The sequence below is a fragment of the Mchenga conophoros genome, linkage group LG12 (assembly GCF_057382185.1).
Source record: "Mchenga conophoros isolate Kocher_MC1m ecotype Shallow Benthic linkage group LG12, M_conophoros_male_GT1.1, whole genome shotgun sequence".
Taxonomy (NCBI): domain Eukaryota; kingdom Metazoa; phylum Chordata; class Actinopteri; order Cichliformes; family Cichlidae; genus Mchenga; species Mchenga conophoros.
In genome coordinates this window covers 5,783,927-5,855,407 of record NC_140537.1, presented here as the reverse complement: position 1 = coordinate 5,855,407, position 71,481 = coordinate 5,783,927, and the positions used below count along the sequence as shown (strand labels likewise).

The following is a 71,481-nucleotide window of genomic DNA, read 5'->3' as shown; positions in this document are numbered from 1 at the left end:
TGACAGTAGCAGAAGTTTTGGTTCCGACCAAACCCTTTGGGAGGTGTATAGACGGCGCTTTTGACTGAACTTCCTTTGAAAAGGCACGTTGTGGCTTGGGACGAGAATTGTCTCCGGCAGCCCCCACTTGTCCCACACTGGAGGCTGGGATTAGTTTAAAGGCGGCTCCTCACTGGCCCTAGTTGATGCTTCCCAACTAGATTGCCTTTCTTTCAGCTGTTTTCTCTTCGTGGCCACTAAGGATGGATTTGGTTCGTTTTCACATGATGAGGCAATATGACCGTCCTCACCACAGTGAAAGCAGTACCAAGGACGCGGCTTTGCGTTGGCTTTTGCAAAGTTCTGTGTGGTCGAAGCCTTCCTTTTCGTGGGGTAGACTTCGACTTTGGCATTAACTGTGTGGCACTTTGACTTTGAGTGCTTGGGCTGATTTTGCTTTTGGCTTTCTATTTTCCAACTGTTAAGTTGTGCACTCAAATCAGCAATTTGTTTCTTTAACACATCGAGGTCAGACTCACAGCTACTTGCTGTTTGTACATTTGACATGGCCCAGTGCTTTGGATTACTAGGGCCAGGTTTGCTCTGACCAAGATGTTGTCTCATACGACGGACTTTTGAGGCTTGCTTGTCCTCTTCCGTGCGTAGAAGCAAGAGTAGCTCAGAGAACAAAGGTGGGCTCTCTTTTCTTTGTCCTAGCTGGAGGTCACTGATGAGACTGTCCTCCCAACAGCCACGAAGAAATTGCTTTAACAATTGCTTGTCAAAATCCGACACATCGACACCTCGTCGCATTGCTTTGGTCAAACAGACATGTAACCTTTGCAAATAGGCTGATGGTCTTTCTCCTTCATTCTGTAGTGTGTTCATGAATCGCGCATAGAGCTCGTCGCCATCTTCGACGGCTCCAAACGCAGAATCGAGTACTCTCAGGTACTCAGAGGGTCTAGCATTTGGACCTAAATGCTTAGTGGTGTCTGTGGCAGGCGACAGAAGACTGTCAAGTATCCTCTGTGTGCAGTTCAAGTCAGAAACGGCTGGATCACTCATGAGGACTTCAACACTTGTGCGCCAGGCGTCGTAATCAGCTTCACTGTTAGGGCGGGGAATGCGCCCAGAGAAAGCTCTAATCCTACTCGGCATGGGCGAGTGTGAAGAAACTTCACTACTGCGCACCACATGTTCAACTACCACCCGCCGGACATTGGGCGGGTTAAGCTCAAGTGTGGGATGGAACTGGGTCGGTGAGTCAAGATCGATCAGGTTTTGATTTAAGATTGGAATCGAATCCGTAGACTGTGAGAAATCGGCAGCAGGTTGGCTGGGGGAATGGTCACCCTGTGCATGCAACCTTGTCTCGCCTCTGTTAACAGGGGGAGAAACTGTAGGCTGAGAGGATAGAGGGGGCGCGTTTAAGTTAGCTAGCCCCTCTTTGGGCATGTTTTCTAGCGAGTGGCCACTAAGATTGGCCATTTCAGACAGTTGTCTCATGTATGCTCTGGTGACATTCCTTGCATTTGCTGCATACACCTCAGTTAAACTCCTAATCTCAAACGTGACTTCAGGCTGAGCAGAACTTTGGATAGTCTGTGGCAAAAGGGGATTCAAAGTATCCATTGCACTGGCATGATTGAACTCAGCTATCATCTGCCTGTGAAATTCAGAATGCGGATCATCTATACGGATGTGGCGGCTAACTGAACCGTTTTTCCCCAGGTAAATAGCTACTTCTTCATCGAGGTCGCTGTTAGTAAGCCCTTTTATGATTACTGCGTTAGGGATTTTAATTGCATATAAATGTTAACACTTACTTGCATTTTCACAGATTTCATTACAATTAGCAACAGTTAATCAGCTGGAGGGTTATTTCCAACCGCTCACACTCACTTTTGTTCACATTTATGGAATGTACAGAGTCCGTGAACCCAAGTCCTTATAACAACCCACCCGCGAGTCCAGAGGGATGTATGTGAAGAAGGGGGACTACTAGTACAAAATGGCGTGATGTGTTTCTGTTTTGTTGCATCTGGCCTACCACACTCTGATGTGCAGGACAGAACAAAGTCAATTGGTCCTTCAACGCCATCAATTTCAGGATCCGTTGGAATGCACCAGGAAGATACAAACCAAAGAAACAAAAAAACAAAACCAAACAACAACAAAAAAACTTGACCTGTCAACGACAGTGTCATGGGACATATTAAGTTCCTCATAAAATCACAATTCACACATTCGCTTCAACTACTGGGTTTCAGTAAATTGAACAAAGTTTCCTACAGAACATTCCTAAACAATTATCATTAAACACTGGAAAATTTTACTTGCAAGGCATTCATGAAACACCGATAAATAATGAACAAGTAAAATACTTTGCTCACCGATCTCAGAATTAGAAAGACGGAGCAGCGCGAGATGGCGCACGACCGATGAAATGGCGTCGTCTCTAACTCCCGACCTTTCTCGACTAAGCAATGTAAAAAGAACCAGCTAATTACTCGTCTTAGCAATATACAAACAATAAAATAGTTTTAGTAAACGGTGAATGCTAACTCTCCGCTTATATTACTCTTTTTCATACCTTGTCTCAATAATTCGCCGTGTCTCGTTTCCTCACTAGCTTGCTCATGGAAGGTTTGCTAGCGAAAAAGAGAGAAGAGAAAACTCTGTGTCCTCCTAGGCAGGGGCGGCAGGCGGAGCCTGTACCACGTTTCAGCAGCTCATTGGCCTAGAGTAACACGTGTCTAAACCAGAACAGTTAACTCCTTAACTGCTGCACCTATGGTTTATTCATTATAAATGAAGTGTGCTGCTTAGATTAATGATTCTTTTCTCATTCTGGCATATTTTATCTAAGCCATACTCAAATGTGGGTTACATACACAACACGGGGCGGTTCAATTACAAACACAAGTCTAACTTAAGTTTCACACTGTTTTTTGTTAGAAAACAATCACATTGTTACATGCTTAATTTACACAAAATGTCAGAAATCTGCACTGTCGTGAACATAAATTTAATCTATTTTTTTCATGATTTGTTGGATTAACCCACTGAGGTCTGAAATACAACCGGTCTTTTTTTTACTCCTTTAGAGTTTACGTTTGTATTTCACCCTCAAATTGTTTCATTTTATTTTTTCCCCCTTGCCTTCTTTAGTATCATTCTTTTCAGCAAGCAACTTAATTTAGTTGTTTTTTCACTGACATACTGCATTAGTATTACTGATCTGAAATCACACAAAGAACTTAAAATCCTGGTAGTATTTTTTTTTATTGTACAAAAACACACAGACATGTTGAGTAATTTTTTATAACTTGAAATGCAAATATAAATTGTACATTTTGTAATAATATAATTTATCTAAAAATGCAACCAATACATCTGCCGGGTTTTTTTTAATTTTATTTTGTACAACAACTTAAAAATATTACTAAAACTAAAATGAGAGAACAATCAGGTGTCACAAATTATGTGTGCCAGTAAAAAAAAATGTTTTCCCACCAAAAGACAGAGGAGAACACCACAAAGATAAACCAGCAGGCTTGACAACAGGAGCTGTATCACTCCACTGGTTTTCTACTTAGTGAGAGTGTTTACATTGCAAATGTGCCTTTGTGACATTCATTAGTGCCCTCACTGACACACAAAACAAAACGACTACACAACAGAACGACTACACAAGACAACACAACACACTAATTATGTAGCCGCTAAACTGGTGGACCTAAATCTTCACCACCACGTCTGTATACATACAAGCAGAAAGGGGAGTGAGTGGGTCAGCGCTCAGAGCACAGAAATTTAGCTGGCTTCAAACACACCATTTATTTTCAGGATAAAACACGGTCAGAACCCCAAATACAAGCTAAAATCCCCGTATACAATAAAAATAGTGTTTACAACCCGCTAAAAACCCGGCCGGCAGGAATGATTAAACACTAAAAACACAAAGCTAAATGAATGTTTTTCCCTATGCTAAAAACTCCCCCCCCCCCCAAATTCTCCTGAGCTGAAAGAGACAGGAGAGGAACTCCTCTTCCGGGATGGGGAATCTCGCCAGCAGAAGACCAGGGAGGAGGCTCCTATCTCCACCTGACTGTGCGCGATCGTGCAGTCCAGCCACTCTCCACACCCGCGCACGGCCTCCCTCGTAGCTCCGCCCTGAAACAACAGACACGGGCCAGCAACGTTGTCGGCGCAGCCGCTGTTACCCTTCCCCGGCAAAGCTACGCCTAGCGCCCAACAGTGGGAAAGCGATACTCACAGATGCAGGCAGAGGCGTACCCCTGCCCTACTGTGGATTTCACGCGTCGCCTCCCACGGTCGCTATTCTGTCCGTCGGGACTGGATCGCCGGGTTATGCTGGCCGATCGCCGAATGTCTCGTGGCGCCCCACAGTCAGGCCGGAGGTCCTTCTTTTCATATGCTGGCTTGCACACGTTTTGTTTCCAGCTCTTCACTTTTCGTGTGTCTCTCTTTCAGTCTTTGCGCTCACTATCTCCCTTAAGTCAGTTTGGCGGCTGATAGGCCACCTCGGGGAACGCCCCCACCTCACAGGTGCCTACAATTGTCCGCTTAATCCACAGTGGAATAAAAAAAAGCATATTGTTCAATCAACACTAAACACACACTATAAATATGGGGATAAAATCATGCAATAGGAATATCAATAAACAAACATGCAATATCACTATTACAATAAAATCATGCAAATAAAATCGACACTATGTACCAACACAGTCTGATCCAAAACAAAATATAAAAACACAATTTTCCACTGTGTGACAAGTATACACGCCACACTAAACGTCACAAATCTCCCACATCTAAAAACTCTCTCTCTCACTCGCTCGCTCTGTCTCGCTGCCATTACTGTCACTCCCAAAACTTTCCCCTCTTCCTAAACAACCAAATACCACATGTTGATTTTTTTTTTTTTTAATTGGTTGACCAATCACCAATCACTTCAAATCCTGTCTCCCCCCCACCCTGGACCCCCACCAATTCGCATACCGCCAGAACAGGAGCACAGAGGATGCAGTCTCCATCGCACTGCACTCTGTCCTCTCACACCTGGACAACAACAACACCTACGCCAGAATGCTGTTTATAGACTTCAGTTCAGCATTCAATACAATCCACCCCTCACAACTCATCAGGAAACTGACAGACCTGGGCATCAGTTCCCTCATCTGCAAATGGTTAATGGACTTCCTGACCAACCGCCCCCAACATGTCCGGCTGGATAACCGATGCTCATCTACAATCACAATGAACACCGGTGTACCACAAGGCTGTGTGATGAGCCCTTTCCTCTACTCCCTCTCCACCCACGACTGCAGACCTGCTGATGGTTCCAACACCATCATTAAGTTTGCAGATGACACCACGGTGATTGGCCTCATCAGTGACAACGATGAGGCCGCCTACAGGGAGGAGGTGGATCGTCTGGCTGAGTGGTGGGACAGGAACAACCTGCTGCTTAACACCGAGAAGACCAAGGAGCTCATCGTGGACTACAGGAGGAATGCTGACCCACATCCACCCAATCACATTAAGGGGACAGCTGTGGAGCGTGTGAGCAGCTTCAAGTTCCTGGGAGTCCACATCTCCGAGGATCTCATCTGGACAACCAACTGCTCCAAGCTGGTCAAGAAGGCTCACCAGCGCCTCTTCTTCTTGTGGACTCTGAGGAAGAACCACCTGTCCTCAGACTTCTATCGCTGCACCATCCTGACCAACTGTATAACAGTTTGGTACAGGAACTGCTCTGCCTCAGACTGGAAGGCGTTGCAGAGGGTTGTGAAAACTGCCGGAGCACCACTTCCTGCCATAAAAGACATCTACAGGAAGCGGTGTCTGAAAAGGGCTGGGAAAATCATCAAAGACCCCAGTCACCCATCACAGGGACTCTTCACCCTCCTGCCCTCTGGGAGGCGCTACAGGAGCCTCCGGACTAAGACCACCAGGTACCGGAACAGCTTCTTCCCCACAGCTGTCAGACTCCTGAACTCTGCCTCCTGACATCTGACCCACGTTAACACATGGACTGGACATACACACACCCACAATGGACAACTGTACCCTCATACACACAATAATAACATGGACTGAACCACCACTCACACAGCTTTTATTTTCAAACACAACAAAGTGTAACAGCCAACATACTGGACACTGTTCTGCTGAACAACAAACAATTATATTGCCATCACTGTTATAATCTTACAATGAAACAAAGTCTCAGATTTAATTATTCTTAATTAGAATATTATTAATTATTATTAATGATTAATTATTATTAATTATTCTGAAAATAAGTTGCAGTATCTCATTTAAACAACACATTTGTTTTTCATTCCAACACAGGAGCTGGAATGTTGTAATATTTTAAGGATGCTTGTTTCCAGTCCAGGCATTACTGCCTGAATGACTATCATGGATCGAGGTGATCCAAATGTAAGTGCAAAAGAAAGTCTTTAACTTCCCTTAAGTACAGTGGCAGTGGATGTGGGTTGGAGATGCAATGAGCTTGAACCTGCAGGCGACCATCTTCACTGACCACACCATCTGTGACGGAGGACTCATCTCTCCTGGTGTCCTGCAAGCAAACAATCATATTTTTTGGAACATGAACTTAATTGCTTTCTTAAAACATTTTTTCTGCATTTGGTATAAAACAGACTCCAGTTTAGACAATCTCAGGCCCCCTCCCCAACGGAGAGGTGACATTGAATGTCCCAATTGTCAGTCTGGATAGCCCTGACCACCACCCAACACACAATAATGTTATGAAAGCATCATTTTAAAAAGGGCTATGCAAACATGGCCAATAACTTTTATTCTAATGATGTGTAAAATGATTTGGGCACAAAACAAATTTTGCTGTTAGAAAATTTGCAGACTATATACAGTGTAGACCCTCTAAACTAAGTTTGGGGGATGTGATCTTTCAAAGATTTCAGACCAAACTGTTGTTGTTTGTTTACTTACACAGCATGTCTTGTAGAAATAACTGGAGTCACCAGCAACAGCATAGTGCAGTCTTATCTCAAGTCTAATAACAGAAGACAGGAAAAGATCAGTGAAGAAACAACTTCCCCAAACCAAAGCACAAATAAAAAAATAAGTAAAACAGGCTGATCTAAAGTATGATTAAAGTTCAGCCTGATTAATATAAATGTTACTGACAGTTGCTAATATATTGGAAAACCAAAATACTTACTGATGTCTTTCTGTCCAACAACAGGAGTGCTGGTCCCGAGCCTCAAAGACAGTAAGAAGCAAGCAGAGGGAGAAAAAACAGAAAATTTTTTAGAAGCTGATTTGATCCTTAATGGCTGTGTAATCACTATAACTTACAACACAGAAGGTCCATGTAGACCCCATACAACCAAATTAGACTAACACATATAGTATTAAAAACACCATCTACTACTGTGTCTGAATGTGTAGTATTGGCACTGTCAGTTTATGCCTGAAGAGATATGTGTTTAAGAAAAGACCACCTAATTTAAATATAATCATTACATGCTTGTTAAAAGTTAACTTCCAATATATAAAGTTTCTAATAAGCAAAATGACCAGATCTAACATATGGCAGGGTTTATATGTAAGTATAATGTTTCTTATGATTCAACTGTGGAATTTAACTTGATTATTTAGAAGGACAACCTATATTACTTTATTCTCAAGTACAAAGCCAACCTAGACTTTAACCATTTAACAGGCCACTAATCTGGATTATAGCTTTCACCACACAACTTGTTTTTAAACACATTTTTTTAACAAAATAAATACTATTGTTATTGTTATTATTATTTAAAATGTAATTAAACAGAAAAGTCGTTAAATATAAAAGCAGTTTGCTTATGTTGTTAAAGAAAGGCTAGATTTGACATTAATAGATGCCACAGATGTTCAAAAGCTGCCACAAAGCATTAAAAAATTGCAAATATGTAATCTGAAAATAACCTGAAAATATCTTTAGAGTTTATTTTGTGACGCAGAAAAAGTAGCCATTGCCACATTTGAGTTTTGGATTAAATGCATTCTGGGATATTTAGCTGTACCAAGTCCACACAAGTCACCACCGATACATGCTCCATAAAACCGGAGGAGCAAAAACACATCCCGGAATTTTTCTCGTTCTCTGCTTCATGTGTACTTTCAATTGGAACAGTACTTGGTCTCCATATCACAAGTCCACAAGTAGCATACACAGGCTCCAACCCGTTCTGATTCACAAAATAAACTTTTAAGATATTTCAGGCGAGAATGTAGCTGTGCAATGCTCAAATATCTACTTAATTTATCAAAATATCACATATTTGCAAAAGTGCTTCGATGTTTTTAGAGAGCTCTGTTATCCACCAGTGCGATAGCTGATCGGGAGGTCAAGGCTCGATAGAGCCAACGAGCACAGCTAACTCCTGGCATATCGTTTTCAACCCCCTGCTGTGTTTTGCTACTCAGGATAAACATACACACATATATATATATCCGTCATGGTTTGTGGAGGCTCAGTTCGCCCTTCGCGGCATCTCAGCTGACGACACGAAGTATCACCATGTGGTGGCCTCGCTCGACCCGCTGGCCACCCGTCGCGCGATGGCGCTCCTCTGGGACCCACCCGCCCAAGGGAAATACGCCTCCCTCAAAGAGCTGCTTCTTCGGCGCTATGCCCTCTCCGACGCTGAACGAGCCGAAAAGCTCCTCAACCTGTCAGGCTTGGGTGGCGGTACCGCGCTCGAGCTCATGGAGAACATGCTATAGTTGCTCGGGCAGGATGACGGTGGTTTCCTCTTCGCCCACCATTTCCTCCGCCAACTACCGGCCGCCGTGAGAGCTGTCCTCGCGAACTCTCCGCTTCTGCCTGCGAAGGATTATCGCTCCCCGGTTGAAGAAGCGGATTGCATTCTCCTGGCTAGCCGCACTTTCGACGTTCACGCCCTGGCTACGGACACGCCGGCGGCACCTTCCACGCCTCCACCTGCCTCCCCCGGAGCATCCGCCCCCTTGCTGATGGCAGGGATTGCTACACGCCGGCACCGTGGAAAGAGCATCTGTTTCTACCATCAGCGTTTTGGCGACAGTGCGCGTCGCTGCCTGCCGCCTTGCACTTTCACAGCCCAGGGAAACGGATCCGCCAGAGTTTCCATCGCTGTCTGTCCCTAATTTCTCTAGCACGGTAACGAAGCATGGGGTTGAGCATTATATTCCCACGGTCGGGCCCCCGGTGTGCGCGTGTGCGCGCCGCCTCGACCCCGCGAAACTGTCTGTTGCTCGGGAAGAGTTTGCAGCCATGGAGCGCCTTGGCATTGTACAGCGTTCGAACAGTGCATGGGCCTCTCCGCTTCACATGGTGCCCAAATCGGACGGTCGGTGGCAGTCATGCGGAGATTTCCGCCGTTTAAATAATGCCACGGAGAATGACCGTTACCTCATCCCCCACATTCAGGATTTTTCTGCCAATCTCGCCGGAACGTTGATTTTTTCTGAAATTGACTTGGTGCGGGGGTATCACCAGGTTCCCGTGCGCGCCGAAGACGTTCCTAAAACCGCTGTCATTACCCCCTTCGGCTTGTTCGAGTTTTTGTGCATGCCATTTGGCCTGAAAGGTACCGCTCAGACCTTTCAGCGGCTGATGGACTCCGTTTTGCGTGGGCTGCCGTTCGTTTTTGTTTATCTGGACAATATATTGGTGGCCAGCTGCTCAGCGAGCCAGCACGAGTCCCATCTGCGCCAGGTTTTCCAGCGTTTGGCAGTGCACAGCCTGATCATCAACCCTTCCAAGTGCCAGTTTGGGTTGCCTGTTCTGGATTTCCTCGGGCACCGCATTTCCGCTGAAGGTGTGGTTCCGTTGCCCGACAGAGTCCAGGCCGTTTCGGCTTTCCCGCGTCCCACGTCGGTTAAAGCGTTGCAGGAGTTCTTGGGGATGATAAATTTTTACAACCGCTTTCTCCCCAGAGCTGCCCACTTGCTACAGCTACTCTATGCTGCCTTAAAAGGTAAAACAGCCAATGATCCGGTTGACTGGCTGCCGGAACGCGTCCATGCGTTTTCCGCAGCAAAGTCTGCGCTGGCTGACGCCGCCCTGCTGGCCCACCCGCTTCCGTCGGCGGAGATTGCGTTGACCACCGACTCAAATAAATTTAGTTGATCAGCGTTTATACATCAAAAGTACTGGTAACTTACTTAAATTGAGTTCTAATAACAAATTGATTAAAAATTGAGTTCAGCCTACTTAATATTTTTAATTAAACACAATATTAAATACGATATTTTACAGCAGGGATGGGTATCGAAACCCGGTTCTTGCACCATTAAACCTAATGTCTGAGTAAAGGACCAACCAATCACACAACTGGCTCCGCCCTGTCTCTCTTGATTGACAGACAAAGTCATTCTGCTGAAAAGTCGCATTATGAAATAAATAGACAAAACGGGAATTTTGAAGTAAAGACTGACTTTGAAAAAAGGGCATTTTGGAATAAAAACGGCTGGAAATAAATAAAATGCCTCAGCAATAATCTCTGTTATTGGGAAAAATAATGACCATGAAATAATATTTCAAATTAATAAGTAAATTTATATAGCAGAATGCTATATATTTCACAATAATGAGCATTTTTTTCAAAATGTCTTCCATTATTTCACAATTTCATTCTCACATTACATATCTGTGTCTTATTTATTCAATTGTTATTTATTTCATCATGACCTATTTATTTATTTAATTTTGAACACTTTGGAGTTCCATACAGGGCAACTTGCAATACTTGCAAAGTAGATATTTCATTTAAGGGAGGAAAAACTACGAATATGAAAAAGCATTTGCTCACAAAACACGCGACGACCTTAAATGAATGTCATGTTTTTGATTCCGCTCCGGACAAGTGAATCTCAACCCAGCAGCAGCGCTAACGTTTGCACGTCCTCTCCCGTTAATGTGGCAGGTAAATAATCAACTAACAGTGCATATTATGTTAGCGCGATCTGCCTTATTACAAAACCTGCCATTACTGTGCATTGAGGTGACCATGATGAGAGAGACAGACAGAGTCTGGCTCAGATGCTGGCAGTTCTCGCTGCAGTCTACCGGTAGTGTCTCCTTTCAGGCCAGGATAGACGAATGTCACAGAGCAGTGACTGAGTTTATGGTCAAAGGCTTGCACCTATTTGCCACAGCAGATGCCCCCGATTTACGATAAGTGAATGTGTTTAATTGTAGGCAGGGACATTACTGGATATTCTTGTGGAATTGCTACAGAATAATTTATGTTATACTTTGTTATTGCTGCAGAAGAATATTTATTTTATTATTTTACATTTACATTTTTTTTCGTGGGGACCCTGTGACCCATTGATTTCTTAAGATCTCACTGTTGGGTTTGTAAGGCAATGTTACTCCTAAATTTCTATCTTGTTTAAAGAGAAGATATAAAACAAAGTTCTAAGCTAATCGACCTTAGTGTTCTCCTTTTTAAAAAATAAGAATCGATAAGAGAATCAATAAAGTATTATATCGTTAAACAGAATCGAAAATGAAATCGGAATCGTGAAAATCTTTTCAATACCCATCCCTACCAGTCAGCCTCCACTCCGTGTACTTTAAATCTTATCACTCCCATTTTCCCCTGAAGACACTGAATGGATGGGTGGATGGATGGACAGCATAATTGTTTATATGAAATTTGCAGTGTTTTTTGGTATTAGTGTAATATTGCAGCTAGCTTGTCTATCTTGAGATCTGTTCTATAGCAAATGCAAGAAAAAATGTTTTAAGAAAGCAAATAAGTTGGTATTCTAAAGAATATGATTGTTTTCTTGCAGGATGCCAGGAGGTGGTGTGGTCACCTGCAGGTTCAAGGTCATTGTATTCCGAACCCAGATCCACTGGGTTGTGACAAAGGAAAGTTGCAACAATGCTAAAGACTTTCTTCAGGCCATTGCATTTGGATTCGGACAGTAATGCCAGGACTGGAAGCAAACCATCCTTAAAATAAACAACATTTCAAGCTTCTGTGTTTGAATGCAAAACAAATGTGTTGTTTGAGCTAAAGACCCCACTTGTGGCTCAATGATAAATTAATTTGTGGCAGGGAGGTGTGGTCATTGGCTCCACTGCAGAGGAGGGGTGGTGCATCGGGCTTGAGGGGCAGTGTCAGAGAGGCTGAGGTCCAGGTGGAGGGAATTAGCCTGATGAACTCTGCCCTGCCATTATAATCCAATGGCATTGCATGAGGGTACTGATAAAACTCTGGAGCGAATAATGGCCTGATTTTATTGGTCTTGCATCTGAGCGGATGTGCGCCGACGGTGCGCGTACTGCCTGGATTGTCAGCTGGTTTACCAGCCAGCCATCCCAAAAGTACCTTTTCATGAGAAAATTTGCTCCAGGCACAGGAACATCAACAGTGCCTGCACAACAGAGGGGCTAGACTCAAGCAATTTTCACTAGGATACAAAGTGCTTCCAGCCAAAAGTGACTCACCAAGTTGCAAGGGCCAAATTCCACAATTCCCGCCTCCTTCCATTGTGATAACCATCTCACACAGGCCCAGAGAGCGGCTGTTGCTGCAGGGTTTTGCAGACGTGTTCTCCCCCCTGCCCGGCTGTACGACTCTCATAGGGCACCATTAGAAAAAAATTACAGCCTTGAAAAAAAACATGTAAACCTTTCAATTCATTGGTCTGAAGTTATAGAGGCGTTAATGCACAAAAGGAGACCAGACATACCAATATAAGCTGAAAAAAGCTGCCTTGGACCCCTCAAAAGCAGGACTATTCTCACCCCCACAAAGACATTTTTTGAGAACCTAGCCAATATGTTTTTATTGAATTGAAAGAAAATGGTTACCATTTTCTCTCTTAACCCTTGTCCACTCTATGATGCCCTCACATTTTTTCCCCAGCTGCACTTTCAATGGCTGAAAGACTAGAACACACTGAATATTTACAATTTTCCCTTTTTAGATCCATGATCCATGGAGTGCTTAGATCCATGAGCACTCTGGTCAACTTTGTTGTTTTAAAGTGCTATATAAATAAAGTTGAATTGGATTGGAGTGGATGAGATGAGCCTTCACTGAGCAGGCTGATCAAAACAGAGGCCAGGACTCAGTGATCCTCACTGCACTTGGAAACAGAATCAAATACAACTTGACCAAGAAATGAAGTCACTAAGAAGAACACGTGTTTCACTTCAATTTTATTATTTATCGCGCAACATAAAACAATATTGTGGGTTGGTTTTTTATTCTTTTTTTCTTTTTTAACCACATACACTATGTATTCACATAATACACCATACAGCTACAAAGAGAGAGAGAGACTGAACAAAAACACTTTTTTTCCTTTTTTTTTTTTACATACTGCATCCTTGACATGAAAAATAAAGAACCAAGAACAATCCTCAAACTTAACGGAATGTAGCTGCCAGTTGTGTTGGTTCACTTTCTTTTTCTTTCTTTTCCTTTTGTTTAATTTTATGGGTCAGGGTCCAAGTCTCTATCCCAAATTTCAAGTGTTCGTTAAATTAGGACTGTGGGCCATACACAGTTAGATGCAAATCTATGTGTGTTTATCTATGTGTGTCAAAAACTATACAAAATTTAGAAGAAAGAGAGGGAGTGAGTAAAGGAAGTGCATCACTTGGGAGAGGAACAGGGAGGCAGTACGCAATTTTTTTTTTTTTTGTGTCGTTCAAATATCTTAGCATTCAGTTAACATGAACATGTACAACATACTCAAAAGATCATTTGAATAGCCTCTGGTACTTGCACAGTACCAAATGTAAAACCCAGCTAACAGTCTTCATATAATATGATTCTATATCTCGTCCTATTTTAAATGAATTCAAGTACAGTATGGAATGAAGATTAATAGAGAATGTAATCAACAGTTTGAGTGCACCACCTGCCCTCAAAAAGAGATGTAAATTTGTAGCGTTGTAACAAAAGACTTTTCATAAAGTCAGCACCAGGGCAGCTTCCCTTCCTGTGAAACTGCTTTAATCAAAAGTATAGTTCTCTTGACATTCGAAGAGCTCAGAAAAATATTTGTGGTAATTATTTATCCCTCGCTTTTTTTTCCTTTTTTGTATTTTTTTTAACACAGTGAATTTTTAAGGTATAGCATCATAGCACCGACTGAACCGACTCACCCCCCAGGATCTCAGTACTTGTCCGCTTGGGAGGTGGTGCCTCTCATGAGAACCATCCACCAAAGTTATGAAGCATTTAGAAATGTACAAAGTCACCAAGATATCATATGCACCATATCCTCAGCACCCTTTTGTTGTTTCGGTAATTGTTTGTGTTGTGTGTGTGTGTGTGTGTGTGTGTGTGTGTGTGTGTGTGTGTGTGTGTGTGTGTGACTAATATATGGGCAAGTCTTAAGCTCAATACGTAAAATGGGTCTTGTTACTGCACTATCAAACTACTGTTAGACATGGCGTGGGTCACCTAATTATCATGGCAAATGAAAGATCTGCAGTCTTCCGCGGGGGAGCTGTGATTTTTCTGCCACGTGCATACTTGGCTATTACAAAAGCTGAAGCGAATAATAATGATGACACATCTAAGCAAGCAGGGCGGTGGTAACACAACTGACAAAGACTGCTGGGCAGTAACTCATTAAAGCGTCGCCCAATGTTTCACCTCAGACTGGCTCCGTGGCAGTCAGTATAGTTATAGGGGGGGTGTTTGATAGTAAATAATAGTTCGTCATTGAAAAACTTCCCATTCTCTCTCCTGTTGACACTCAGAAGAAAAACTCTGTACTGTTCTAACGTCTGTATGATAAATATGAAGCCGCAGCTATCAGACAGCTGAGATCAGCATAAAGACCGGGCACACAGGAAGCAACATAGGTAACAAAATCTGCCCGCCAGCAGCTTTAAAGCTCACTCTGTTTTCTCTGTTTCCTTTTTGTTATTTTTTTTTCTTTTCAGAGGACTTTGTACCAGACTGTTTCCAGGCTGGAAGCAGTGATTCTTTTTTATTTTTTATGAAATATCTGCTGGTGGTCTTGTTAGCCTGGGATGTAACCCCCTGTAAAACCAATGTGACAATGGTGTTGACAAACCTTACTTAACGTGTGTTAAAGAGGTTTAAAGTGCTGGCAGTTTGATTTTAGTTAGGCTAGCTGTTTCCCCATGTTTTCAGCCAATATGCTAAGCTAAGCTAATCAGCTGCTTAAGTCAAGCTAGTAAACTAGCCAAGAGGTAACTCTTATCACGCTCGTGGGAATGTGGGAATCACATTATTCAGATTTTGGCATTTGTTTGGGGGTTTTTTTTAAAATACGATGCTGTCATGAATCTGTCACAGAGTTTGAGAATGTCAACAAAATTGAAAATAACAACAACTGAAAGCTGTCAAGCTAAAACTCTAAATTCATACATTAGCACAACTGCAACACGGGGGATCTCTTATTTTCGCTTTACTGTTGCCAGTGAGTCAGCTGAGTGTGGTTTCATGTTACAGAATTGGGCTGACTAAATCGTTTTCAGAAATTTCTGGGGCTCTGTCAGTCGCATGCCGACAGGGGGTACAGTATTAGGAAAGCAAAAACAGCAGAGTGACTAAGCACAGATTTGCACACAACACATTGGGGCCAAGTGTTGTTTACTGATGTTCAGGGCTGTCAGAGACTTCAAAAATACCCCCATGTCATTTGTGGTTTTGTTACTTTCCTCACAAGTTAAATAATCTTACCTAAATAGTTTGATATTTACATTTTTTATCTCTCTCTTGAGGAAATTTAAAAAAAAAAAGAAGCTTCAAGTTGTCAATAATCGGCTCTTTCTGTGTCATTAAAATCAAGATTAAAAGTGCTTTTATAAATCTTTTCTTCTTTATGTACAATTTGTATTAGCTATATAAAAAATGATGAAAAAAAACAATAACATCAAAGACAATCATTATCATTATCACCATGTAGTAATAAATAAGAGTAAAAAAAAAAAAAAAGCAGGTTAAAATGAGTGTGGAGATCTAGAGCACACAAAGGGACATGCATGATTCTCTGCCCTCAGTAGCAAGTCGTGATTGTGACCAGTGTCTCTACAGCGTGAGGTAGAGAGCTGGAGAAAATCGGGAGAGGTAACAGGGTCTTTCACAGATGACCAGGGCCTTGGCCCAAACGACCGCCCAGCAGCTGGGAGTCGGCTTGCATCAGCAGTCTCTCATTTTCATTTCTGACACATGTTGCAGGTGAACCATGTGACCACAAAGGAAAACAAAAACGAGCGATTTACAGGACTCTCACCAGGCTATCAAATAGTCTCTCTCTTTGGCTCTTTTCAGACTCACACGCACGCAAAGTGAGAGATTCATCGATCTGTTGCGCTCACGTTCGGCGCCAAACCCTGGAAGCTACAGAAATTTTCTACGGTTTCCCTTTTATCTCTCAGTACTATTTTCTCTGTGAAAAGCACTGCTAAATGGGTTACCAAGAAATGCAGTGAATGACTGTGCTTTCTCTGCCCTGTACAGTGTACTTTTCTTTTTGTTTGAGACAAAAATCACTACATGCCACAACAAACTGCAAAAAATAAAATAAAATAATAACTCCTCTAAAGGAAACCAGTTTTTGAGCCCAATGTGGAGCTGAACCACACGGTGGCCATTTTGATTGGCTGGCTCTGCGGTGACAAGGTGCCTGCAGAAGGACACGCCTCACTCTGCTCAAAGATGACAGCACCATGCAGAGAAAGGAGTGGGCCCTTCACAGTAAATCAAGTGTAATAGGAGAGCACCAGAGTGTGTGTGTGAGCACCAAAAGCACTGCTGTCCCAACACTGTTTCCTGCTGCTCCAACCCACGATGGGTTTCCGGTTCACATCTGTGGCACATTTTTAATGTCAGCTTTGCCTTCAGCTGTTTTATCAAGTCCAATCTATGGTCAGCGAGCAGGGTGGATAGCCCCCTCTAGTGGCCATGGATGGTTAAAGCAACAATGAGACAAGGCTGCCATCTAAATGAATCCCAAGTGCTTATAGGTTTGTTTGTACACACCACTTTGAAACAGCAGTCGACGCTGCCCTCTAGAGTTTACACTGGGAAGTGCTCACTCCTACTTGAATGTTATAGGAAGATAAAAGAGTGCCACCTGTGGGAATAGCAGATCTGGGTTAAATGGCTTACACAAGTAGTATCGCTTGTTTTGGCCTCTGTGGAGCACCGGGTGTGAGAACTTCAGTTCTCCGCACAGAGCACAGGAAAGCTTCTGTGAGATAACTCGTTAGGACCTTTCCCTAGCACGACACAAGTTCTGCACCTTTGTGTTAAAAGCAGTAAATCCCAGTGTTCTGGTATCCCACCTGGGCCGAAACACAAACTTTTTAGTTGCAAATACTACTTGAGCCAAATTTGAGTTAGAGCACCTAAATACAGCATCGAGTGCCATGAAGAGTAGCGGAATGGAAATCGATCAGAGCAGGAAGCTGAGCACCAGTCAGAAGCTAGAAGGGAGAGTAGGAGGAGCGCATCATCTCATCATCACGACAAGGCAAGCTGCAAAGGTTTCTCGCAGTAATGGTTAAGAGTTATTCTGAGCCTGGGGACCATTTTCTTCCTTCAGCATGACACTTGAAACCAATCGCTGCGCTTTTTCTAGGTGCCTGGAGCAAAAGGGCTTTGGTGATTTCCCTCCTTACTCTTATCTTTTGTAATATTTGTGTAGATGGTTGTTTGCTATAATGAAAAAACATACTGTCAGTGGCGTATTTGACAGTGGTGATGCTGGTACTGATTCATTAAAATCCAATGCTTTTGATCAGGATCTTCATAATGGTGATTATTGTGATTATTCTTTAAAAAGGCCCAGAAATGGCTTTATAAACTAAAAGAAATGATTGTGGTGACTATATTGTTGATTTTTCTGCCGTATCAGGGAGATAATGGCTCCTCCTTATCTAAGTACAGCTTTAAGATTGATAAGAACAAAGTCAAGTGGGGGGGAAGGGTGCATGTTTTCCAAACATGGAAAAAGCAAGTGTCCAAGTCTGTCAAACTCAGACTGATTGATTTAACAAAAATATAAAAACAAAACAAAACAGGTCACCTTATTAATAATAACATTAATGAAAAGAGCAATAATAAAAAAAAACAAGTCTTCATCATAATAATACCTGTAATAACAACATTGACAGTAACAATCATAATAATATTGATAATAATAGCAATAATTAGAATCATTAAAATTCTATAAACAAGAAAAAGCAATGGAGTTCCTCTCCGGGGAAAAGAGAGGAAGAGCACCACAGGCAGTGTGTCTGAAGCCCAAACCACTGCCTGACATGAGGTAAAAAACAATAAAAATGTCCCCCTCCTCCAAGTGGACTGTAGAGGGAGGCAGGATGGAGGGATGCCAGACTGCGGGACGGCTGAGAGACATTGATTCTGCTCAGTGCTCTCTCTCCAGCCCTCCACTGCACCACTCTGTAGCTATCAGTCACTCTGTGTCTATGTGTCCTCACACAAAGTGGCTGTAGGGCCCCGTGACGACGGTGGAGGCATAGGGAGACACAGTAACCGTAGAGGTGGTGTAGAACGAGGGGGATAACCGCGTCACCGGCCCCTCCTTCTTGTCTTTAGATTGTCCAGGTCCTGGACTAGCGCCTGCCGCCGTAGCGCCCCACTTGCGTTTCTTCCCAAGTGTCTTGATATCCTCCTGGGAGAGGCCAAGGAGAGCTGCTTCCTGCTGCCTCTGCAGTGCTCGCTCTGCCAGCAGCTTCATTTTGGCCTCCCAAAGAGCCAGGCCATGCATGGGCTGGTTGAGGTTCTTGTGCTGGTAGAAGACCAGGGAGATGCGGGAGGGGTGGGAGCGGTCAGGCTTTTTGAGTGGAGTGGTAGCATGTAGTTCCCGACGAGCACATTCGATTAGGATGGAGCCGTGGGCTGGTGCCACTGCTACCCCGCCTATGTAAGGGTCCAGGAAGTTGTGCTCACTATCAGACCAGACCTCATCCACGTCCTCTTCGCAATTCTTGGTGCTCTCGACGTCGCTCTCTGCTCGGCTGGGCGTGTAGCAGGCCTGATCTGATTGCTGCAGGGCATCGGGGAAGAGGCGACCCTCTGGAGCAGGGGAAGGGGTGTTACTTGCCACAGAACCTCCAAAAGACTTCCAGGCCTTTTCCTGGGGCCCAACCGGAGTGGAACACCGACTTTCTCCAGTCTTGGACCAGATCTTGTCGGGATAGGCCCCTGCAGGATTGCTGTGCTTCATACCAGGACTATAAGGCCCCATGCCCCATGTTTGCGGCTGTGGGCTAGCAACGGGGCTCGCCCAGTGCCTGGGGGTGCCTGGATGTGGGGTACTTGGCCGTGGTGTAAGTGGGCCTGCGTGAGAGACACCGGGCTGTGGGGTTACTGGGTGAGGGGTGCTTGGGCGTGGAGTGCCAGGGCGTGGGGAAGATTGATGTATGTTACCTTGGACCACTGTGCCTAGCTGAGGGGATGGAGATGGAGAGGGAGGTACCTGGAGTGACGGTGATGGGGCAGGGGAAGCCCTCATAGTGTTTAAGCCAAGGAAGGATGACCACTGCTGCGGGTAAGGAGAGGCCTGCCGCTGCTGGAGATGCTGGTGAAACTGCTGCTGTTTCTCCGATGAGGCCTCGGAACTTTGTTTATGCTTCTGATGGGCATCCCAAGTGGTGGGAATAAAACTTCCATTAAGCTTGTGCCCAGGCCAGGTCACAGGTTGCGAGGGGCTTCTTGATGTGTTGGCTCCGACCTGGTTCGGAAGCGTGCCTTCATAGACTGGCACATCCATAGGCTCCTGTTTGATGACCGGCGTGCCTCTGTTGGAGGACTCAGAGGAGGCAGAGGAAGGACGGGATTGGCTATAAACTGGTGCCTGGGTGTAAGTCGTGTGATTTGGTTGGTTGGTTTGCTCTGCTTGGCTGGAGCAGGAAAGAGCCACCCTGGACTGAAAGTTTTGAATGTCAGGCTTCTGATCTACCTGGACAGCTTTACAGCCAGCTCTGGGCGAAGAGCCATTTCGACCCTCATAGGTCCTCAGTACAGGGGGGAAAAGTGTATTGGGTGAGCACCTGTAGTAGGCATAATCCATTGGGGGCAAACTGGTGTGGAAACCATTTACTGTATCAGGTGCAGAGGGCTGGCCAGTTGTGGGGAGGCCTCCCCTTGCATAGAAGACGGGGTTTGTATACATGGGATTTACTGGGTCTACTGCTTGCACAGAATATCCATCTATCGATCCGTTTAAGGGTTCCTTTTTGATGTTGGGCTTCACCTCTTGTTTTATAATTGCTGTTTGTTTGACACAAAAGAAAAGTAAGGAAAATGGGTTACAAACAAGTCAAAATCTTAAAGTATTTCAGCTTTTACAATCCGGTGATAACAGGTAAACACAAAGGACATTTTAAGTTACTTAGATCTAAAACAGAAACTAACCTTTATTGCCTTGGGGTTGAGGGAAACTGCTAATGCAGACCTCGGCTTTGATCCCCGTCTTCTCCGGCGTCTCTCCTGCTTGCTGGATGAGTTTATTTTTCTTCTTCTCTGAGGCAGCCTTCTTTGCCTCTAGTCGGCGCTGTCGGCATGACTTGGCAGGTTCGGGCAACTTGCGCACCTCACGGCGGAAAGCGTTAAGCACCTGGATAGCTCCTGTCTCCATCTTGCGGTTCTGGGCCTCCTCGCTGCCAAACTCATCTGTCGGGGATAACGTGTAAAGAGGCAACACGTGGAGCTGCTCGTCCTCTGGGACTTCTCCCACTGTTCGGTTGTCCTCCTTTGTCAAAGTACACACCTGGTAGAGCGTGGCACAGAGTGTGTGATAAAACAGCCGCACTTTTTATGTAGCATTTTCAGCTCATTAACAATGTAGCCATTATTCAGTGCAAAAAAGAGAAAGGTTTAATGATCTTACCACTGTGCATCCATTGTACAGGTTGTGCTGGTCCTTATGAGCGTGAGCACAAAAGTCCATGCAAGCAGTGATTCCAGAGAATGGACGGCCTTCCTTCAAGCCCAGCCTGCATTCAGGAGCTTTGGACTCTGTCTGGCACTGAAGTAAAGGACAGAGATAGCATTAAACCAGCTATAGGAAGGGACTCATTTCTGCATTCTTAAAATACACAGAAACACAACACTTAAGATTGCTTCCTTTCTCAAAGCCAAGTCCTCACAGGTGTACTAAATCATAAGGTAATAATGCGTGCGAGTTGGTTTTGCGTCTTTAGAAACATCTCCTGCTGAGATCTTCTTTCCTATGTTGGTTTGCTAATAGACATGTGCCTGTACAACACACCTGGTTACTGTAGGCTTGTGGTGCTAGTTGCTTGTACACAGGAGCCACCTCAGTTGCCAGAAGCTGGAAGTTATCCCTGAGTTTTTCCTCCTGATGATGAAAACATGAATCACAGGTCAGACAAAACTATAAAGTGGTATCTTAAAATTTACAGATGCTATTCTGAAAAGAACAAGAAGAGAAAAGAATTTTAAAATAAAAAAAATAATATTAATCTTCTCATTTGCATACATATGTACTCATACAATGCTTGTAAAAAGGCAGCTTTCGCGTGATGAGTACCTCTTCAGGGTGTTCTCCCTGTAACCTGAACTTTCGCGGCATTTTGCTTCGTGCGTACTTGCAGCCGTTAAAGTACATACTCCATGAGCAACCAAAAGAGAAGGAAGCACCACAAGTTTCAGGATCCTTGCCTTGACAGGCACAAGTACGGCTGTAGGGGGAGACAGAGAGCACACTGAGCTTCATTCATAGAAGACGTGCAGTCTGGCATGTTTTACTACCTCGTGTGCACCACTGTAATTGAGAGTGTTAGCGAGACAGTTGGTTTCATTTGAAGCAATCAATGTTGAATGGTGTTACAGCAGATCATCTTAGACTTAAGCCACACATTTTAATAATGTCCGGTTTTATTAAAATTGCTTTATATGTCAAAGTTACTATATGTTACACACATATTGGAGGGAAACACAAAGGCAGCTTCAGTGCCTACACAGAAGATAGAAGCAAGACTTATTTCTCCATCCCAGATGGTGAGTGGTTCACATATCTAAGCCACCAGACACGGGGGTGTGTTAACATTTACTCATGGTTAGCTGAAGGGCTGGGTACTAGGTGAACAGTGTAACAGAGAACAAAATGTACACATTTCATTTTTGTCGTAATTCTTGTCTTAAAATTCACTTTTATGTCATGAATATGAACTTTGGACAAATTTGATCCGGTCAGGATATTTTCCACACTTCTCCACTGCTTCTGACTTATTCCCACTACTGGAAATATAAATACAACAATAGTGTTGTTAAAGTGAGGAAGCATTGTGAACATGCAAAGAGGCTGGACACATGACTGACTAGCAGTGAATGTGATGAACAATAACCTGTGCTTTCACACATGGGTGAAACACCACTCTGCCTTTGTACTAGAGAGTCGGCAGGTTTAAGACAGGCTAATGTCTAACCGGACTGAGTCAGACATTACTGTTGTCACACGCACTTCTGTCTAAGGATGTTTATAAATGTTCAGGACAACCATGTGTGGCATGTGTGAAAAAGATACCCAGAGTTTAAACACCATCTGCTTCAAAAATCCAGAATGAAAAACTAGCCATCCCCTACTCACTCCTCATTGAGGCCACAGCGTCGGCTGGTGGGGTTGCCATGTTTGGTGAGCGTGTCTGTGACCTCTCTGTACAGTTCGTCAGCCAGGGCCCTCGGTACACCTTCCCAGGCTATAATGACGACGATGATGACAGCATTGTCACAGCGATGGCCTGCACGTTGCCTCACCATACACAGCAGCTTCTCTTTCTCGTTGCCTCTACGGATCACCTGACAGGAAACAAAGCTTGTGAGCTTTTACTCGCACACAAAAATCCAATGCTAATAAAGCCAAATACAATTTCAGTCAGTTGATAGGATGTTCCAAGAGCTCCTTGTAGTTCCTGCATTTGGCCAGCAGATGTCCAGCACACCCATACATTTTGATATAGTGACAAACCAGACATAGTTGAGGGTTACATTTTATTTAAGAAGGATATTTACTCCTTGAACTAAAGTCTGACCCACTTCTGTGACTGAATACCACTTCTTTAAGTCAGTTCCCCTAGCTTCCTAATCTTTCTGTCTTAAAACACACCCAAACAGTCACCCTCCCTCAGCAGGGTGGTTGTTTTGAATCCATAAAGTCATTAGCAGGATGTGTCAGGGGTGACACAGGAGAGGAGGCCAGGCAGTTGTCACAGAGTGAGACCTCCTACTGATTTGCTCACTGTGGATGGCAACTCGCCTGTGTGTCTCCCCAGGACCCCTCACTATACAAACATGCACACACACTCACATGTCACATAAATTGCTTGTTGACAGGCTGTCAGTGTTGGCAGGTGGGATAAACACTGAAAAAAACTCTCACTCTCACTTTTTTATCTTTCACTTGAACTGACACAAATGTTAGCACCCGGTCAGCCTCTCTTTACTCTTAGGGCCTTGGTTGGTCAAAGCCCATTGGTCGCTTTGTGCACTCCTGGAGATACCATCGGAAAGCGTCACAGGTACCTGCTGCAGTATTCTCCTGAACAATAGGCGTCGCTCCACATCAGCGCTGATACAGGAGAAGACGAAGGCAAAACTGGAAGCAAAGCCTCATCTTTTCAAACTGCTGCAGCATATCCCACGGTATAATCTATGTACCGCTGAGCTTCTGTATTCATCATTAAAACCAAGGTAAAAATGACACGATTGTACATGCGTGTCTTCAACCTGATTGCAGCTGTAGCACCATGTAACAAGAGGTGCACAACAGCAGCTAGGGCGTCAACTCTTTACCAGTCGGAGGGTATAACAGGCTCTTTAGTGGAACATTCATTTATAAAATGAACATAATTTTTACTGATGCATGAATCAAACGAGCAGTAAACTTCTTATAGACTTCAGCTCAAGATATTACTCCCCTGGCTGTTAGAAAGGCACTTAGCACTGGTTTCACTTTTCAGACCCAAAAGCTATGACATGCCCCTCCTTTATATACAGTGTAGGGACATGTTTCTCAACACTATTGCTCACTGTCTGTTGTAGGCATGTGTGTTGGAAGTTATCCAGCATCTTTCAAAACCGCATTTTGGATGTGCTGTGATGCTACTTACCCACTTAGCAATAGGACATCCGTGGGAACTCTTTCCCTCTTTGCCTGTGTAAACCACCTTCTCAATCCGGATGGCTTCCCCCTTCTCTCCAAACCTGCATACAGAGAGACGCAATTCACTGTTTTACTGCATGTCTGACTTTAGTGTTGTGACACAAAAACCTGACACTCTCAATGTCCTACATATAAAAACACATTGCAGTCATTTCTATGTTTTGTCTCCGTAGAGAAACCAAACCAACCACAAGGAACTGGGGCATTTAAATACTGAACCTTCATGTTTTGCTGCAGGGGACTTGTTATGCTCATTTCCAGCTCCATGTAACTAGAAAAGTTACATGAAGTTTTGCACATTTCAAAATATTCCTTGTTTATCTCAAGTCAGACTTGATGAAGACCCCTAAATTCATTCACTGTGTAGAACAAAGTGTTCAGCTTCCTTTAAGCCAGCTTTATTCTGAATAGCTACCGTCTCACAAACAGAAGGCCTAAATCTCAGGTAGGTGTGGCGTTCATGCAGCCAGTTCTCTGTACCTGTGAGATGGTCATATTCAGGATATCCACTCTCACTGACATCACACAGATCCAAAAGTAGAAAAATGGTGTGAAAAGGAGCATTCACAGAAGCGTGAAAGCCTGAACCTTCAAAAAGAAACTGCATATTCTGACCTTATTCTTTGAATTTTACAGAACTGACTGTAACAGCAACCAAGGAAGGTCACCTTTAAGAGCTATACTCAAACCCTCCAAAAGACTACACACATGTAGTTAGGTGCAGGTACAGTTTCTAAAGGTACTGTGTTTCAAAAAATGTTGTAAAACTGGGAAAACTTTCCAGTTTGTCCATGTGTTCAAAAACCATGGAAAAGTGTGACATTACTGATTAAGAGAGCAGAAAAATATGCTGGCCAAATGCTATTGGTACCAAAACACAATAACTATGGACAATGAACGGCTACTCAGTAGCAGTTCCAGCAGCACCTGATCAGTAACAGGAGATTTCAGATTTCCACTGAGGGATATTAATCAAAGGTTTCTTATTGCCACAAGTGACCTCATCAGCAGTGGTTCTTAGTCTTTATTCCAAATGTTCGTTTTGCCTTTCTCATTTTTCTCCACCTCTAAGTAGTCTGAGGGAGTAGCATTATATGTCAATCCTGACAAAAACAAGTCAACTTGATTAGGAGTGCATGTTCACAGTCCTCTGCTGAGATTCACACAAGCATGGCAGAGTAAATCTGATCCCTTAGCTTCCAAAACAACTCGGGCCAAAAGGACTTCTCTTGGACATATTTCTGTGCTGATAGTAGCTTGAATGCATTAGCAATTGTACACAAACATTTCTGTTTGTTTTTGTGTCCTAATGGTGCGTGGTGTGTATTTCTGCAGGTCTGTTTGTAGTTGCACAGGAGGAGAGGGGGGTCAGAGGTTGCACCGGGGCGCGGGTATGTCACTGGGCCTTGTCAGATGTTTGTTCACAGATCATATCAGGTCTCCTGTCAGCCAGATACCTGCCATTGTGAAAACCTCAGCCTTGAGCAGATTTGGCATGGCAGTGAATACGCCGTGCACCTCCTGAATAGGAATCACCCTGAGGTGGCTGAGAAAGTGGGAGGGGATTAGACTCTGTCACCACAGGGGTGGCTGGCTAGGGTGAGGGGTAGGTCAAAGGTCAGCCAGGGACTATAGGGGCTTAACATCTTGCGTCATCTCTCAAATAGCAAAAAGTGGACTCTGGTTGAACACTCCCTCCCCTCACTTACTCAAGCTGCGCTCTCTGGGAGCTAATGACTCATTGGCCCTACAGAAATCCAGCCTCTCAATGAATAGCAACTACTACAGCATTCAGCATTGTGAAAATGAAGCTTAACACAAGTGAAAGATGTGGTAAAAAAAAAAAGGTTAAAGTGTGTTTACATTCTGCAGAGAAAGATATTCGTTAATTCAACCTTGAAAAGAGTTGTTTCGTGGCATGCTTCTGCAAGATAACCCAACAGCAATTTCATTACTGAGGCTGCAGCTGCAGTTTGTTTATTAAGGGTTCTATACATGAGATTACAGGAGCAAGCAATTATTTGTGGTGTAAAGATCAAGTGGAGTTATGGTGTTTCTATCAGAAAAGGAAGTCACACTTCCTCCGTGTGTTGCAATTTGAGCTTCTCTTTTCAGTGGTTAGGTAGCCGGTCTGGCTGCACATGATTCCCCCTCCCTCTAATGGGCTCATTATGCGCGTCCACCCAGCCTCTTGCGAATGGTACCAAAGACAAAAAGCGCCATCAAGTCCTCTGGCACAAGCTGCACTTTAGTGTCATTTTGGTTTCAGCTGGTCAAGCACTCGTCAGCTTTTGCAATATTCCCCAAGTTGAAGACACGAGTGCACGATCATGTTCGTTTTGACCTCCAATTCACTGATCTATCAGTACAGGAGAGTTACAGAGATTATACAGTCTGACACTTTCTGGAAAAACTTTACATTTGCTTCCAGTTTTCACTTCTTCTACCCATACACCTGACGTAGAGGTTTAGTATGGGTGTCGCTATCGCTCAGGAGAACACTGTAGCGAGTACTCGCACCCTCAGTACTGGTACAAATGGTATGTCTGGATACTTTGCTGTTTGTGTGCAATACTGCCAATACGTGGAGCATAATGGGCCCATAAAGGTGTTCTACCTTCCCATCCTCCCTGCATTTATAAAGGGAATAAGAGTATTTAAAATTACGTTACTTTGCTCTCTAAAATGCCCTTTAAAAATAAAAGCATTTAGAAAAAAAGATCTTTAATAATGTTATTTACCTAATTTATATGCACATCTACACATATACAATCTATTTATATAGATGCACATGTGACAACACATTTTTTTTATCTTTAATTTGTGACATTTCTTGTGAAATTTTAAGTTTCACACAAACCAAACTCATTTTTACATCTACATTATTCATAAATAAGGTTACCCATCTCTCTGTCTCCCCTCACTGCTTCAATGTTCATTTTTTCCTCCATATTTTATTGTATTTTGTCATCAGTTGTTCTTCCTTCTGTGTTCTTCCCATTATCAGCTGTCATCTGCTGCTAATCCTGTGCTTTTTGCTCTGCCTGTGATATGCTGATGATGCTGATATTTCCTGTTCCTCCTACTAGATTCTAGGTCACAGATTCCCTAAGGACAAAATGTGAGGAGGAGGACTCATGAGAAGAGAAGAGAAGAGAAGAGAAGAGAAGAGAAGAGAAGAGAAGAGAAGAGAAGAGAAGAGAAGAGAAGAGAATATACCTTGTCTCCATCAGGGTTCGTATGGAGGCCACAGTAGGTCCAGATCCCAAGTGATTGTAGTAGGGCCCTTCATCTTTTTCAATTATGTGCTCTGAGGGGGGGGACAGTACAGAGTAAGAACACAACATTTTATCTGAAAAACGAATACAAACTGTAGCAGCAATTGACAATAAACACTGGATTTTTACAGTGTATCAGTGATTCCACTACAGCATGAATTCAACACAGAATCAGAACAAGATTGGGTAATATAGTCACTGCTGTTCAAATCTATAGCTTTGGTGGTAATGTCCCCTAACACCAGCCTATTTAAAACAGTTTCTCTTTTGAATTTGAATCTTTGGTTTTAAAAACATTTTTGCCTTTCACATTGACCAAAAATTTTACATCTAAGCCCCAATTCCTAACAAACCAACTCTTGGATCTGAGTGTCACTTAAATTGCACACAAAGAAGACTTGAAAAGTACAGCTTGGCTTTGCATGTTCTCACATGTTGTAGTGTTTTGTAAAAGGACAAAGGTACAGCGGATGTGCTTTGATGTATTTCTGGCCAAACTCAAAGATATTTTCTTTGTAGGTAAAGCCAGATCTTCTATGAGAAGCATGTGAAAGTAGAGCTCATTGCGACATCCAGTTCAAACACACGTTCACACACATGAACGCACACACACAGGGAGTGGTGTGGGGAGCAAAACATGGTGAAGCAGAAGCTTTTTGAGGTAGTGTGTGACTCAGTATGTAGGGATGTTTAGAGGGAGTGTTAGTGTGTGTGTTTTGTGTACATCTGAGGTGATGTTGTGCATGAGTATGTGTGAGCATTTGACCATTCCCCTGCACAAAACCTATGGTTTTAAACCACACCCTATGACTTCAGTGTTACATTTTCTATGAGATACTGTGCAGATTAATGGTATGATGGCCTCGAGGAATTTCGCATTGCCCAGCTGTATCAGCTAACTGTGTGTTGTTAAACTAACATTGTGTTGTTCTTGCTCTTGTATCATTTCTAAAGTACAACTGTGGATGCCAACATTACCAAAAATGCCCTTAATGCGCTCCACACTATCAGATGATTAAAATGCGGTCTTCCACTCTGTGTGTGTGTTGTGTTTGTATGTGTGTGTGGTTGTGTCCAGAGGCAACATGAGGTCACATTCTGCTGCTGGTGAAAGGAGGCTCCAGGGCGTGGTTCATGGCAGGAAATGGAGTAGTCATAGTCCATTTATGTGCAAAGAAAAAAAATATGTGTGTATATGTATATACTGTATCCTGTCTGTGTTAAAAACAACAAATTCCTATGCAGTGTTATGCTATACTGCTTAGAAAAGGAAATGTGTAACATAATTATGAAGGCTTGTTGTTTGTTGGTCTTTACCCCTAGTAACACCACATGGTTAGCAAGTGTGTGTCATTGACACTGCTCTTCCCACTGCTGTGCACTCCTTTTAGTGCTCAGATGCAACACAATTTTATGGACCAGGCCTTAATCCATCCCAAATCCACACCCAGCAAACTGTCAGTTTACCCGTTTTCTCCACGTCTAGTCTTGGTTGTAAAACAACTCGTCCGACCAGCCAACCTAACCCCTGGATACACTTCTTGGGCTTTCTGAGTCAGTCACACAACAGGCTTAAAAGGCTGTGCAATGCATGGAATACAATGTACATGCAATACAAAAGATTCCATAAATTACACATGCATATGCGTAAATAACATAAACATATTTATATTTGTTTGAAAAATGGGAGTCCTAAAACTAGTCCGTGTACATCGAGTGGCTGTTGTGTGGCTGTTAGATCACAATCGATTTTTAATCAAAGTTGTCAATCAAATGTTGCAGTAAAAAAAGCTTTCTGTATTATACTTATATCACAAAAAGGATTTTTTGCCTTGTCAGAGAGACTGACTGGAAATGCTGTTGTAGGTGGACACAGTGACAACATCTATCTGTTTATGGTATAGTTTTGTCATCATACAGTGACAAGTGTTGACTGGGAGATAAAATCAATGTGGGCAACTGGTACACAGTAACTCCAAGAAACAGGTTGTCATTTCTTAGTAGCCTGCCTGAGAACACAGTCTCTCGTTATTTGGTTTGTGTGTCGAGTTAATAAACTATTATCCACATTAGCTAACGCAGCAATATTCAGATTTACTGAGTTATTAATTAATGACTTACTGAGACACTATGCATTAGAATAACGTGAGTGTAGTCTAACAAATTAAATCTCCAGCATATAATGTCTTTAAATGAAACATTTCAACTGTAGGACCACCTACTTGGTTGTAAATAAATAGGCTTCCCTAAACAGGGTGCTACCCAAACTATGGGACTGAACTCCATTCTGTCTAACAAAGGCTCTGTTCTGCTTGCTTGCAAGACCCAAACCCACACAAAAGAGTCCTTCTGCCACCACTGCTATTGTTCCTGCATGTTGCCTTTATTGGCCCTCACTGTCACAGTCTAGATGGTCACTACCACGCACCCTGGCAACTTGCACATTCTTTCTTAGCTGCAACCAACCAGAAAACCAGAAAGAACTGGGGTGGGAATGGGGTGAAAAAATCTAAAAGTCAATCTGTTTACATCAATAAGCAAAGTGAAATGCTTACAATGGCCACATAATAGGCTGATTATTTTAGTGGAGGAATAAAACATTTCCAAAGATAACAAAATGTGCTCAAATTGACAAAGACTCAAATTGATCTCTAGTCAGAGATTAATAAGTAATGTTTTCAGAAGACTGATTATTGTTAGACTATTTCTAATTTGTGTCTGAAATGCACTTTGTGGATGGAAAGTAAGCTGTGTGACCATAAGCAGAGGCTGAGATGCAAAAACTTACCCACGCAGGTGCAGGTGGGAAACTCTGCCTGAAGATCCTTGGAAGGAGTACTTAGCAAGCTCTTAGTGGGTGTGTCAAGATAGCGTAAAGGAGAGTCCAAGAAGCCTTTGAGAGATGGTGAAGAGGGCACACCTTCCTTAGTTGGTGTGTCCTCCTCAGAAAAGCAGGTGGTGGACAATACTGTTATATCACCCGAGGATTCAATTTTCATTCGTTTTGACAGCGGAGAAGCTGGCATGCTAAAAGTATCCTGCACCACTCTGGACTGCTGCTGCCTCTCCACTATATCTTCCTGTTTCAGAGGAACTTGAACAGACTCCCTGTGCTGCATCTCCATAGGCCGTTCTGTAGATGCCTGGCTCAAGGATGCCTCACTTTGGGTCCTGGACTCATCTTTGCTCATTCCCATCTGATGATCTCGATGAGGTGTGGGGGTGGGTTGACTTGTGGAAATTAAGGGAAGTGGCTGGGAGGTGGATGATGATGCAGGACTGAGGTCCTGAGGACTACTCAGGGATTCATTCCCTGACTTTGGGGCTGTAGCAGTCTCCTCCACGGGCTGACTGGCAGATACGTCTGGAACTGAGTCCCCAAATTCAGCCTCAAACTGGCGGATCAACTCTTCGTACTTCGGGTCCAAGTTAAAGACGCTTGGTACATTTGAGGTGCTGGGTGAGGATGTGGAGGTCATAGGTGTCATGGTGCTGGTATTACTGGAGGCCAGGCTGCCCATCTCTTCTGACTTATTGTGAGCTGCAAGGCCCACAGGTGGGAGTAGAGGGCCCAGCTGGGCTGGAGTGTTTTCTGATGGAACAGAAACAGTGGAAGTGGGTGTCATTGAGGAATTGAAAATGGATACCTGAGATTGGGCTGGGGCAGGGAGGCCTGCAGCAGCAGCAGCCTGAGTGAAGTTACTGTGGAGGGGCAGTTGGTCGAGTGGACCTAGTTGCAGTTTGGCCAGGGGTGCGGATCTGTCCATCATGTGGACTGGTGGTTTCTGTGTGGTGATCTGAGTCTGAGGCAGAAAGGTTGGCATGGAGGCTTTCTGTTTGGGCTTCTTGATGATTATCTGTTTGGGTTTGGGAAGGGGAGGACCCAAAAACGTCTCAGTCATAGCTTTAAGACCAGGAGATCCTTGGCTGATTTTTTTCCTCTTGGGTTCCTGTTTGATGGCCAGATGTGACAGGGCCTCTGCATCCATCTGTGGCCACCATTTTTTCAAATTTTGGCAAGCCAGAGGCCCACGTGGGCCAACGCCTCCAAAGCCAGAGGGGTGGTTTGAGAAAAGATTCCTCTTGTAGTGAAGGTGCTGTTGTAGAGCTGCCTGAGTGGAGTGGCTAATGGCTGCTTGGCCAGGAGAGAGGGGAGTGCCAGGGTAGTGCTGACCCTGGTGCTGACCATTAGCCATACCATAATGTCCCATGGAGGCAGGGTGATGATAGTGGTCAGCAGAGTCTGACTCTTGTTTTATCCTGACCAATGCCGGGTTATCCTGGGCCTGGACAGTCCCATTCTGGTTCAAGCTAAGTTGTTGCGAAGCTGGAAGCTTAAAAGGAATTTTGCTAAACTTGCTACTGGTGTCACCAAGCAGCTGTTTGAGCTCTGACATGGGGTCTGAGCTACTATGAGGTGCAGTGGCAAGGTGAGACTGAGGCTCAGACTTCACACACATCCATGGATTTCTGTGTTCAGATCCTGTGCCTGAGGCTTGCTGCCACTGCAGGGGATTCGGGTTGAAGCCTGGTGGTTTTCCCTGACACGGGAAGGGAGAGGTAGAGGACTGGACAGGGGTAACATGGGGCGGATGGCCCTGGGATTGGGGTCTGTGGTGCTCACATGACTCTAGGGCCTGCTGGCTAGTTTGTAGTCCTGGAGGGACAGACTGAGAGCGTGAAGAAGATGAGTAGGTGCCAGAAGAGGATGGGATCATGCCAATGCCATTAAGAGGCTGAGATGCGGTGTTTTGGTTGTGTTGATGGTGATGGAGGTTATTTGTGTAGGGGGTTTGACCTGGGGAAGAGGCAGTTTGTGGGCTAGTACCAGATAACTGTGTCAGAGCATCTATGGCGATGGCTGTCTGAAGACTGATGTTCTTCTCCTTGGCTATGGAGAGCACCTGTGGCGAGCAAGGAATCGGTGGTTTGGAGCAGGGCACTTGATCTGGGTGAGTGCCTTGGCTTTCCTGTTGCTGCTGGGAGCATGAAATAGACAGATGGTGGCCACCATTTACTTGTTGGTAGGTCTGAGAGTGATGCAGCAAATGGGGTTGCTCTATGTGAGGTTGTAAATGTGAGGGAGTATCAACCAGTTTGTGGGAGCCTTGATCCTCATTGGTTGCTAATTTTATCTTCTTTTCCAGCCATTCAAGGTAGTCTGGACAGTCAGGCCCATCACAGTCGCAATTGGGAGGCTTGTGTCCATGTTTTGCTTGGCTCAGTGCTTTCTGTAAGGTCTCCAGGTCTTCTGAAGGTGGGCAGCTACCCTCAGGAGCCCCTGCAGAGATTCTAGCTTGAGCCTTCCCAGCGCCTGTTTCCTGGGTAAACTTCTCATACAAATAGGCTGTAGTAGCCTGCAAGAGGTGGCAGGAAGAGGAGGAAGAATGAGGCAGTGAGCCAGCAATAGCAGAAAAAGCCACCAGATTGTGAGCATCCTCCATGTCTGCATGGTGTACAGGTTCAGCAGGGGTTGCACCACACGTTTGCTGTTGTTGGGTGTCGCTGACCTTGCCATGTCCAGGCACCCAGCACTGCCTTGGCAGCACGCTTTCTGCACACTGCTGCTCTGTTTCTATAGATGGCTCACCATCATTAGGGTACTGATTCACCCCATTGGCCAGTTCCAGGCTCAGCGCGCCTTCCTGGAGGCGGTCATGTGACCCAATTTCCATCTGGCCTCCACTTCTGGGGCCATCCACTGAAGTAACTTTGTGAACAGTCTAAAAGACAAACACAGAGCACAGGTAATGAGGATGTGAAAAACAATGGATTCAGATGCACATCGTACACATTAGGTATGGCTTTAAAATAGTAATTGTGCTAAACTAGATTATGCTATACTAAATGTACTCATGGCATTCAGTAGTTACTATTACAGCATTCCTTGGATGAGTATCAACCCAGTAATCCAGGACTCCATTCCCTTCTTTCCAGCTCTTATCCAGAGTTTGCCACCCACCTCTCACACATGCATAGCATAAAGTTTCTCCGGGTCACACCAGTAAGGCTGGTGTAAACTCTTCTCATATTCAGTGGGCTTATTTTACAACTGGTAAGTCACAGGTCACGTGACAAAATTCCACAGTTGTTTATAAATGGACGTTCTACTTGAGATCCGCTGGGCTATACAAAGCAGGCAGTGGTGTTAGGAGACATTGTGAGCCAGATGTGGGAAGCACAGGGAAAAGAAAATGCAGTACAAATCCACATCCTTGGACTCTGTTTTCATAATTTATTACTGGAAATATAAAAAAAAAAAAAAAAACACTGAGGACTTATCAGCATTTTACTCTTATCTCAAGAAACCAATAAGGGAAACAAGTCAAATGCTTAATGTAGCTTTTCAGAAACACAATTACTTGATTAGAACGTGTAAATGTTTATAATTTCTAAATGTAAATTATAAAATAATAAATCAAATCGGATAGTGAAGAAGTGGATTCATTATGGCCTATGCCATTTTACCAAAGTGTATAGAATCAAGAAATGTCTTCAGTTCTTTTATATACTAAGTGTCTGGATGTGAGCAGCACAGCTCTGTTTACTGGGTTTGTAGACTCATTTTTTACAAGACCAAAATTCATTTCCTCTGAAACAAGACCTTAAATGGTAAACCCAAATTGGCCTGAATATCTAAAGATAATCTCCTGTCTAACAGCTACTCATCAGTAGATATAAATCAAGCTGAGCAAAGATCAAACTGCTATGGATGTTGAAAGTACAGTCATGAGATTTATCTGAGAGAACTGCTGACCAAGTGTGGATTTACAAAATACTGGTGTCCTTTGTTCAAGAGTGAAGGGACATTTTAACACAGCCTCATGATTGAACAATACAGTTATTTTGTCATGACACCAACACAGAGGGTTTTAACCCCTGTATGTATGCACTGGTGTTTAGTTTGAATACATACTGGATATAACCCCCCAGCAGATTATGTATCATATGATTAATGCTTATTTAAAGACCCATTCTATTTTTAGGAAGTTGGGGAAGGTCAAATAGTGAAAGCAGAAGCAAACTGAAAACAATCTGCTTCCATGTCACCACTTCTGAACCAGAATTTTCAGTATAAAATAAGACCAAAAACCTTTCTGTTTTTGTGATTTAAGCAACACTGTTATGTGGGACACCAGTGGCTGGTTATATCTTTTGGTGGCAGTCCTATGTCCTACACCTAGAGATGTACAGGAACAGGAATATCAGGAGACCATGTTTTGCATCTTATTTGAATCTTTCATACTGTGTGCTGCTTTGTTGTCCCTTTAATTCGTTTCGTTGCGCTCTCTTTTCATCTTTGCTTCCACTTATTGGATAAGTGTAACAAAAGTCCTTGTTAACATTTAGGAAAAGAATGTGATTTGTGTTAAAAGACACACTTCACAACAGAAACCCTGCACATCAAAAAGTGAAGTCTGCCTGTTGTGTTTAAATGTGATGCAAAGAGGTCTCATGAAAACAGGCTGCAAAAAAACAACTCATACATTGGTGAGTCAGACTTTAAGCCTTCACTTAAAGTAAGAGGTTTTCCATCTGAGTGACCACATGCAACATTAATCATGTGATTATTGATTAGTTCTACGATTCAGATTATAGATTGTTATCATGTGGTCTTTTGGCTTGATCACGCAGTAGATTCAGCAGGCACAATACTTCCCAAGTCAGGTTTCACAGTTGATTTGATGCTGGGCTTGCATGGGAAGTGGTTGAAAAAGCAAATTCACTAGTTTAATTCAATAATTTACAGACACTCCCAAGCATCAAGCACCCCACAGCTATAGGAGGATAGCTTAAGTTATCATTTATACAGTAAAAGCGCATTACTAATGGACACATATTGCACATAACACTGCACAGAAATTGACCAATGATAGCACTTTTTTAATTCAATAACATTAACAGTCCCATGAGTCTTTGCTTTCTCTGACACAAAACTGTCCAGAATCCCAAGTGACTGCCCCTCTCAGCTTGATACAGTACAGAGGGTCGACTCATACAGGACAATTAAAACACTGCTGCAGTTTTAAATCTGTGCTTTATTGTTTCTGCATCATTAGTTACTATGACATCCATCTCAAGTCAAAGCAAGCCATTTTTAGGGACATTTTGTGTGATGATTACTCATTTTAAGCTTTCAGTGTTTCCACATTGTTGAAACGTGATCACTGAGCATGTATATATATGTAGTGACAGTGGCTTGTGCTATAAACCATGTGCTTTTCAAACATTAGTGTAGCAGTTCAGGAATTTGATTCACTAGTTTTCATTTCTGATTTCTGGTTTCTCCATATCTAAAATGACTGTAGGCTGTGAGGCTTTTCATAGTTTGACTTCCTTTTTTCGGAGATTGCAGCTCTATACTATTATCTCTTTTCCTCCAAGTCAAAATGCCAACCTGGTCATCTTGAAATACATTTTCAAACTTTTTATTTTAGTCTGCTTGAACAATGGAACAAAATGTAAAGTGGTGTCGATCTTTCAAAAGTTATGTTGTTAAATTTGTCTAAATCTCAGTGATCTTAATACATTAAGTCCAGATGTGGTTTGCAAATAAAACCAGTGAGTGTACAAGCCATTCAGTCTTCAGGTTGGTTCCTTGTAGATTATATTATAATGAATCCAGCAGAGAAGAAAAGCAAACAAAGATAATCCAAGGGCAGCTTCAGAAATCATTGACAGAGTTCATGTTGTTGCATTTGAACTTGCTCAGAGGTTCACAGGAGAGTGAAACAGTGGCACTATATGACTACATTAGATGTGCTAGCAACACAGAGGGAAGTCTGCAGGCTGTATTACAGTAAATAGTTGAGATGCTTCAATTCGCACCTGCTGCATGCTTTGTGCAGTTGTGTTCAGTTTAAAGAGCCCAAAAAACTAGAAGATGCTTGAAGATCATGTTGCAGAGGAAGACGTTATTTGTTTTATGCATACACTTTTAAATATATAATGTATGTAGATCTGAATCACTCAGTATTAGATCATCCCCACCAGAAGAAAAGAAAGAAAGAAAAGGGCTTCAGTTTGTAGCTCCATTAGTGTGCGGTAGCAGAAGTGAGCCTGATGTCCAGCTTCCCCATCATTTGAATATTATTGAAATGAGCCTTTGAAGTGGCTAATTACTGGACATTCTGTAAGCCTTCTGAATTCACTTTCTGTACTGGGTGTCTAGCAGGGGGCTCCCAGGGGGGGTTGCTGGTGTTATGGGTGAGAGGTGAAGCTGGTTTGGAAACCGGAGAGTTTTAGAGGAGGGTGCAGCGAACAGCCGGCATGCAATACGTGAGAGGCCCCATGTTTTTACTATCAGTAGCATCAGATGGGAAAGAGGAAGGGGGGGTGGAGGTAGCTGCGTGCAGTTATGAAAACTGCAGTGTGTTGAAACAGAGCGACTGCAAGACTGCATAACCTACGAACCCACAATCACGCACAGTCACACACTGACACTCTCTTTTCCTCCTTTTTTCACAGTTGTGCACACAAAACGCAGCAAAAGAAAGGTCAGAGGGGTTCGAAGCTGAACACCCGGAACAAATGGACTTCGCTGAGCTTTGACGCCAAACAAACCCAAACCCTGCTCCACCGCGCACACACACACACACACACACACACACACACACACACACACACACACACACATTAAAGGCTCTTTTGACAAAACTTAGTCGATCTAAAACCAGTCCAAATTGTGAAATGTTGCGCTGACACCTGCACCGCTTCACACCTACCCGGCTGCCCAAACTGCACAAACCACGTGCTTTTGCAAATATTTACACTACGACATAGCCTGTTGTATTCTCTCTGTGTCGCACACAAACACACTTGTGCAGACTTGACACACAAAAACGGCACAAAGTGTATCCAAAAACACCAACCAGCCCAACTGGCTTAGACCTTGTAGAACCTGGTAGACCAGACACTTGAGTCTGGGAGCCCTTTAAACGAGACAAGCCTGTGCAGTTTTGTTTGTGAGAGTGCTCTTTAACCCTGACACTGGAGGGAGGAGACAGAATATGTGAGGATAGTAGAGGTGGCGGCGGCGGTGGCGAGAGCCTGTGAGTAGACAGCTGAACCTAAATCCAACACCAACTCATCCTCCCTCTTATCCTCCTCCCTCTTCTCCCACCCCCTCCCCTTCCCCTTTTTGCTGTCGTGCCGAACATTAAGCAGAGACCCTGACAATATGAAGCTGGCTGAGAGCCTCTAGGACACAGCAAACGCGTACTTACGTCGTCCTAGACGTCCAGACGGGGCTGCCGGTCGAAGAGTGGGGAGCAGAAGAGGAAACAGAGAGTAGCATGAGAATTGCTCGCCGGTGCAGCAGCAGTCCACGAGCGATCTGGCCTTGTTGGGGGGTTGTATTCCTCGTTTTTTTTTTTTTTCTATTTCTCCCAGCCCGGGCGGCGCGCAGACAGAGCGAGCGGTGACACACACATAAATGCACTCACACACGGCCAGCCGCACGCACAGCGCACACCTCCCCCCAGCACACCGCACACGTTTCTCATTCTCTTGCCTATTCTTATGACCAGCGCTTTCTGTTCTCTGCTTTTTCCTTTCTCATTATCTCTGTCTGCTCCTCCCTTCCCTTTTTCAATATCCTCTTTCTTTCTCTTCACTACAGATGCAGTCGGCTTCTCCTCGCAGCCCCCACCTTCACCTCCCCTCCTCCTCCTCCCCTCTCTCTTTCCCTCCCTCCATTGCCCTCCCTCTCGCGCAGCCTCTCCCTCCATCTCCTCTCCCCTCTCTCTCTCTCGCGCTTTTCAGTGTGTGTTTAGAGCGAGAGGCCATTATCTAAGCCACAGCGGGCACGTACGAATGGAATGGAGGAGTGCGCAGTGAGCAGAAACACAGAGAGCGGTGGGGGGATAGTTGCTAGCAGCAGCAGCAGCAGCCTTGGAAACAGCACAGTGCAGCAGAGCTCCTTACCAGTGAGAAAACCCCTCTCGGTCTCTATCCACACCCATTCCACATTATGTGCTCTGCTGCATTAGATTATGTTATATATAAGGCTCTATCTCTGTCTGTGTGTGTGTTTTGTTTATCGCCATAAGCCCCATACTGGCAATTCTGAGTGTGACAGAGCTTCTCTGCTTTCGACCGCAGAGGCAAACCAGCGGCTTGCAAACGAAAACGCAATCTCATCGCGCAATGGCATCAACACAGGGAAAAAAAGAAAGAGAGAAAAGGGAGCAGAGAAAAGCATCATTACACTCCTTGTTTATGCCTTTTGTAAACGACATCCGTTTTTTTTCCTCGCGGACATTTTTGCTCCATCTAGATTGGGCTCCACCGCGGGCCGAAGGAGAAACCACCGATGATGGTTGTTCCATCTCCATTTTCATTCCTGTCCGCATTCACATCGCTTCCCTGTTCCTCGTGTGACAGGAAAAGCTTCAGACCTACACCTGTGACTGATAACAGATCCTCTAGGATGCTCTCGCAAGAGAGGGAGAGGATTGCTGGCGCTGTTGCCGGCCCTTTAATCCAAGATCCAAAGGACGCAAACGCAAAGTAGAAGGCTTCCGACTGCAGGAAGCTCAGGGTCACTTGGTTTAAAAGAAATCACCAACACTCTATGATGTCAACTCACTCCTGCAGATGTCGGGAAGCAAACGAAAGAAGACCTATATGCTCAGGAGTAAAGCAGCAAGGCGGCTGAATTGGGCAATGGAGAGTGAGAGGGGCACGACTCTTCAACATCGGTGAGCAAGAGGAACAGAGTGGAGATAGGAAGAGGGAAATCTGTGGAGTACACTGTTGAAACGTGCAGAGTTGATCAGCTGTTCGTGTGATACTGATTCTGTAACCAGAGGTACGAGAGTGGCACAAACAGAAAAAGGGTCAGGAGGTTGCTGCCGAATGAAGACCGCGAGGAGCCGACTAATCACAGTTCATCGATGGCTTCTGTCCTACCCGTCCGCCAGCGTGTGACAACGTTCTCCCATTCCTCACCATTGTCGCCTTTCCTTGATGTCACTGGCATTATCATTATGAACGCCGTCATCGCCTCTGGGTGACCGGCTCTGCGGTCCTCTCTTCGCTCCTACATTGCTGGAGTTTTGGAGAAGATTTAACCAGGAAGAGGAGGAGGAGGTTGGGTATTATGGCCGTCTCCCTCATGCAGATCGCTGTCAGCTCCTGCGTAGTGTTTTTCTCTTATATTACTGAGCATGTGTGAGCTACACTGCACTGTGGCTGGATTAACTTCTGTAGCCCTTCCCTGCTTCACTTCCTTTGGCTTTCCCTGTCTCTCCTGGTCTCTCATTTTCTCTGGCATCTTCAATCTGCCTTTGCCTGTCTCTCTCTCTCTCTCTCTTTCTCAATTCGTCTCTACTGTTTTGTTTCCCGAGCTTTTTGCCTCCATCCAGCATAGCTTATTGCATTACCGTTCCAACACTTTTCTCACGCGCTCGCTCTCTGGCGCTATAAAATTGCACACACTGTCTGTCTCGTTGTTGCCGCACAATTTCATATGTACACACACAGATGAGCGTCAATCCCAAAGAGAAACACAGCCCGAGCCGTCTAAAAAGGAAGGGGAAGGAGAAGTAGAGCATTAAGGTCACGTGACCAGGGAGGGCCAATGAGTGGGAAGGGAGAGTATAGTGAGCGAGAGAGGTAGGAAACACATGTGGCGGTGACGTAGCTGTACCGTCACCGTCATCGTCATCAGTGTCTCCCACCAGGACGCTTGCCTCCACCACTGGGTGGGCGCGTGTCATCCCGAGCACATGCCCACCATCACCAAAACCACACCAAAAAAACTGAAGCTCAGAAAGCACGCTCTTTTTATTCACCCGGCTGGCTGGTGTTCACTCGCTCACTCCCCCGACTGTAGTGACACAGCGTTTCTCGCTCAGCATTTGGCTTAACCCCTGAATCTGTTCTGTACGCACACTTCCTCATTTTAGACATCTCCTGAACACAACAGGCTCCTTAAACAGTCCCATCTTATGTGAAGTTAGCACTTCCATAGTTTATATCCAAAATTTGGAGAGCGAGGCAAAGAGGATGAAAGAGAACTTAATAAACATGAACTCTGCCTGACTCTGTCACTGTCCACAGCTGAGTAAAACAAAGAAACGCTGTTTGACCAAAACACCAACATGAGGGAAGGGATTCAGCTGTTTCCGACACATGATGTGCCCACACTGTAAATACAGCATGTAAGCTGACACAGTTTGCTCCATGTCAGAAGGCACGAGTAATTTACAGTAAGAGTGCTCTTGATTCAAGCACATGTCTTCTTTGATGACTCATATCAGCTTACATCGGTGTCATTTCACATAAGACATTGCTCAAAATTTCTTCATCACCATCGGACTGGCCATCTCTGACAAAAGGAATAGAAATCTACCGAAGCGAAGCAGCAATGGCAGAAAAGCGCGTTGTCGCTTTAAGATGCTGGCGTGCGTTTCGTGGATTCCAATGCTGCCATTCAGGTTTGTTCAACAGAGCTGGTGTGAAGTCACCTCGTGAGCACAACTGTAGCGCGGTGAAAGAGAACGTTAGAAGTGCAGGGCAGTCGTGCCTTTAGCAAACTTTTGAGTCATCGAGGTTACCTGATATTTGAAATGACAACAACAATCCACGCAGCTTGACATTTAAGTGAAAATGAAATCGCACTTACGGTAAACCTGTAATTCGGCATTGAGAGACACACAGGAGAGGTAACAAAGACTCCTCATCGATCACTTCATTTCACGGTGTAGTCACATTTATCATCCAAGATGAGTTACTGCACGCCCTCATCTCTCTCCCTCTCTCAATTCTCAGGCTCTCGCTCTTTTTCTCAGCAGCACGGAGGAAAGGTCTAGGTTGTAGGAGGGATGACTGACAACAAAAGTCCATCCGCAGCAGTGTGTGTGCTCGCTTATGAGTAAAGCTTGAGTCATCCTCTTCTTTTCAACGAAGTCCTGACACAGAACCCTCAAACAGTGAAACAAGCTTTTCAATTTGCTTTTTTTTTTGCCAGCACCTCGCTAGTGGGAGGTGTACGTGAATGAAGCATACCGACAGAGAACAAAATGTTTGCTTTTCAGGCAGTCTGGGAGTTGAATTCTTGCGATTTCACTGTTAGACGTGCTTTAAAAAAACATTTGTTTCCAGCAGTGACCAAACTCACAGGAGCATGACACAAGGGTCCTTTGCCTCTCCTAACATCACTTCCTGTCAGCTGATTCCATTTCCTCTATCCACCTCTGTGCGCCCCCATCCCCAGCACACATTGTCCCGCATTCTAATGGCATCAAGGTCATCGGATCTGACACACTGTGTGCACCCCCCTCCTTCCCTTTCTCTTTTTTTTTTTGCTCCACATCTCTTTATCTTTCACTTCCTGCCCCCCCTCCAAACTGCTCACATGCACGCAGACGCTCCAGTGCATGCACACCAACTGTCAACAAATGCAGAGGCATGCTTTAATGAGCTCTCTCCACTCTCTCCACACACACACACACACACACACACACACACACACACACACACACAGAGTACACACTAGTATGCACACAGTCCACTGAGGGTCACTGGGTTTATTGGTGGGGAGGGGCCAGAGACCATAGGGCAACATTATATTTAGCACCAAGGTCGTAATCATAACATATTTTGGAGGGGAGACTTTTAAATGTGTTCTGTATCCTTTCTATCTAGAGACAGAGAACAGATACAGCAACATATGGAGAATTTATGTGAACTTTTATTTGCATAATAAGTCCTGTATGTATATTCTAATGCTTCTCTTATGATTCAGAACACTACACTATTTTCCGTATAGTTTAGTCATTTTTTACAATACAATCTACAAAATGCGTGTGTGTGTGTGTGTGTGTGTGCATGTGTGTGCGTGAGCGTGTGGGTTTAGGTTTTTTTTTAGTCATAACTGGTTTTCTGAAAAACACATAAAAACAGTAATGAGAAAACTGCCTGTTTGAGTAAGTGTAACTGCATCTGTAACTGTAACTTGAGCAACAAGACTCTTTACCTATTGTTCATTTTCAGGCATCACCTAATTTCATCTGTGCACCTGTCTGTTTGGCCGTTTTTCTCTCTTTGTTTCAGCTTGGTGTCCAAACACACTCGTGCCAAACCCCCACTCAGCCAGGACGGTGTTAAGTTCAGGGTATGTTTAGGTGTAGATTGCACCACAGCGTAGTGTATATCAAGTCTGAGTCATACCTCCTGACATTTGGCACGTGCAAGTCAGCACGGATTGCCCAGCTGGGGGAAGGCCTACCCGCCTATCCCCCGTCAAACCCCACCCCTCGCTATTCCTCACAAAGAGAAATGGAGGAGTGGCTTGCGAAGGAGGAGAGGAGGAAAAAAATGGGAAAGGTGGTGCCGGGTAAGAGGCTGTTAAGCAGGGTGGAGCCACAAAAAGAAGAGGAAGGGGAAGGGGGGGCTGTTTTTAAGAGACAGCTCTTTGTGCTTCAGGATTTGAACAACAGCAGGATCAATGAGCAGAACAGAATGTGTTATCAGAAAGTTTTTGGACCTGAGACAAACAGGGTGAAGGGAAATGAATGAAAAACAAGTGAGTTCAGAACGGTTTGAACCTGTGAAAGAACACTGCGTGCCGCTACCTGCTCGCCTTTTGTATGCCAAGTGCTGAAAAAGAGCTGAGTGGTCAGACTTGTTTGGACAGTGATGTAATCATTAACAGAACGCAGCAGTAAAGATGGGCAGAGTGTGTTCTGACAGGTGAAACACTGACTGAGAGGCTTGGTAATGACTTTTGGGTTGCAATATTAATTTTTAAGACTCGAGAGCGAGAAAGACATAAAGCAACAGAAACCTGCCTCAGCCCCTGCACGGTGGCTGGTTGCCAGCCTTGTCTCTCTCTCAGGACTCGGGCTAAGATTAGCTTCCCATATGTTCAAGTCAGGCGTAGCCAGACTTAAAGGGCCAGTGCTCGACCGTGGCAAAACAAGAAAGCCTTCACTGTGTTTGCTGATGGTCTACATCAACACACATGTGAAGGTTCAGCGTGCATTTTTAATCATTCCAGTGAAAGCTGGGCTCATAACAGATAACTACTGGAAACTGATAAGATGCGGTGCTTTTCTTGTATGCTTCCAGTTATAGACTTTGTTCTTTAATATCGTCCTTTTTCGTGTGTGTGTTTTGATACTATGGCATGAAAACTCCCACAGCTGTTGGGCTGTATTACATAAAACCTGGCAGCGTCTGGCAGCAGTGGGATTCAGGATTGTTTAAACTGGATGCCCAGTGGGAGCAGCAGAGCAGCCGCCAGAGAGGCGAGAGTTCGAGCTCAAGCAACAGCTGATGACTCCTCCCCTTCTCCCTCCATTCATTTTTTATTAACTGCGGCACGGTGCGGCTGACGACCTCGCTCTAACATCAGACACCACCAACGATGCCACCGACCGCAGTAAACACATCGCGCTCGCAGGATACCAAACCAGGCCCCCGCCAGGTTTGGTCACTAGTAACAGAAACCCAAAGCAGCCCAGCGAGGCAGTGCCGAAAGAAATGTCTGCTAATTGTCATTAATTAGAAATGAAACATGACAATAGTTCAGGGTTTTGCAAGTCCTTAATGACTGCATACAAGTGAGGCAATTATTGGTGACTGTATAAATTAAAATGTCACATCAAATTCCACAAGGACCTATGAGATGTGATGTTTTGAAATCCTGGGAGTGCTTTTTCTTTTACAATCTCGGCGAACATTTACTTTTCAACCAGTGCATCTAAAGTAGAGCAGGGCGATATGACCAAAAATATTTATCACGATATACATTTGAAAATTTGCGATAACGATATAACTGACGATATAATTGACACTAGACAAAACACTTTAAAACTCCACAACTTTATTAGTGCAAAAAAAAAACAAAACAAAAAAAACCCCATCAATGATTTTCACTTAAACAAGCAGCTGTTTTTTATGTGCATTAGAATTATATAAAATGTAACAGTGCAAATTTCTTGCTGACAGTTTAACCAAAAGGCATTTCCAGTGGAAACTGGCCGACATATATTCAGCATAACCATGTATAATATCCATAAAACTTAAAAAGAGGTTATACACACACAATACGGTAATATTATGTTGAAGCACAGTATGTATCACTCTGCGAGGCTCCTGCCTACGATAGCCGTAATGATCCGACAATCCATCAAGCGGTGCGGCTTCGTAGCTTAGCAAAGTCGTACTAAAACATTTGACAGATTTTCGAGCGCCGTGTACATAAAATAGTTTCGAGGTCAGTAAACACAACCAGAATTTGTACATAAGGCACACGGGATTATAAGGCGCACTGTCGATTTTCAGAAAAATCGAAGGATTGATTTTAAGTGTGCCGTATTTTCCAAACAACACGGTAATAACGACGGCCCGCTAGCATGCGCTACCGAAAATAGTGTTTTGTTGTGTATCTGACGGACGAAAGCTAAACCAGTTGCACACCACTGAAGTTGCAGCATTTTTACAAACCAATTCTGGTTCATCTGTTTCATTCAACGGTCCGCTTTCTCCCTTCTCGTTCTCCGTCGCCGTCATGCTTTTTCCACCATGTACGTATGAAAACAAAGGCACTGCACATGCACGTTTTACCCATATTCTATCACGATATTTCATTTTCTTATCGTTGCCCAACATTATACCGTATTACCGTGAACAGTATGATATGGTCCAGCCCTAATCTAAAGTGACTTCTGAAGCAGGCTGTCCTCAGTGTAAGACCAGAGGTGTGTCAAGTGATTATGCGGGTACACTGGGTAATTATTTATCTGTCTTTTTGTAGACAGTCTATGTGCTGCACAGTGCTATGTGTCCAGCTTGTTTTGATGAAAACTTGCTTCAAGCTCGCTGTCTAATTCAGAACATTCAGAAAGAGGTTTTACTCATGAGGTATCCATCTCAAAAGTTCCCTAAAACTGAGGTTGTTAAAAGCTTAACAGTCAATATTTGGTATGGCCATCTTTATTCTTTCTTGCTTCTAGCTTTCTTATCATTTCTTTAAGTAGTCTTCAGGAATAGTTCTCCAGGTTTCTTGAATGACATTCACATCACTTTTATGGATGTTTCTACTTTTTGTGTTCTACTTCCATTATGTGTCTTTCTATCCAGGTATGCTTTTACTGCATTGGCAGTGTGTTTGGGATCATTGTAATTGTCTGCAGAGAGTATTGCATGGTGGATTAAAAATAAAACGTACTTTTCTGTGTTCATATTATGATCAATTTTGACAAGATCCCTAACACTGCTGACTGAAATGCAGCCTCAAACCATGACAGAGCCTCTAACGTGTTTTACAGATATAGTAGACGCTCACTGCTGTACCTTTCTCCTGACCTCCTGTATCCATATTGACGGTGTGAAAAAGTTGGATTTATTATTTTACAAGATATTTCAGGACTAGATGCATCTCTCAGGTCTTGTATCAGGTCTTTGCTGGATTTTTTTCCTTGCCTTTGGCTGATGGCTCTTGGGAATCTGCTATTGGTACAAAAATACTATTTTTTCCCTGTCAAACTGTGCTATCCTCGACATTTTTTATAGATTCAACTCACAAAATGTGAACAAATTGGGTCATATTGTGACAGGCTGCTTGTAACAAACCGCCTACAAACAATTTAAAATTTGCTCTTTCTAACTAGATATAATACTGGTTCAACCTTTTCTATGCTGAAAAAATAAGTGAAAAAGCAGCCTCTGTCCAAACAAACCCTTTCTGAAATTCTGGAGAACTATTGCATTTTTAAAGACCGCTTTAAAAAAAAAAATACTACAAAGTCTGGCAAAACACAAAGAAAGAAGGAGTGGCTTGTTTTACAATAACGTGCATTTGATTGCAGAAGCTATGTTATTATTAACCCATTTGGTAGTTTTGTTTAAATAGTCTTTACTTCCCATAATACAGTTTGTATTTTCAGGAAGTAAAGATGCATCTTTCATTTCTTGGAAAAAAAAACTAATATTGTTACATAACATAACAAATGCCCAAAATAAAGCATCAACAAGAAAGATCTGTTCAAAGTAGGCCAGTCTACCAACTACGGGAATTCTTCACAGTCACAGTTTACACAAATTTGAATAAACCATTAGCTGCACTTCTTTACTTACTGAGTGGAAACCTCACAGAACAGTAAATACATCGAAAGCTAACACTGAATGGAAGAGGTGATGTCAAACCCTCCACTTCCTGAGTTTGTACTATACACCAAACCACTTACTACACAAACACACACACAATACGCACATGTGGTGCCGGCTAGCTGGTCACGTGACCAACCTTGGACGCCGAACGCCAGCTAAAATTAAAGCAATGATGTCATCAGACATTCAGTGTTGCCACGGAAACTAGGTCAGTATTAACCCTTTGCCGATGAGGCCGGGGATTCCAAAGCTCGACGAGTGATTAATAAACATTCCATGTGCCATCACGTACACAGCAGCGTCAGGGTTTCTACTCTGTCTCTGACTCGTTTCCCACCTGTGTGAAGTTCACCTCGTGCATAAAGAGGAAATCCTGTGCATAGGCGTGGAAAAAAAAAAAGAAAAAGAAAAGAAAGAAATCACACGAGCGCAGTCTGTCTGTCTGTAACCCACTGTGGTACACCTCTCAATTCAGCTTTGCTTCCTGAACAGCAGAAAAACAAACTTGCTTTCAAACTCACTTTAAACCATTTTGTTTAATGTTCTTGGGGCTGTACATGCCTAATGATACTCTGTAACTGCTTATTTTAGTTTTCTAAAATGGTGCCCTCGGTCTGTTGGGTGTAGACTGTTTGCCTGTGTGCGACCAGGGAAATGTTTGACAAGGAAACAGATCTTGGTCGAGATAAACACTCCACCCAGGATCCGCACGGCAACCATGACCCTCTGCAAACAGGAGCTCAGGACAACTATAAAGGCAGAGAAACTTGTTAAACACAAAAAAGATTATATTCCCCCTTTAAACCAGATGGTCGTATATACCTTGCAGATAAAGAGCTTGCCCACATATGGATTGGGATTAAAGCAGCTTAGAGGTAAGATAAAGTAGACCATAGAACCATGCTAACCCTATTTATGACATTTGAAACTCACTGACATATATCACTGCAGATGTGGAGGTGAATCTATTTCGCTCATCTAGGATTTCAGGTCGCTCTCGGCGCACGTGACAGAAGTCAGATCAAAGCTGTCTTTTTCCCCTTTTGGGAGAGGACTTCACAAGATTCTTAGAACTCAGACAATTGTTTGATGTTCAGTAAATTCCTTTATGAAACTTCGCACGCCGCCCGTCCACATGCCTTTCCACATAAACAGACGAGTGTGCCCCGGACCGGCGAGCTGAGGCAACAGCAGCACTCAGCAGCGACACGCCACAGGTTACTACGCCCGACAATCAACTACGTATACGCATGCGTGACCCACTAACTTTTACTCCCTTTACCTCATTTGACTCCAGAACCTAGGAGAAGCAGGACGGCCTCCCCAGCTCATGAGCCAACGTGCAGAGTTCCTCCTCCTCCTCCTCCTCCTCCCCTCCTCCTTTCCAGGGCCTCTTGTATCTACACATGCCTTGCTCTGGCACCAATCAGCGGGCAGCGTGGGACGCTTTAAACTGAGGATGCCGCCACTTCATCAGTAAGGGCGCTTTAACTTGGCGCGCCTCAGACATAAACTCGGAGCAACTGTATTAAACAGAGTCAGTTCCCAGGCGGCAAAGACCGGGTGTGAAGACGAGACCAGGGATCTGGCACAACTATATTCCACTTAGAGATGATACGAGGGATAACGCGGCATCCACCGGGGAGAGAAGCGTATGACATACCAGCGACAGAGCGAGGACAGTCACAGCTGTGTAACAGTTACACTGGTTAAAGCAATTCTTACACACATGCGTAATCAAGTTTTTTGTTGTTGTTGTTTTTTAAAGAACAGGCAAACAGATACAGACCGACTGAGAAGAGGAAGTGATCACTGGGCTGACTAACCATGACATTAACACCTCATCCAACAGCAGCAAACGGGCAGAGATTATGCATAGACGCAGACGACAGACATGGGCACAAACACTATTTCAAACCCACCCATCAAGTGTCATCTCTTACCTCAGCTGCCAGTTCTGGGCTTCCCAAGCAGCCTTGACCGTTGTCGTCCAAATATTCCACCTTTACAGTCATTCAACAGAACAGGGATTGGGGGGGCAGAGAGAGAGAGAGAGAGAGAGAGAGAGGGAGGGAGGGGAAGAATAAGAATCAATAGAATAATGCGACAAGGGCCTGTTCAAAAAGACTCATCATTGAGCATTAATGTGCCACCTTTACAGCTTTGCACAACGGCACACGGGCTCTGCCATCCGCAGTCTCTTCATCCCATTCCTGTCAACCTCAGCGACCATCAAAAAGCGCAAATCTGTTTTCTTTGATTTCTGCTCAAACAGTGAGCCGGCACTTCCCTCTGCTGCCGGGACAGCGAATGAGAGACGCAAAATAGATTCGATTTCAGTTATAGAATTATGTAATGTCTGTATCCCGACTTGGTGCAACCTTTCTAATATATATATGTCTGATCATCTGATGTCAGCATACCCCCCCCCCCCCCCCCCCCCTTTAATCTTAGGGGGAAAGAATCCAAAGTGGACGGGTTAAGTGAGAGAGGCATGGAATAGATGGAAATGGTAGATCAAAGCAGGGCTGATCCTTATTATTATTGGAAAACAATAGCAACCCCCCCCCCCCCCCCCCCCTCAAAGAAAAAACCTTCTTGTCTACGCGACCCCAATGTTAAATTGTGTGTTGTGTCTCGAGTTGAGTCCCGCCAACCTCCGATACCCCCCCACCCCACCCCCACCCCCACCCCAAATCCCCACCACCCCCACCACACCACTCCACGCCCCCACCCACCCACCTATCAATCCTAAAATAGTCTGGAGTGATGAATATTTACCCTCCAAGCCTCTGAGCTGCCTCGGTTTGTACTCCTCCGTCCGCTGGCCGAATCCCCATCAGAAGACTCCGGCTCCCTCTCTCTCTCTCTCTCCTTCAGCCCTATCTCTCTCTCTCGCTCTCTTTCTTCTCTCTCTCTTTCTCTCGTTCTCTATCGCTCCACTCCTCTTTCTCGGTCTCTCGGTCTCTCTCTCTCCCGTCTGTGTTGCAGCAGCCCATTCAGGAAGCCATCTTGTGTTTTTATTCTGGCTTTACATGAGCCCTCTCTCACTTATTCTCTTGCTCTACCCCCGTCCTCCCTCCCTCCCTCTCTCTCTCGCTCCTGCTCGTATGCCAATAGGTCTACCGCACACACACGCGTTCATATGCATACACACATACACACACATACAAGAGGGATTTTTTTTCTAAACGATCGCTATCGCTCTTTCCTTCCTGCTGATATTTCTCTCTCTCTCTTCTCTTTCTGTGAATGTCCCCTCGACCACCCCCTCCCCCCTCTCTATTTCTATACAAACATATACACTCGTGATAAATGCACACACACACATATACACAGCTCGCCGGAGAGACGTCACACTAGAGATAGCACACAAAGGCAGCACGTCCACCAATCAGAGGCCCGGCTGGGCTGCTGCTAGGGTGAAACCGAAGGAGAGCATGTGAGGGTGGTGAGAGAGGGAGAGAGGGGAGAGATCGGAGTGAGAGAAAAAATAAGAGCAGGTCAAAAAAAAAGAAAGGGTCTCCATTTTCATGTGTGTGTTTGTGTGTGTGCAGCACCATATAAGAATGGCCGACATAAAGAAACAAAGTGAAGGTGGGCGGGAGGTGTGTGTGTGTGTGTGTGTGTGTGTGATGTGGGGGGGATGGGTCCTCTCTATGCCTGTCAATTATCTCCTGAAACTGGCCTTCCCTAAACAATGCCTCTGGTATGTGGTATTGCCGAGCACCATCTGTGTCAGGGCTGCCTGCAATAAGTGGACTGGACTGCACAGTGCACGCATGCATGCACCCACACACACTCTCACACACACAAAAACACTCGGAGACAGCAGACACCCCCGCTCTGATGGGCAAAATTACACAGCAAAGCCCAGTGTGCTGACTCAAAGCAAGAGAAGTGCTGTTGTTAAAAGCGATGCTGTTGTGCGCTCCTGTAACAGCATCGCAAATCATCACCTGCAACTGTGTTCGCATGCAAACATGAGCTTAAAGGGCTGCCAGGAACTTGCGTTTCCTTTTTACGGTCTCTGTGTAAAAGACACGCCGAGCATATTTCGAAGGCCTGCGCTCATAATGTTTATATTCTGAGTATGAAAGATCATCTCTGGATTGGATCTTTTTAAACTCGACATCAGCACGAGTCCTGAACATCATCTCCGAAAACCAACAGGATCGGAGAGTGCGTGTGTGGGAACTGTTCGGTCTAAATCAGCGATCGGATACCGCAACCAGAATGCACTTTCACCAATCAACTTTATATGAAACGGGAAGTTAAGCAACGATTAAAAAGAAGAAGAGGGCAGCGATGTATTTCTGCAAATAGGCAATGATATGAGAAAGTGAGGGGGAAAGAAAAAAGGCAGCTGATGGATTAGAAAACTCTGCAAAGACGCGACAAAGCGAGCGAATGTTCAGGCAGCCTGGTGAAAATGGACAGACAGCGAGAGGTGGGCAGAGATGGAGGGAGAGTCGAGAGAAAAAGGCAGAGAGGGAGCTGAAGGGCGGCGCGGCGCGGCGAGGCGAGGCGAGGCGAGGCAGCCACACGGTGACACAGCATTTTGTAGTGTTTGCGCACTCGTATGGCACGGGAAATCCCCTCTGCTTACGTCAGATGGGGGGCCACGTGTGTGGATGAATGTGTGTGTTTATGTCAGAGCAGAGTGGTGTTGGTCGCAAGCTGGACAGCGCGAGTGGCTGCTTGGCTTTAATTTGCTTCGTTACAGGTAGGCCAGCATAGGAGACGCACTTTAGCCAGCAGTAGGTAGCACAAGGTGTATTAGTAAAGGCAGGAATACGAGTAAGCGTGGTGAGACAGATAGTAGATGATGGAATCTGTTTCTGTGGGTTGGAATAAAGAAAACGCCTATAGAGAACAAAGCAAAAGCATTGATTATAGTAAAAGTAGAAATATTAGCAGAGCTGTAAAGAAGTTCATCCTCTGCTATATGGTGCCAAGCTTTGACTGAATTGGATGGATGTTTCCTTAAACAATGAAGAGGAAGAAGATAATCCACCACATCTCTCCAAACACCAAACCTTCCTCCCCCCTTTAGTCTTTTTTACCATCCTCCAGCAGACACCTGGTAGTCGCTGACAGAGCATAATCACAGCCCCAGACAGTGCCATAATCCCAAACTATACATGCCTTCATTTAACTTTGCTTCATTCACACAGGTCCTGCCTCTCGCTGCCACCTGCAATTAGAGTCTTCCCAGACTTGGACCAACTCACACAAACACACTTATTTCACAGACAGACCACAGAGAGGCTCATTAAAGCTCCTCTGGTTGTGTGTTGTCTAAATTTCACGAGGTTGCAGGTGGAGGGCAGAGCTGGCCTGCAATTAGACAAAGTCTAATTAATAGCATTGATTGGGCTAGCCACCCCAGCTCTGTATGCTCCACATCCTTCTATGAACCCTAATCCTCTACTTCATTCACATGAACAATAACAGTCACCTGTCTCGAGGGGTTTAAAAGGGAAAGAAAGCCTTTAAAGCACATTATCCACATGCAACAGTGAGCTGCAGTTTCGCGGGAGAGAATGAAGGATGCGGTTTGCAGCCAGTCAGGAACTCAGCTGCTGCATCCATACAGAGGATAGAGGGCAGAGATAGAGGGACTGCGGGGGAGGGATACTGACGAATGAATGATGAATGGATGGCCACATCTTTTGCACATCTTCTGAGCCTCCAGAAGAGATCATTTTTGAATGAATCTGTGGAAAACACTGCATATCCTTATAGCTTTGAAGGCTACATGGAATCTTGGCCCTTGCCGTGTTGCTGTCTTGGCGAAAAATGAAGAAATATAAACCATATAACTGTGGCTCTTCTATGTAGCAGTCAACACATTATCCTTACACACAGGGTCACAAGCTAGTGTATCTTTAGTGTCAAGGGGTCACCACCAGTGTTGGTCAAGTTACTTGAAAAAAGTAATCAGTAACTAATTACTGATTACTTCCCCCAAAAAGTAATCCCATTACTTTACTGATTACTTATTTTCAAAAGTAATTAATTACTTAGTTACTTAGTTACTTTTTAAAAACACGATTTACAACCTGAAGAGGTGATAAAGTGATAGATCTTTCAGCCCAATTCTACTTTTTCTACATAATCCATCATACAAAATGTAATCAAATGGAAAAGTCTCTTTTTTTTAACTTGTTTTATCAGTTTGAATCTTTTAACTTTATGCATCAAGCAAAAATTTTATTATATGCAACATTCTCTGACTTGAATAAATTAGTTTAACATTTAAACCTATTTTCAACACATTCCAGCGCATAAAATAAAATAAAATATTTTTTGTGTTTACACTCACTCTTTCAAATAGATGCAAGTAAAACACAGCAGAAAATAAATCACATCAAAGACTAGCGGTCCTGTTGCTCTATTTTCACCTGTAAAGCAGGACTGCAGTAGGCGGAGGTTTACCCTGGTGCAGGTGTGCCGCGGTCAGTTGAAGAATCCGCGAGTTTCTCTGTGAATTTCCCATTATGTCGTTGCGCACTCGGTGCTTGCTTGGAAGTTTAGGGGGGTTTTTTTCGCTGTAAAAAGAAGTTTTCTTCCCACGCACGATGGACGCTAATGTTTTTGTCACTTTTTATGGAATCAAACTCAAAGTAAGGTCAGTACTTCCACGCTTTAAACGCTGCACGCTCATACTCTCTCCCACAATCGATATGTGATCCATTGTTGATCTGCACACAGCTGTTGTCACTAACGGCGCACTCGCTTACGTCACTGTCGTGAGTAGGGATGGGTATCGTTTAGGTTTTATCCGATACCGGTGCCAAATCTGTACTTTTGAAACGGTGCCGGTGCTCAAACCGGTGCTTAAAGAATGGAGAACACAAACTTTGTCCAAAAACCTCTCATGTTCAGCTGTTTCCCTCTTTTTCTTTGGTCATTTTAGCCTTTTTGGCCAGGGTGAAGGGAGTATCTGCCATCAAACAAGAAGACAGCCGCATGTAGCTATGATGATGTTTGCTAGTTCACCTTATATGCATTAATGTAATAACGTGGTTAGCCTTCTCAACGTAAATTACACACGAACAACATTAAGCTACTCACGCAGAGAAGAACGGCTGCTGCTGCATCATCATCCGTCATCATTTCTGCTACGCTGGCAGGGCTAGGGGCCAGGACTCTATTCTTCGGGTTTTTGGGGGATGTTGCTCCAGGTCCGATAACTGGCACCACACCCGCAATAGATGCGCTCGGTGTGAGGTCTCGCAGCAAGCTATCAAATACGGCGCATTTCTCGGCTTTTAAAGAAACGCTATGCGTCGCCAGGTGTTTCATCGGATTTGAGGAGTTACCTCCTTTGACAGTATCACAGTATCAGCTTAAAGCACTTGTTGCAGGCTGCTGAGTTTGCATCTTTTGCTGTGAAGTACAGCCAGGCTTTTGACCGCTTTGCCTTGGGCATTTTTAATCTGTAGCTCTGCTCTAAAAGAACGTACGTACCTGGGCCCGCCTACTATCCTCGGAAACGTAAAATGATTGGTTAGAAGTGTATCACAGCTCAGGAAAAAAAAGCACCGAAATAAAGCACCGAAATGTGCGCTGCTTTTCGGTCTGGTTACTACCGTTTATGTCAGAACCGGTACCCATCCCTAGTCGTGAGACATTCTCGCAAAAAAATCACGGTTTTAGTAACGCAGTAACGCAGCGTTACTACGGGAAAGTAACGGTAATCTAATTACCGTTTTTGCAATAGTAATCCCTTACTTTACTCGTTACTTGAAAAAAGTAATCAGATTACAGTAACGCGTTACTGCCCATCTCTGGTCTTCTCCAGCCTGATCTCTGGTCACCACCTAGTGTAACCCTTGTACTGGTCCCAATCCTGGATTATGGGAGGATTATGCCAGGAATGGCATCTGGTAGAAAATCTGTGCCAACATGCAGAAATAAAGGAGTAGCTAAAAGTACTGAAAAATGTAAACATAAACTGGTAGTACCTCCTAATTCATGCTACATATACACTTTGTTTACTCGCTGACATTTGACACTTTCAATAATGCATACCCCCACGATCAATAAGATCTGGTTCCAGTTTTACACACATGCATTTTTTAACGAGTCTAGTCCTTCTAGCAGCTCTGTTAGGCTGAGCTTTGAGTTGCAATGCTAATGCCGACACGCTGATCTTTAGAGGGAAAGTCACAGTTTTACAATGCAGTGACTAGGAAAGAAATATGCAAATGATTACACCACAACATCAAGATTTTTGTGGCTTTTAATGATTTCTAAACTGTTCATTTTCCAGGGTGGAAAATGTCCAGCATACATTTTTAATGATTTAAAGAAAGACAAGAATTTATTGATTTTATTTATTTACTCTATCTTGAATTTTGTGGGTGCACAAAAGTATTTTTTGAACTACACTACTGGCTAAAGACATGGATCAGTGAACCTGTCACTTTGCCAAGGTCTGAAAGAAGACCCAAACTGTCACTCTGACAGGAAACTAGTAAGGATGTTTATCAACAACCCAGGAAACATTAATCAAGGCACAAGCCTGCCATTAACTCAAGACTGTTCATAGTGAAGCGAGTTTTACATTCATCATGGACTGAGAGGAAGCTGACCAAGAAAGAAGGCAATGCTCCAAAATCTACATCTTCAAGGCTTAACTAAAATTTGCAGGTGTCCACATTGCCCATGTGGACACCTGCAAATTTGCCAAACGCCAAACGCCTTCTGGAGAAAGGTTTTAGGGTCAGATGAGGCAAAGATCATAATGACAACACTAATGTTTAGAGGAGTAAAAGTAAAGCTTTCAAAACTAAGAACACCGTACCAACATCAGGTATGGTGGTGGTAGCATCATGCTCAGCCGCTATTTTGCTGCCAGTGGTACTGCACAAAGTGGTTGGAATAATAAAGAAGGAGGACTATCTCCAAATACTTTGCCTCAAATGCACAGCTGGATGGTTGAAAGTTGAACATACTTGAACGTCATGGGACAATCATCCCAAACACACATTAAAACATGCTAAAATTAAGCTTGTGGAACCCCTTCCTAAAGCCCCAACCTCAACACAACTGAAAAATTTGTGTTTTGTTCTAAAAAGTTAAGTCTGTGCAAGGAAACCAAACAATTTAAAGGAACCCTAGCAGTTCTTCAAGGAAAAGAGGTCAAATATACAGCCAGAATTATGCCAGAAACATTAAATTTATATATTTACCCATATGGAAAAGATATATATAAATCTTATAAAGTTTTTATCTGTCTTGTATGAAACTTGTATGAAAAGCATACAAGAGTGAAAACAGATATAAGATCCCTTGAAAAATTTTATAATGAAACTTGTATGTTTTCTATACTTACTAAAAAAATATATGAAAGTAATGAGAAAGTGGCCACTTTCATGAGTAAATCATATATGTTTTTACTATTTCTTTTCCATATGGGTAAGCTTGTATGTCCTGTGTGGATTAGAAAAAATCCCAAATAAATCCAAACTTGTGTGCCCAATTTTTATTATTTAAGGTCAGTAAAGATGTGTGCTGTATAATGATTCCACCCTGGAGAAAGAACAGTTGAAAGAAATCATTAAAAAAAAATACCAAGACATTAGTTACCATGATGAGTGCATGCAAAGTGTATGTATGCAAAATCATGACCACAACTGTATGTGCAACTGTAGTGGAGCAGCATGGAGGTGGTGCTCCAGTAAGCAGAAAAACTGTCTGAAGTCTGAGCTTTTAGCTGCCAGGGATTACGTTTACACAGACTGATCTCACTACTTGAACTTGTATTAACAGGTTTCAAATAGTGATGTTTAATTCAACATTGAAACAGTACTTATATGACCTAATAAGTGCGCACTAAAAACTTAACAATCCATCCACTGGCTGCTGAAATCCATCAGTCTGGACCAAAATGGACTGACCAAAGCACAGATCAATATATGCATGTTTTCAGTCACTAGTGTGGCTCAGAAAATACAGGCAGAGTAAATTAGTGAACAATAAGTGTGAGAGAATTTAGAGAAATGGCACATATAGACTTCTATTGCCCTAAAAGACAAATAGATAAACTTCTCAACCAAAGTTATTTCTCTGTCAGTTTAACATACATGGTAAAGTTCATTGTTAGCAAGGATGTGGATGGTATGAGACACTTTTGTAGTATGACTTTTCCACAGTGCACAGTAACAGGAGGTCAGCTAAATTAAATTGTGCACCCTATGTAATATTTTCTAGTAGAATGCATAAGGATCTCAGCTAAGCTTTAGCTCAGCTGTTCTGCTGGAATTGTGGGATGATCATGACTTTGTTGTCTGCCTGTAGTAAGATCGTATCTGACCATGATGCTATGCTCAGATATAAAGTTTAAAAAGTTTCCCGTCATATCTTTGTCTCAAAGGCATGCACTTTTTTCTCCAAACAGTGGCATCATAAAACACTGAGTCATTTGTCTGTTTTCATGCTCAGCTGCTGTGTTGCATGGTTTTTGTTCATGGGTTGTTGCTGCTACTTCAGAAGCCATTTAACAGACAAGACAGGACAGGCCGGAAGAGTGCTGATAGTAACCATTATTTTGTGTTTGTGGCTAAGCAAACATCATACCTTTTCCTCTAGATTTTGATTGTCAGTTTAAACTCCTAGACAAACTGTCTGTGGTGTGTTATTTACATTACTTTTATATTGACACATATAAGAGACTGATAGAATAGTATGAGCCAAAACAACAGCAAAAATCCCATCACAGAGAGTTTTGTATGCGCAAATGGAAGCATGTCAAGCAGATTACAGTCTATAGGAACCTGGTTATTATCAGTGGGGTGCTATCATTCCAAAACTGTTGCTTGTGCAATATATGATAATTTTTAATTCTATTATTTTAGTGTGCAAATTCTTCTCTCTCATAATGATCTTAAAGCATATGAAAACAAATCCAATTGTCTTTCTAGGCATATTTGTTGGGAAAAATTCCAAAAATTCAAGGTGCTTGTTTTGACGCAGTGTGTTTTCCTTCCTTGGTCATGCTTTTGCAGCCTGCTTCTCCCCCTCCAATACTGCTGACCATTTACTGCATCTTCCCGTCCTCCTCTTACTTGACTTTACGGCCCATCCCCCTGGGTTAAGATGCTGGTGCATGTAAAAACACACATAGTCCCACGCGCGCACTTCCATTAACACACACAAGTGAGCACTTTTAAAACCCTGCACTCTGTCTCTCTCTTTCTTTACACACACATGCACCCCCACGCACACACAAATAGAAAAAACGACCCAAGGTTAACCCCCACCCTCATTTGAAAACCTCAAGAGGTCAAAGGACAAAGCACAGGCAACTGCCGGAATCTTGGGTAACCGTCACAGTTAGTCCACTCGGTCTGCTCAACTGTCTTGTTGACTTTTTCACTGCCTTATCTTACTGAGAATATTCATGTAAACTGCAACACTTGCAAAACCTTGATGGTTTCAACATTACCCATCAGTATCACACACAACATATATACACTCCCACTGTGGAACTACATTTAAAGTAGATAAAGATCTATCTACTTTTCTGACTACTCAAAACAGAGTGAACAATTTAGTTCCAATAGAATAGTTTCCAGTGGGGCTGTTGTCCAGGAGTTGTTCTTTTTACTTCTAAAATTAACAATATATATATAATTTGTCCAAATTTTTGCAAATAAATGCTTTGGAATTTTTTCTACCAAGCAGTTTGTTTTGTTTGTTACAATACAGAGCATTGCATCACTTTATAAAATGTAGTACATCGAGATATCTGGGCCATTTGAGGTTGATTTGCACATTGTGACTCACATTGTGAGGAATTTTTCCTCTAAAGTAACTAATTTAACATGAACTCTCCATATATGACGCATGCAACTGTCCGTCCCTTTATAGTCCAGCAAAAGTTCCTTCTATCCATCTGAACGAACATCACTAAGAAGACATTTGTGATCATGTAATGATCTGTAATAAATGCTCGCTCTTTCGTGCTTCTCTGGCTAAAAAGCAGAACAAGTTTGCAATCTAATGATGTTGGTGTATTTTAGGCAGACAATCAGCAAACACTCTCAGGCAAACAAAAGAAAAACAGTTTTTGTGCTTTACTTGATGTCCTATGAACGAACGTTCCCATGAAATGCACTGAAATGGATGGATGTTAATCGATATGATAATATTTGTATGATAATTTGCCCATAATTTTACTGTTGTGGTCAGGTTTTTTCAGCCTGCCTTTAGGAAGAAGAAAAAAACATTTTACACAAAGCACGTTGATACTTCTGGTATTCTAAATCTACAGTATAAGCAGTATTACGATAACTCAAGTTAAGAGACAAGATGTTTTCACTCCCAACTTGTCATATACTGATGCTTGATTAGGAATCCTTTTTCCTTACTATTTACTCCTGTAAAATCTTTTATTTACATGCTGGGTAAGGCTTCAGAATGCAGTTTTGAAAGATGATGGTGAATAACAACGGTCATTCATCTAATTGCATCATCAAATGACTTCCAACCAGAAGGCAGGAAGTCAAATTCTGCCCTGACTTGGCTCTTTCTGTCAGTTAGGTTAAGTTAGGTTAAGAAAAAAACTCTTGGTTTGGGTTTAAACATTCCTTCCCATCAACACATTTACCATCCTTCCATTTCTTTAGTTACCTACAACAGTAATGACACTGGCTTTCAGCTACCTTTTCAGACAGTCCTTGCACACTAAGCTAATCCTATAGGTCCTGACCAAGCATCAGAATTTGATGGGTTGGAAGTGCTAACGGTTTGTATGAGATTGCAAGCGTTTCAGTACCTCAACCACTTCCCACTCGTCCCGCCTCTTCTTCAGCTGTTCACATTTGCGCAGCTTGCAAATCTGTTTGCCCGTCTTACGGTTCAAACAGTTTGCGCAGGTACCGCAATTCTCTTTGCGGAGACAAGGAGTGCAGGCTCCACATTTCTTTCTTCTTTTCTTCTGGAGGTCAAGCGTGGCTTCCAGCGAGGCGTCCAATGGAGACAGAGAGAAGAGCCCTGCTTCCTGGTGCTCAGCTTCGATATATTTGCTCAATGGGGATGTTGTTTCTATGCATTTCCTTTGCAACTGAAGAGACTGAGCCTCCCCCATGTCCGCGGGGAACTCGTAAACATTCTCAGGTGCCAGACTCGTTCCTCCCTTCGGCCTGGGCATAATGAATGTCCTGCTTTATTTGTTCAGTTCTATTATTTAAAAAGACTGAAAACAGTCGACATACATGCAGTTAAGTTTAAAAAGTAGAGTTTAAAAGCAACATCTGCTAAAATCTCAATATGGCATAATCATCTGGCTGCTCTTAAAAACAGATTGGGAGATGGATAACTTGTCTTGGATTAGTCTTTGAAGATAACTTAACTTGGATGTTAAACCAGCTGCTGCTACACAAGTTAGATTGATGCTCATTTTGTCTACAGGTAAGATGGCATTATCAATGTAATGCTTGTGCTGCTGGTCACAGGAATGGCCCTGGAGAATCTGTGTGGTAACTTCCAGTCTGGAGTCCATCTATCCCAGCTTCCCTGTGGTATGGCCGGCAGCCCGCTCATGGCTTTGTGTACGGAAGCCAGGCTCTGTCTAAGTGTGCAGAGACAACAAAGGCAAAGAGGGAGAGGACAAAACATTTAAAATCAACATCAAAACACAAAAAGAAGTTATTTGTCATTGCGAGGTTTAAAGCGTGGGGCCCAAAAGTCTCAATGTGTTATTGCCTACTCTTACACATTTATTTATATACAACTGGCGGCTTCACATTAAATGCCCAACATTAGAGTTCAGCCTGACTGCTGTCTGGATATCGTCTGGTTTCTGAACACAGCTGTCGGTGCTGTGCATCCAGTTGGCTCATAGCCATACAAGCCTACGTGAGCAGTTTGAGAAGATACTGTGTTATAATGGCAGGCCCCACATGGACAGGGGGGCTTATGTCTCCCTGAATGAAAGGAGGGGGGTGATAAGTTGAAGCCAGGGACAGTCTTCTTTGTCTTGTAGTCGCATGCTCCAGTCAACCATCAGTAAAGTGAATTGTGCTGAGAAAACCCACGGTTTCTTTGCTACTGCCTGGTTTCACAGCCTGCTCACAAGGTGCTTTTAGCACATATCAAAGGCAACCTAAACCACTTTACCTCCAATGAACATGCTGTTTATTGTAACTTTTAGATGATCTCTAATATATACAAGTGCCTTCAAGGGTGGGGAAATTTAAAAAGAGGTCACAATGATTTTCTGGGGAGATATAAAGTGACAACCTCTGAGACTGAGAAGTAAAGTGGAGATGCTAAAAAACTGCAGTTCATCTAATGGCCACTTGAGACCATTAGATGAACTGCCTCAAAAGCAAGTCATTCCCCATAGACTCTATGCTAAAAAGCATCCTTCGGAGCTTTAAAAAGGAGCTTTTATACAACCTGATACAACAAACATTTGTTTGCCTCTTATGGACAGTTCCCCCTTTAATAAATAATCTATAGTAACGCTGTTATTTTATAACTGGACAATCGTCCATCTGGATACTTGGATTAGGGGCATGACCTCCTCTAATTGGAGGTTCACTGAACTGTGGCATTCCAGGATCCTGTGCTGTTTGTGCCTTTTGGAACATTTTAATCCACTTATTTGAGAAATAATATTACTGGCTGTGTAGCAGTCCTACAAACGGTTCACAAAGGTGGTGTTTCCCTTGTGGTAAGTGAAATTCTGTTATTTTATTAGTCTGTTACTAAGCACCTATAAGTAAACATGTGAGTCTGTCCATTGCACCAGTACAGTTAATGAGCAGAGCTTGCTAACCGAACTAGCTAGCATTAGCTGATGACTAAATACTGCCCCTCATCCAAGTATGGCCAAAAACTAACATCAATTTGCAAAATGTGGAGTTTATGGAAGACAAACAAACTACTTACAACCTGTAAATCTAGGTCTATGAGGCATTTATAGTACCCTTATATTTGAAGTTTTGCTAGTTGGCAGCTTTGTTTCCTAGCTAACCTTAACTAGATAGCACCCTTAAGCTACCAAACAGATTTATTCCAGTAAAAATTTTAGCAATTACTCATATAACATTTGGTGTAAAGACAAACCTATAGATGTCCTCTGCAGTAAGGCAGCGTAGAGTTAACATTAAAGTAAGCTGGAATGACAGCTAATGTCATTACAGTGGCACTACTTTTTAAGGACACAATAGCAGTCGCTCACGTAGCTGTCAGTTAGCTGATAAGCAACAGCTGGAAGTTGATAAGCGGTGACAATGTTGCAGAAGAGTTTTATTGAAGTGCCATTATCTGTGTAAACATGCAACAGTGTAAATAAACTCTGACTCATAGCTAGGATATTAAACTACAAACACTGCGCTGCACAGCCGCAGCACGCGCTCCGGCAACTACTCAAGAAGCACGTGGTTAATCAGCAGTTGTGTCGTCTCTTTAATGTGCTGCGGCCAGTGTCAAGTCTGCATGAGCACCCCTCCCCACCCAGACTGCTGTTATTACTGTTACTGTCCACGTGCTTACCGACAGGGACCACTGCAGGGCGCCCGGCCGCCCAACACCGATCAAAGCAATCAGATAAACACTTAACAGCCATCCTTAGATTTACATTACGATAATGCCCATTATCTGGCCTTCAATACACAAAGAGCAGATTGGGCTGTAAGCGAGGGCACGCGGTTAATTGCCCCGGGTGCCAAAAACGGCACGTTAGCCGAGCTTCAATACACATTTTTGATTTATATTCATGTTTAAAACTTACCTGCTGTGGGGAATTAATGCGAAGCTGCACATTTATTTTTAATTTTTTTTTTTTTTTTTTTTTTTTTGGAAAGCGTTATATTGGTATATAACATATAACGTGTGCTGCTCAGAATTTTTCGTTTCTCGGTTGTTAAAACAAACAAACAAAATCGCTGCTGTGAGGGGAAAAAACATCCACATTATTATAATGGCGAGCGATAACTTACCACTAAATGCCGCGATATTCCTCTGTCGCGACAGCCTTTAAAGTGTTTGAAAATGGACATAAAGTTAAGCGAACGAAAAAAATAAAAATGTGAATATTCGAAATGATAAAAAAAGAAAAGGAAAAAAAGGTTTAGAAAGAAGTTTAGAAATGTGCTAAAAAAAGCGATGCACGAAGGAGAAGAGTGAGGACAAAGTTGGACCCAAATGACATAACTGACTTTAAACGGCTCAGTCTGGTCGATGGGGGGGGGGGGGGGGGGGAGGGGAGGGAGGGAGGAAAAGGTAGTAGATTGTCTTTTGGAGGGGTTAAAGTAAATTATGGACTGGAGTCCAGCCAGATGGAGCAAAGACACAGGGCTGATGTCACACATCTGGAAGTGGAAGTTACCATAAGATAATCCAATGAGTCTTACCTTTAAAAATGATGTTTTATATAAGATCTTGAGAAGCAGTTAGTGTGTTTCAAACCAGATGTTTTGACATCATGAAAAAACCCAACAACACTTTAATCCCATTTAGAAAAAAAACAGGACTTATTATTACTTATCAGTAATTTCTGATCAACAAAACATTGCCATCTTATCTAACAAATTGGCACTCCTATCTTTGCTTAAATGGAAATGTGTTTTTAAATATTTACATATTTTAGAAACCTACATCCACAACTCACCTACAGCTGAGCACGTCTGATAGTTACGCTGGGTGTATTGTGCAACATTTAATGTTGGTTAACTTCAAAACTGGACGCATTTTCTGTATATGCAGTCAAGAGAATCTTTCATTTATTTTTTTAATTTCACTTTGTCATAAAAAAACTGCACTCCAAGACTGCAATCCTTCACCAAAAAACTTGATATTCTCTACAAACAATGGATTTTATTTAATCCATTGTTTGTAGGGATCCAGAAGGATGTGTGAATCTGTATTAGCTTGTGACATTAAGCCAGTGTCTTCTAATTTCTCTTAATTTACTTTGAAGATATGATGCCAAATGTTATTTTCTTGTTCTATACAAGTGAAGCCACTGAATACAGAAACTGGCATCTGTTTTTGGCTGCCAATCATCCTGGGCTAAGCCCCTCCTCTGTGAACAATTTCATATAGGGTTGCTCATAATAGCTCCAGTAATCGCACACGTACAAGCAAAGAGACAACCTTAAACCAATTACTTCATTGATGGATGTAATCATAACTTCAAAGGACAGTTTGACTCTTGTAACACAATATCATATGTGGAAAACACCACATTATACACATTGAGTAATCAGTGTTATTGCTCGGTTATAACACATCAAATTCTTTATTTTTTTTTCACTGTTTTTACACTCCATTGGAGGCTGTGTAAGAAACACAAACATTTTGCTGTAATCACAAAGCATTTCTTCTGAGGTACCGCGCTGTTATATCTTAACACACTTTTGTTTTCGTTCTACTCTTAGCTGATAACACCAAACTGTATCTGTAGCAACCATGACTCTCCAAGCCAGCTTTATGAGACCACAATGTGATGGTGGGCTGATTCCAGCCGAGACCCTGAGGCACAGATGCATCACTTTATTACACTCTTATTGATTCATCCAGCTCACCAGTTTCCATGGCGACAATCATAATCTTATGTTTATACAATGTATGCAAAGACAAACTTAAAACAAAAATGCACATCATACTATAAAGGCTGAGATAACCTTTAAGGAGCATTTGGACCATAGGGTTAAGCACCAAACTGTCAGGATCAACCTTATTTTCCAAGAAATTTAATGACAACATTCTGTAATTAATCACAATTACAGCTGAATAAAAAGAGGTGAAGATGCGTGGCTTTCTGGTAATAAATAGCTAAAAAAAAAAAAAAAAAAAAAAAAAAAGTCACTGTATCATTCTTATTTGCAAACAAACAAACAAACAAAAAACTTCAAAGATTGAGGACCGTTTCAGAGACACGTCTAATACATCAGCATGCTGACTCCAGTGTTGCAGACAATATCATCAAACTGCAGCAAAGAAGAAACAAAGAACAGAATAAACAGAAAAAAGAAGGCCCAGGATGCTGGGAAAAAAAAGAAAACCTGGACAGCAGGATAAGAAGTATAGTGTGGATTTTCACTGGCAGTAACAACTCTTTGGAGCTCAAACAGTTATTGTAGGTCCGTGCCATTTCATTTGAATTTAACTGCTTAAATGTGCTACAGCACTGTCAAACAATACTTTTTACCTTGCAGTGTCATCTGAACCTAGAATCGTAGATTCCTGGCATAATGTACAGGTCACTACTTCATAATTAATTCTAATTTCTTTGTGTAGAAGCTCTCTTTTAATATACTCTAGGGTCCATTTATCCAGTAATCCAGCCTTATCTAAATACATGGATTTGGTTTGTTAACACCGTCAGTGAAAATCCTGTAAACGGTGTATTATATGGACAAATCTTTATTGGGTTAGTGTGGTTTGTCTGAGTTCAGCAAGGACAGTGTTGGAAATTTTTTCGGACACTTGCTTCAAACTTGCCGGATTTAGGCAAAGTTCTACAACAGAGGTTTCATGTCTATGTGTAATAGTCCACTCAGAACTGCTACAAGGAGCCTCCAGTTTGTATTGGTAAGCCTTCATGGGTAAATGCATAAGCACAAGGAATGTACCAACTCCTCTTTCCCATCACATCACCCCTTAGTCTCATGGTGGCTCAGTCCGGTTGTCACAGAGAAGCAGTCTTTAAGTCCGGACCTGGAACTTACCAGCCTTGGTCATGTACTTGATGCCTTTGAAAGGTTTATACTTCTCACCATACATGTCCAGCCGATTCACTTTCAGTCCTGATGAAGGAGAGAAAAACATCAAGAATTTATTAGACTTATGTGTTACTGGAACAGAACAAATACCAGGGTTAACTATCTGGCTTGATGGTGGAGGGCTCTTCTAGAGATGTTTCAACTAAAACCTCTACAGAGATTTCAACAAGAGATTCCTAAAGCTCCAAAGGCTTTGTTTGCTCTGAGTTTAGTATTACCGTTACATTCTGTGTCACACTGTAAAACATATTTTCATAAATGTGTCAACCCTTGGTGAAACTTGAAAAACTAAGATGGTTGTTTTATACTTCACTGAAAATAAAATCTATTTCCTGGTGTCATGCAAGGTTTATTTATGGGTGTAGCGCCATCTAGTGGTCACCATCTCACTGTTCCCCTACAATGGGACTGTCAGGTGGTTGTCAGCTGACCAGACTGAGCCTAACTGTGTGGGGGTTGAATTAACTTTTCTGTGGTTTAAAAGGCAAAGTGGAGCTCATTTTCACTATTACAGTGAAATTGTCAATCTCATTCAATGTTCAGCTTGGTCACTAAGTGCAAGAAGAGAGAGGATCACAAATAAGAAATGAAGGAATTCTTGAAAGGCAACAGTCACATGTACATGAACATGAGGTTCAGATGGTGTGTGTGTACCTGAGATGGCCATCTGTTGGATCTTGAACTGAATATTGATGGTGGGGTTCTCATCAGGTTTGGATGCTCCAGCCTGCAGGCTCATGGTGCCCTTCAGACTGGGAAGCTTCTGTGGGTTGATCTTGCCAACATCCCATGTCAACAACTGGTTTAAAAAGAAAAAAAATGCACCAAGATGACAGAATTAAATATTTTGTCTCTTAAACATATTCAGATAATTCGGGTTTATATATTTATTCATTCTATTATTTACACTTCCCTTCATCTGTGTTTTTGTGATATAAAGATTGCTGCACAGTTACCTTTGTGACTGGGTCAAAGGTGTATGTTCCCTGGGAGGGGTTCAGGTTGGCATTGAGGACGCCCCGAGGAAGCTGGCTGCTGACTAGGACCGACTCCACGGCCTTGCCCATTGTCTGTTTGGGGCCCAGGGTCAAATCAAAACGCCCCTGGGAACTTCCCTCCCGGAAGGTGATGTTGTGTTTCACGTACACTGGGATGGCTACCAAACTGAAGGTGATAAAACAACATCAGCTATTAGACAGTGGAATCCTACTTTATGGATTAGCATTTCTGTTTATATCCTGATTAGATACATGTAATGAGTCAACTATGTGATTAAATGTTGCTACTAGCCAGTTAAACTAATTATTCATATTTTAGGACACTGACTATAGTTAATAGTTTTGTCCATCTATCACTGGCTGGGGCTGCAACACTCCTCTCTGGTGAACAGGAAAGTAAGACAGATTCCACAAACTAAAGCAGGATTCTGAACTAGAAAATGAACGGTTGTATGTTGCCTGTGTCACAGCAAAGTACTAACTTCTGAGAGCTGACGTGGTAGGAGAGCAACCGGAAGTTTCCATCGGGTGGGATGAAGGAGAGGATCCGCTCGGCTTCCCAGCGCTTGAACCGAACACATGGGTGGAAACTGACATCATCCAGCAGCCGTGGATTCTGCGAAAGAAATGCAGTGGGTCAGGAAGATTAGTGGTGAAGTTTCAAAAACATTAAAATACTTTTAATATCTTTCCATTTCTTTTTGGTATTTACCCAGTGTACCCTGTAAGAACACACAGCACTTATTCCAGCAACACTTTACACAGTTGTGATGTTACTGCATGAAACGTGGGATTTTCGTCAGCAAGTTTCACTGTAAATTTTTGTGGACGTTCAGATTAGACACACTTCAAAGGAATTTGCACTGAATATTTCAAACTGTTGGACACCATAACTGTTGGATGCAACAATTAAACCTTGTAAATAAAGTAGGCAGGAGAGTAATCTGAAACAAAAACTCAGTTTAGTCTGACTTACACTGATCTTTCCTCTAGTCAAAACTGGCTGTTATAGCAGAGCTACGCTATAAACAGACAGGTTGACTGTTGTTTTAAAGTCCAATAGAGGTCCAGTCATAATATCGATCAGATTGTTGCAATGAAATAATCAAATGTGCACGTCGTTGTTTTTATTAAATCCATAATGGAATGATCCTCCACATAGCAAAGCCTATTTCTTTCAACATATTTCTACCATATAATCTACCTATGAAATCAGTCTTATCTGCTGCACAGTGAACTACCACATCTGGATGGTTGCCTCTCTGAGAAGCAGACCTCGAGTCAGCAGACGTCAAAGTCTCAGAGAGCGTTTCAGTTGCCCTTATGGGGCATGTTTTTTCTTGACCTCCTTAGTTTCATTTTTTTCCTGTTCTAAAGGATAACAAAAACCACATCATGATCACAAACTCTTGCTAGAGACTTCAACAAGGACCTCCAGGCAAGAGTCAGAAAGAACAAAGAGACAGGAAGAAAGAGGCAATGCAGGGGGAGAGAGAGAGAGAGAGAAGCTGATCACTTGAGCTGAAGTTTGATTACTGAAGTGTGTTTCTGTCTTGCATTGGAGAACTGCACGATTAAATTTTTGACTTTGTACTAAAAAAGGTTTTGCCCAAAATAGAGTATAACTAAAGAAATAAATATGCCATCAGAGAATGAGAAAAAAAATAAGTGCATGGTAACGATGTCAGCTTTTAGCACAAGCAATTTGCTCTTGTTAACATCACTGTAACATACATTTACTTGTCCAGACTAGTCGAGGAAACGTCACATGGCGTGGTGCAGGAAATAGCTATGACGGGCTCATGTAGGCAAATCGTCAGGCAGTGATTTTTGGAGAGCTTGATTTGCTTTGGCTTTGTGTTCTTTTGGCAGAGCACACATTTTCAGTGTTGGACAGCTGTGTTTTTACTCCCAATTGTGGGAAGCCAAAATTGTAATCAAGATTAAAATGTGATTACTTGTGCTGCCCTACTTGCATATTACAGGAAGCTTTTATCAGGAAGTTTTATCATCAAAACTGTGAAGCAAAGTGCAGATACTCTGGAAAATCAGCTCCCTGCATGCTGCGGTATAAGAGAAAATAAATACATTCTCTGGCAGCTGAGCTCCTCTCAGTACTCTGGTCCAAAATGTGCACAGTGTGGGTGTGACATATTTCGAAGTAAATGTTACTGTATGTTTGACTTTTACTGTGAATATTAATTGTAATGTACAGCACACTGATTTAAATGTTTCCAAGCTGCACCTTGGAGAACCCCCTGCTTGCTACACAGTTATGACCATTTGTAATCATCTGTTATTTGTCTGGAGAGCTCACAGGCTTAAAATATAACAATATAGAGTTTGTGAAAAAAAAGAAACTCACCATGAATGAGAGGGTGAGATCAGGCATGCCCGTCAATTTAACGCAGGCATCGATGACTCCCTGTATTTCTGCTGTGATGGTGGAGCCTATGGGGGTGGAGTTGATTAGAAACAACAATAGAAAGCAAAAAAACATGTTAGAAGAGAAGGCAAGTACAAATAATTGTGTTGTAAAGCTGACATTTTATGTATTGTATTGGCCATTTTCTTTATTTTTTGACTGATTGACTAGAAACTCCTTTCAGGTTCTTCCTGATTCACAAGGGGTCACCACAGCAGGTAGCTCTGCGTGTGTGATTTGGCAGAGATTTTACACCCATCCTGATGCAGCCCCAAAAGGAATGAACCAGAGATCTTTCACTTGTTAAGCAAATGTGCAAACTACTACACTATGGAGCTACTGCCTTTCCGATTAAATGCGGATTAATAATTACTATGTCTCCCATGCATTATAATGCAAGCAAACAGTGACATGTTTCACAACAAACAGTTGAAAAGAAATACCAGATTTATCGATGATCGCATCGATCTCCTCCACCACGTCGAAATAAGCTTCATTGTTTGTGTACTTGACCCCAGTGCGCCGCCAGGGGACTACAGACAGCTGGCCTGTAGGGAGCTGTTCACCCACATTGGTGCTGCCTGGAAGCAGAAATTAACAACAGTATAGGATCATGCACACAGAGTCAAACAGCTGCTGTAATATCCATGGCTCACACTGTCAATTGAATTCATTCAATGCTATTTAGATGAACTGTAATTGTTACTGAAAGAAGTTTCAGCTGTGTATGAACAAAGCATTAATGTTGCCTGAAATCAGGAAGTAAAAGCAGCACAAATAAAAGACTGAAAGACCTGTGATGGTGTTGACCATGGTGCGGAGGATGGTAGGAGGCTTAATGAGCTCTTTAAGAATGTTGGACTCTGTGGCCAGAGGAAACCCGTTATCCAGCATCTCCTCCAGTAGTTCATAGACCACTACCACATTGTCCTTGATGGCCGCCTCTGTACACACTCCAAAATAGTCCTGAGAACAAAGCACACAAGCAGGATATGCACTTTTAGTTAACTACAAATAATGATAAAAGTAGACAGAAACAGACATGAGAGGGGAGGAACAACCTGAAAGGTGTCTACGACTCTGTGCAGGAACTCGATGACAAAGAGCGGCGGGACCTCACTCTGGATGACCGCCACAAAGTAGATGTGATGCCTGAGCACACTGATAAGGTAGTGATGAGGCGTGGGGATAACTGGTGGGACATTCTCTGGCTCAGTAGCTCGCTCCTGGGCCTCAAAGAAGTAGTCGCACACGGAGCGGCTGACCACACTTTTCCAGTGCTTCTCCAGGAAAATATCCCCTGAAGCGTTAATTAGGAACAAGCTGTGGATCATTGTGGCTAAAGGCTGTTGGGAGGGAAAAACAAGGGACCACCAGAGGTTTTTAAATGAGAAAATGCTAAGACCAAAACACCATGCCTTCTGTTAACATAAAGAACAGAATAAGAAGGTTGTTTAAGTGTCGCATTAAACCATCAAGTGTGACAGTGAGGTAGCAGGCGCAATGGAGAATTTTACCCGAAGACAGACCCTATTCTCACATGACACTGGGAGTACCATGCTCTGCTCTCCGGATAATACTGTCTATACACTGTGCTTAGTTTATATATGAGAACGGCTCAAGTAACAGAGTAGGTCTACTGAGCTGAGACTGAAGTTCAGGGTTTCAGAAATTAAGAAACTAACTTACGATGGCTGAGAAATGTGACTCCAGAATATAAATTATACATGCGGCAAAGCTATCAAGTTTTAACCGGATATAACTTTACAACTAAAATAATTGCAACTGCTAAACTATCAAGTTTAAGAAAAACAGGCGTGTAACTAGCTAGCTAGCTAGCTGTTTCTATTAGATTGTAGATGAAGGCCTCCATCTCTCTGTACGAGATGCTACCTCCGTCCCTCCTCCTGCTTCAGTCTTATGACAGAAAGCTCCGTCACTGGGTCCAGGGGGTTAAAATACGTTAAAATAACGATGCTTTTGTTTGACGAATAAAATTGTAAGTTGCCGCTGGAACCATTTCTAAAATTGCAAGTGACTCACCGAAGACAATTTTCTGACGTTTTCGTCTCGCCTTTCACCTTTTTTTCCTCTCAATGAAAGATTAAGCCGACGTTGCTTCCCGTTAGGTGGAGCAGCAGATCCTGAGTGAGGAAGGATGGCAGAGCAGAGCGAACCAATCAGAAGAAAGACCAAGCGTAAAATCCCACCTTCTTAATAGAGGCATAGGCCAACAGTGCGGAAACTGGTGGCTCGTGACTTGGCTGTGATTGGTTTATAGCGGGAGAACGACGGTAAACACCAGTAAAAATCACCCGCTGATTGGTTTTAAGATGTACCTGGTCTGACATTTTGTTTGCGGGATCAGATTTCATCTTGTGGAGCTCTTTTTCGATTCAAACAAATATAGGAATATTTACATAGTCTGCCTCTTATTATTCATTTTTACGTGTATTAAAAAAAACCCACCGTGAAATTGCAAAGACAAAATGCACATAATAGCCCACAATCTGATATCCATTAGGGGGGGTTAGGCATACTTTATCCATAATAAAGTGAGACTTAGCGATGCCTTATACTAACGTTCACCGTAAAGATTATCAAATGTGATTTAGACAAACAAAGAACCCATGCACAAGAGCAACTTTGGGCTCGTGCTCATTCTTAATAACATGTCAATTACAAGTTGTGTACACAGTGCAGTGAATACACAGATT

The 71,481-nt window shown here is 43.1% G+C and overlaps 2 protein-coding genes and 2 long non-coding RNA genes across 8 annotated transcripts in view; 1 reads left to right on the top strand and 3 right to left on the bottom strand.

Moving 5' to 3' along the window:
• LOC146561981 (uncharacterized) overlaps window positions 1–2,688 on the bottom strand; it is a 17,216-nt gene extending 14,528 nt beyond the window's left edge. The window contains exons 1-3 of one of the 2 annotated variants that reach the window (XR_014894594.1): window positions 2,576–2,688; window positions 2,376–2,461; window positions 2,033–2,170 (exon numbers count right to left, since the gene is read on the bottom strand). This is a non-coding gene — a long non-coding RNA (uncharacterized LOC146561981). The remainder of the gene's footprint in view (window positions 1–2,032; window positions 2,171–2,375; window positions 2,462–2,575) is intronic. The other variant, XR_014894595.1, reaches the window with a different exon arrangement.
• A 10,505-nt stretch (window positions 2,689–13,193) lies between these two features.
• Window positions 13,194–62,763, bottom strand: tet3 (tet methylcytosine dioxygenase 3). Of its 4 annotated transcripts, XM_085293456.1 has the most exons (12): window positions 62,555–62,763; window positions 59,383–60,177; window positions 48,536–48,595; window positions 30,259–33,193; window positions 27,412–27,502; window positions 24,140–24,233; window positions 22,621–22,829; window positions 21,562–21,712; window positions 21,280–21,369; window positions 20,899–21,036; window positions 20,424–20,778; window positions 13,194–20,279 (listed from the first exon to the last, which is right to left on the bottom strand). In XM_085293456.1, the coding sequence occupies exons 2-12, from the start codon at window positions 59,755–59,757 to the stop codon at window positions 18,481–18,483; spliced, it is 6,297 nt and encodes a 2,098-aa protein (XP_085149582.1). In that variant the 5' UTR covers window positions 59,758–60,177; window positions 62,555–62,763; the 3' UTR covers window positions 13,194–18,480. The 4 variants fall into 4 exon arrangements, with proteins under 4 accessions (XP_085149582.1, XP_085149580.1, XP_085149579.1 ...); XM_085293454.1 differs by lacking the exons at window positions 59,383–60,177; window positions 62,555–62,763 and adding an exon at window positions 49,374–49,832; XM_085293453.1 differs by lacking the exons at window positions 48,536–48,595; window positions 59,383–60,177; window positions 62,555–62,763 and adding an exon at window positions 41,101–41,711.
• On the top strand, window positions 60,731–67,574 carry LOC146561979 (uncharacterized). Its single transcript, XR_014894593.1, has 3 exons — window positions 60,731–61,284; window positions 66,282–66,511; window positions 66,810–67,574. It is a non-coding gene; the product is annotated as an uncharacterized LOC146561979 (long non-coding RNA).
• Window positions 63,826–70,951, bottom strand: ap3m2 (adaptor related protein complex 3 subunit mu 2). Its single transcript, XM_085293457.1, has 9 exons — window positions 70,808–70,951; window positions 69,826–70,110; window positions 69,559–69,730; window positions 69,208–69,345; window positions 68,705–68,790; window positions 66,822–66,955; window positions 66,298–66,505; window positions 65,996–66,140; window positions 63,826–65,365 (listed from the first exon to the last, which is right to left on the bottom strand). Exons 2-9 carry the CDS (start codon window positions 70,096–70,098, stop codon window positions 65,265–65,267), a joined length of 1,257 nt encoding a protein of 418 aa, XP_085149583.1. The 5' UTR covers window positions 70,099–70,110; window positions 70,808–70,951; the 3' UTR covers window positions 63,826–65,264.
• Window positions 70,952–71,481: the final 530 nt, after the last annotated feature.

Coding starts and splice junctions, on each gene's coding strand:
- ap3m2 (XM_085293457.1), bottom strand. CDS start 70,098: ATGATCCACAGCTTGTTCCTAATTAACGCTTCAGGGGATATTTTCCTG. Junction 69,346..69,558: donor CATGGTCAACACCATCACAG/GTCTTTCAGTCT, acceptor TTCTGCTTCCAG/GCAGCACCAATGTGGGTGAA. Junction 66,956..68,704: donor ATCTCACCCTCTCATTCATG/GTGAGTTTCTTT, acceptor TTTCTTTCGCAG/AATCCACGGCTGCTGGATGA.
- tet3 (XM_085293456.1), bottom strand. CDS start 59,757: ATGCCCAGGCCGAAGGGAGGAACGAGTCTGGCACCTGAGAATGTTTAC. Junction 27,503..30,258: donor TCCCACCTGCACCTGCGTGG/GTAAGTTTTTGC, acceptor CCCCCCCCTCAG/AGCACATAATTGAAAAAGAT. Junction 22,830..24,139: donor GATGTCCTATTGCTAAGTGG/GTAAGTAGCATC, acceptor GTTTCCTGTCAG/GTGATCCGTAGAGGCAACGA.